Consider the following 72,089-nt stretch of genomic DNA (forward strand, 5'->3'; position numbering starts at 1 on the left):
AAGAAATCCAATAATTATTATAGTAAATATGATATTTTTTGGGTTTTAACCATCACAATCATGAAAAGTGATATGTTTGAATATTTCCAACAATGAATAAAACAACATCATTTTTGTTTTATATCAGAATTTTATTTAGATACAAAAAAAAGCATGTTATTTTGTTCTCCTTTCAAAATCTTTGATCAATGAACATATTTCAAATTGTTTTAATTGATGAACCGAAATCAAATTCATATTTAAGCGAAAGGATTATAAATTATAAAGGTAACAAATTCAAAAGGTATGCAAAGTCCATTCGGTTATAATTTTTTTTTTGAAATATAATAATTAAAGTCATTCAATTATGATAATCATATTTTTTTTATTTATTATTAAATTTATTTTAAATTTTCAAAAATTATTTTCTTTTAATATGTAAAAATTGAATATGTAATTATTTGTTCTCATAACTAAAATTATTAACATTACATTATTTAAATTTGAATATTTTGTTTTAATTGACTTAATTACCTTATATTTAATTATATGATAAAGTTATATTTTAATAAATAACTTAAATATAGTCTCACAATCAAATATTATTATTTAAATTTACAAAATAAAATATTTATATTAAATTTTAATTATATTTTTCATAAACTTAAACTTATATAATAAATATATTTTATCTTTTTAAGGAGTCTCGTGCATTGCACTGTACATATATTTTGTAACTATGAAGACATCATCCAATGATATGTGGTGACACCAATAGAATATGTGAAAGGTTCTATCAATGAGAAGGATAAAAAGGTTGAGGTTTTAAAATAGTTTTAGAAAGTGGATTATTTTAGGGAAATCTTTCATGTATCCCTTTTGATTTTCCTACCCTCGACACCTAATTAAAAAATATAATATTTCTACTTTTCTAGTTGGTTGATCCTAAATCATTTTATATTTTAATTTAAAAGTGTTATTTTATTGATTTTCGTTGGGGGTGAATAAAAGAAGAAGTATTTGTGTTATTTTACATAAACATTCATTTCAAGAATAATATTACATTATCGATTTATGTTGTGGAACTTAATCATATTTAATGAGAAAACTAAATAATTGTCAATTTTAATGATAAAAGATAATTAGTTATCATAATAATTAATTTACATATCAATTTATATATTTTTTTATATTAGCAACATAAATCTATTTTTTTAATAATAAAAAACTTGGTAGTTAAGGTTAATAATTAAATTAAAAATTAATTTAGTATGATGACTAATTTAAAAACTATTCTAGTTATCAATAATTTTTAATTTTTAGTTTATAAATTGGTATCTAAATTAATCACTATAACTGTAACATCTCATTTTAATAGTATAAAACTATTAAAATATTATGTTACATATATGATAATAGAACCACTTAGATGAAAACAAACCTATAAGAAGACAATAGATCTACTTCTGTAGAATCATCTAACAAGTCATCTGATTCACCCTCACCTCTAGCTGGAACAACTGAAAATATTTTCTTCCTAAGTTTACACCATTAATATGATCATTGCAAAAGAGAAAACAACACATAGACAAACACAAAAGCAAGGGTAAGTTAGATACAAGACAAGTCATGTCACCTATACAACATAGCATACATAAATCCTTTATATAACATACATCAACCCCAACATCTTAACATGCAATGACCTAGACTAACTATCATTGTATGGAATGTCGAGTTACATAGGTTCCTGTGTGGTAGAACAGTTGGACTACCCCAAGCTACCACATCAAGTTAGTCCTACAAACGCCCTTTTGCCAACTAGAGAAAAGTCTCTCAGACTCGGACCTCCTGCTATTCTCACAACATGACTCATCACTCTTTAATTGAGCATGGATGATCATTAGAATGTCAAGATAAACCCCAACTTAACTCCAACCATTCATATTATACATACTTGAAACCACCGCCAAGAAGTTGCTCCTTGGAACTCATTTTCACAACTTTAAAACCATTGATATCACTTCACCTTTACATTGCATACCAATACATGAAACCACTGATTATACATGAAATAACCAGAAACACCCTTACAAGTCATAAAAAATCACATCATAACATAATTTTCTTTATAGCATCTTGATACCCACATTAGGTAAAGGAAAACAGCTTAGAAACCCTCACTAATAGCTCCAAAAGAGTCCAAAACCTCTAAAATGACCTATAGAATGTCCAAAACTAATATCCAGAACCTTGAATTTGAGATTCTAAAACTTGAAAACCCAAAACTGGTGCAATGGCGTTCAAGGGGCGCCTACGGGGCACTTGGGCGTGACACCAGATTCTAAAACTCACCTATTTGACCTTGGTTACCCTATACACATACACAAGTTTAAACAGTTCCTACAACCCCTTGACACTGAGACACCTCAGAAAATACATCTCTAATTCAAATTGACTACTCCAAACTCCAATTGACCATTCTAGACTACCTAAACTATCTTTTACCATTTCCTACACTAAAACAACAAACTAAAGGTACAAACTAATCTTAAAAGACTCCATAACAGTCTTCAAATCCTCCTTTCTACTCCAAACTTCCTAATTTAAATTCTCACCATTCAAAACCCCTATCTTGAACCCCAAACTTACCTAAAACTCAACATATCCACTATTAATTCTTTTAACATTCAGATTTATTTTAATTACCCAACTATGTAAGTTACACATGCTTAAAAGATCATAACAAAGACTCAATTTCTCCCCTATACTCATTCCTTAAAAATCCCAACTGTCAAGACCTCAAAATGAACTTAGAACCTTCCTAAAACCACTACCATGACTCTCCCTTTGTTCCTTATCATATATTTTCCAATTCAAAGTACAAATGAGTCTAAAAAAATCCATAATCAGACCTGCAAAATTATATTCCATACTCCAAACACTAACTCATCAAATAGCCTATTAAAATCTCAATTTCTACTACAAAAACCCATAGATATTCCAACTCATTATTGCACCAACTTTGAAATACACAATCTAATCATCAATACAACATATTCTCATACAATTCATGATCACAATATCAACCAACATACATCACAACAAAATTTCATTGTCAAATAACCAAATCCCCCATTTAGATAAACTAATATTAATTCAAAAATAGAAATCACAGTTCAATCGATTTAACATACATACAAACACTAAACTTAGATCACAAACATCAATTAAAGATGACTTCTAGCTTCCCTTACCTTACACCGAAGCCGTTGAATTCTAAGAAAGTTGAAACCCTTACTTTCGACTCAAGAAACTCTAGGAATGCCTATAAACAGTAGAATTGATATCAGAAAAAGATCATTGAGACCGTTGATTGACAAAGAACAATGAGTAGATAAAGGTGAACACATGTGTCAACCCTCAAAACCATAAGTTTTAGAACAAAACAACGAAAGAGAAAATGAGTCGAAACTTATTTGCTCTATTGAAGAGAATGATAGGGTAGAAACGCAGACCTCGTTGCCATGGTCGTTTAGGTAACTCTTGGTCGTCAAAGAGATTACTCACGAGCTAGAACTCTTAGAGAGAAGGTAGAAAACTCTATAAAAATGGTTTTTAGATAGATGATACTTTTTAAAATAATAAAACTCGTTTATAACATAACTATTTATAAATAAATTATTTAATATTAAAATAATTGAGTCTGACTGTTTATAATAGAGTTTAAAGGAATCTGACAAATTAATTTACCTCTTAAATGGTCATTAATAATTTGACCAATTAATTTACCTCTTAAATGGTCATTAATAATTTGACCAATTAATTTATCTCTTAAATGGTCATTAATGCAAACCTTAACCGCTTGATAGTAGCTGACATTAGTTGCTCTTTAACTGTGCTCAACGGTTGTCGGGACCGAGCAGTTCCAAGACGTTTTCTTGAACATCTACTGCTCGTTTCTTTGCAACCCTTACCGATCAATCATAATAAGATCGATAGTAACAAAAATAATAGAAAAAAACAAACTAATCACAAAATCCTCACGGTTTTTAATAAAAAAAAATAAAAATAACAACCATGTTGCACAATTAAAAAAATAAATTAAACAATAAAAATGAAATTAAGAAGTATAAAGCTTTTAAGTATCAATAAATAAAAATCATTTAATAAAAACTGAAGTAAAAATATTAAAATTAAATTTATTTATGAAAAGAAATAATAAAACCTAATTAAACTTTAAATATAATACTAGAATACTATAACCTTAAATTTGTCCTTACTTAAATTACTTAAATTGAGAAATATGAAAAGTGAGCCTATGATGTTTTCTTAAGGCAATAATAATGTTGGCCACGTGCACCAACCCTTCCCATCCCAATGGGCAGAGGTGAAAATAATAAGAAAGAAATTAAAATAGGTTGTTGTTGTAACCACCAAAAACAATAACTCTGGAAGCATGTAGATAACCCTTTAATAAAGGAAAATAAAAAAAGAAGTAAAATAATATGCATGCATTTATTGTAATATAATAGAATTGGTGACTCGCGGGTGGTGCATGGGACATGTTACAGGTCAAACGCTGCCATCTTCATTCTGCACTTCCCCACACATTCTGCTTCCATCACATCTCAAAAGGAGTAAACAAATTTCTTAAAAAAATTGCCTCTATCCCATGCCCCATCCACAACAATACGCATTAATTCATTGATTTATTTATGAATAAATAGAGCTGCTTTACACCACATAATGACAATTTCTAGTATTATTGTACTCTTATCACGTTCGTCATCGTAGCCATTGCTGTGAGCCAAACATCATTCTTCAAAACAAAATGTAAGGATGGAACTATAAGACATGACATAGCTAAAAATTAATGAGAAAGTTGCATATAAGACATTAAAATCTTAATCAAATAGCAAGCACACTTCCAATCTTTCCGTCAGAATGTGGAACCAGTGGACTTTTCTTCTCTTCTTTTGCACAGAAAACCTTTATCTATAATTTTAGAAATAAAAAAATACATTCAAAATTTATATATTTAATTATTATCACTAATATAATAAAAATTAATATATATTTTAATAAAGCTATGCTACAAAAAAAAAAAAAAATATATATGTATGAAAGATTCTCTTTTGTTTCTTGATTATTGACATTTTTTAATTCATCAATAATAGATTATCTTTTTTATTCACTTAGATATTTATGTTATCTTTGTAAAATGTATTGGAAATGTTATATTTAAAATATATATTGTTTTTGTATTTAGATTTTGGTTTTATGTCAAAACCAATTCATTTTTTAAAGGAAAAATTCTAAAATTTACGTCTATTATGTATTACCAGATGAAAATTTTGGAAAATAATAAAAAAAAGGACAAAATTTTATATTTGTTGTCTTACATATACATAAATTTACGATTGTTATAGAAACATTAAACATAAATTTACATTTGTTATATAGACACCAGATGTACATCTACATCTAATACTTTATCAGAAATAAATTTATTTCTCTTATCCTTACATCTTATCTAAGTCAAACGTAAAAAATCTAAAATATTTGACTGAAAAATATTTTCTTAGTGTGTAAATAATTTCCTTTTTTTATCTTTTTCATGATATAATTGAAATGTTATTTCTAGTTTTTGAATGGTATATATTTAAAAAAATATATATAAAATAAAAATTACATTCAAATCGTTGTACAATGCAAAAGTCATTTTTAACTTATAAAAAGAATTTTGAGATTGTACAATTTGAGAAAAGTAAAAATAAAATTTAATTTATATAGAGGTGCTGGGGAAATTTTACGGAGGTGCATGGAGCCCAACATCAAACCGTACCACATAATACTAGCCCGTCAAACAATTAGGATTCAAAATTTGAGAAGTTACTGTTTGCACCCCATTATTTACTGGTACACACCCTCTTTCTTTTCTTTTTCTTCTTTCAACTTAACCGTATTTACCTATTTTTCTTTAGGATAAACATTCTCCTTCTCTACCCTTTTTCCTTTCTAACCACTAATACAGCATTTGTTTGGATTGGGATATTTTGTTTGGACTCTTTGGACATTATAAAGAATTACAAAAACATCAATGTAGGGAGAGTTTCGGAATTCTAGTAAAATAAATTATGAGCCTCTAGATAGTACATTTAATTACAAAAGAAAAAAAACTATATATGACTTCATAAAAGTTACAAGGTCTGATTTGTTCGTATAAATGTATTAATATAAGTTATTACAAAAAAAAACCACTTTTAATATAAGACTCAATATTTAATAAAACTTATATTTCTCATTTTTCCCTTTTTTTTCCTATCATATTAATCACTTACTTATTTTTAAAAATATCACTCCACTATCGTCAAACCATCTTCCTTTTATTCAATTATTCTTTCCTTTTAACAGGATTTTATGAATTAATCTTGAGTTTTCAATACCATACATACAATAAGTGAGAATTGATCATGGATATACTCAAGACTATATTGTGACACATTGCGCAATACTTAACCCATTCATTTCACTTGTTTAAGTTTAAATCATTAACTTTTTATTAAATAATTGAACATTTCAATTACATTTGTTTTTAAAAATTTTTAGATACATTTTTTGTGTTGTTTATTGTTATTAGAGTAGGTGAAAAAAACTAAAGTAATTTTCATTATATTTTTGTCAAATTTGAGAATTATATTAGTTTTTTTTTTCAAATGCATACACTGTTTATAAAATATTATTAACTTTACTTGTAATTATTGATGGAGTTTTTCGAAACAAAAATTGATTAAATCATATTTTAAATAAACTAAACTTCAAAATCAAAATGGTTGATCATAAAGATTTAATAAACAACTTTGCCGCTTAAAAAAATCTAAAATTAAATAAGACAATGTTGATATATATAAACACGGTTTCTATCTTAATTTTCACATAAAGTTGTTACATATATTCTTATTTTCTTACATCATTCATTTTGATGATTGTGTGGTGGTGACTTTTGATAGACTCAATTACCTTTGACGAGGAAACAATATGAGAAATAAGATTGTTCAAATTGTATGAGTTTGATGAGAATTAAGTGCGATATTTTATAGATCTTTAAATGTGTTATATCAAAAGAAATTATAAGTGTTAAAGATTTTCTTACTGAAATTGAAACACGTTCTGCGAAAAAAGATAATGCAAAAACAAATATGCATCTTCAGAGCTTGATTTTCATGAAGTATAAAGATAAAGAAAATGTAAGAGAGTACATCATAGAGATGTCGAACATTGTTTCAAAACTTAAGACATTGAAACTTGGGTTGTCAAAAGACTTACTTGTAACTTGATTTTGATCTCTCTTCCTTTATAGTTTGGACAATTTAACGTTTCATATAAATTTAAGAAGAAGAAATGGTTTCTTAATAAGCTCATTTCATATCGTATAAAGAAGATGAGAAACTGGAGCAAGAAAAGACCGAAAGTGTTCATGTAGCCAACATCTCTAATGACGAAGGAAAATGAAGAAAACTAAGAATCCCAAGAATGAAGTTGTTAAATGTCCACCACAAAAGAAACAAAAACAGCCTGATGAATGTTTCTTTTATAATAAAGTTGGACACATAAAGAAGGATTGTACGAAATATCATGTTTGGCATGCAAAGAAAGGGTTGTCTAAGCTAGTAACCAATGGATTTTGAAAGATGAATCTATGTTGGGGGGTGGGGGAAGGTGAGTGTGTGTGTGGGGGGGGGATGATGAAATAAGTTCATAACCTCTACAAGAACAAACTCAAGATCATAAAAACCCTGTACTTCATGAGAAGTATAAGTCCATGCAAAACAATAAGGTTTGAGAACTTGTTTCATTATCAGAAGATGTGAAACCCATTAGTAATAAGTGAATAGTTAAAATCAAGAGGGATTTTAAAGATAATGTGAAGATGTATAAGGATTGTCTTGTGGCGAAAGGTTATACTCAAAAGAAAGGGATTGTTTTTTGAAAAAACTTTCTTTCCAGTTTCATTGAAAGACTCTTTTAGAACAATCATGGCTCATGTTGAACATTGTGTTTTGAAACTTCATCAAATGGATGTTAAAACAACGTTTCTTAGTAACAACATTGATGAGATCATTTATAGGTGCAACCAAAAAACTTTGTATCAGAAAACCCAAATAATATTGTTTGGAAACTGACAAAATCCATTTATAGGCTACAACAAGCACCTCATAAATGGTACCATAAATCTGATTTAGGTTTTGAGATGAATGTTTTCTATTGTGTGTATCACAAATTCAATGGGAGCAAGATTTTTTTCTTGGTGTGATATGTTGATGACATACTTAAAAGATTCAACATGAAGGATAATAGATTAGGGGATTCTCTAGTTGCTAAGGGAGACAAGGATAGTCTGAATCAATGCCCAAAAGGAAATTCATAAAAGTAGGAAATGCAAAAGATTTCTTATTCTTTAATTGTAGCAAATTTGATGTATGCTCAAGTATGTATGCATCTAGATATAACATGTTGAGACAAGACAAGCTCGTCTACAACATCTTTGGTTTTGAAGTTTAAACAAACAACATTAAAACAAAATAGTCTTAAATAGAGTCGTTGAGTAAAAATAGTCAAAACACTAAATGATATATAGAAACACTAAGTCTAAAATAGAAGGTATCCACACAATAAAACTAACACATCAAACTCACTAATAAATAATAAAACACTAGGAATCCACAATAGATAAACAAGGATTGGAGAAAACTACTAGGAATTAAGAGTCTAGTAAGAAGCATTTATAAATGAATTCCAAAGTTAAAAATCTAACTTAATAGAAAAACACTTAGACCCAACATTAAACGAAAATAGAATCTAAAGATGTTATAACTAGAATAATAGGATAAGCAAAAACATAAGTGTTAGGGTCAAAATTCCTAATCATCTAGAAACATAGGAAAAGCCTTAGGAAAATACTTAGGCATAAACAAAACAAGAAACAACCAAAGTCGAAGCATCCAGACGTAACACCAAACGACTTCCAAGTCATAGCGTCTATAAGAGATATGCTAAACGCGTAAGCAGTAATACTATACCAAACGAAAAACAGTTAAAATCTCAAATGGATAAGGATGTTGAAGTGTCGAGACAATGTTTTTAGTAAAATCCTCAAGTGTCTAACCTAACATTCCAAAAACATGTAGAAGACAAAATTTGCTAAACGCTTTAGTTGAAGAAAGAAGAATCTCAAAAGCATTTACAAAAGATTAGACGATAATGTTTTCTTAGTATGCCACAGCTTGATAAAAATGTCAAACGACTGAAAGGCATGACTAGAAAGTCTTAAACGATGAAATGTAAAACGTCGTGCCAAACGTGTCAATTAGAAATAGCTACATAACCTAACCAAGCTAGATGAGCTCTCACTGTGAAATGATGAGTCTAGCACACACACATCAAAAGAACAAAACTTGTTCCAAAACACATAATAAAAGACATTCACACTAAACACAATCTTGAAGAAACAAGTATCTATCAAACAAATAATAACTAATAAAAAGCCTCTTACAGGCTAAACAATACCACATACCAAACATACTCTTAGTCAATAATGAAAATCTCATCTTTAGCAATTCCACTAGAAAACATAAACAATCAAATCCTGAGTAAACGATAAAAAACATAAAAAACCTTGATTGTTTTGAACAAGCATTGAATGACATTAAATGATCAACGTTTAAAACAACAAGATAAATAGGAAAAATGACATATCTATTGTATAAACATTTGCTCTACCTTGTACAGGATAACTACTACAAGCATTCATCTGCTCTATCTTATGAGAGTCAAGAATAAACGTTAGAAAGAAGGAGATATAAGTGAAATGTTTTGTTCATAATGAATAGTCAAATTTGCTTTTGATAAAGTTCTAAGAAGCAAGTCTGCTTTGACAAAAAGAAATCAACCTATGACTGATACCTACAATAATAGCCATGAAAGATCGGATCTCAAGACAAGCTTCGTCCAACGATCATATTATCATCAAATCTTAAGATAAGCATCGTCTAAACAACTATATCATTAAAGGTGTATAAATAGATGATCAAGAGAAGAAGGAAGAGGATATTGATGGGAAGAAAAATAGCATAAAGACAAATCATCATTAGAGTTGAGCAAGAAAATCTCTTTGATCTATTAAAGTAAAATCCTTCTACACAAGAGTAGAGCGAAAGAGAAGAGCTCAAGAAAGAGAAACTCTCTCAGGCTTCATTGTAATACACATTTATTTTTTATTTTTTTAGAGAAAAGAGAGTAATAGAGTGAAATAGCAACAAATACTCTTAAGCTTCATTGTAATATTAACTTACTACATGTAAGAAGAGAGAAAAAAGAGAAACACTATTATATTTAACATATATTCTCTCTATGAGAGTAATCATCTAACGACTTGTAAGCAATTAGTTGATTGCAATTATGAAGAGAATTAAAACAATTGTTGTTTAACTCAGGCGAGTTAAAGATTACTTGACAACGTATCAGGTTGATACCAGAATTGTCTAGTGGAAACAAGGAGTGGGTGAAACTCACCTAGTCTAGGATAATAAGAGTTATTCGCTGACTAGGGATACCAAAAATGGTGAAAAATACCACATAACCAGGAGTGGGTGAAACTCAATCGAGGTCACGGTCACAGGTGGTTACTAGATTGACAAGGACAACCAGGAGTGGGTTAAACTTAACTAGGCAGCGTAAAAACATACTAGGATTGTCTAGGGATACAATGAGTGGTGAAGAATATTGCATAACCATCAGTGAGTGAAACTCAGTCAATGTCATAATAACAAGTGGTTATTGGGTTGACAAGGACAACCAGGAGTGAGTTAAACTCAACTAGGCAAAGTATTACGGGATACTAGGATTGTCTAGAGATACCAGGAGTGGTGAATAATACTGCACAACCAAGAGTAGGTTAAACTCAGTCAAGGTCACAATAACAGGTGATTACTGAAGGAGACACTAAGAGTGTCTAGGGATATTAGGAGTGATGAAAAATATTGCGCAACCAAGAGTGGTGAAACTCAACTAGTCAAGGTAGTAATGGTTACTTGGTATGACTAGGGGATATCACGTGTGGTTAGAATACTCAAATGCACTTAATTGAATATTTAATGAAACCCTCTAAGTTAATTTAGAAGAGAATTGGACGCAGCTCTAACAAGTAAACCATTATAAAAATGTTTGCTTGTTATAGCTTATCTCCTAAATGATTAGTGATTGTAGAAAAAAATCTCCCGAAACACAAGTCTTTAACAAATGACATCATCACCAAAGACTCACCTCTTATCAATTTCTCGAGGAATGAGTTTAAGTTGGTTCTGAAAACGAACATAACAAAATAAAATTTATAGAAGGATCACAACCAACTTACAAATACAACTCATACCACAATCAAATTTATAGCCGTAAAAAGAGTTACAAAGATACTATTCAACCCCTTTCTAGTGTTTTCTCGCAACTTCATAGTATATATAGTTAAGGTTTTAGGCAGATATCTAAGCAACAATGGATCATTGGAAAGCAACCAAAAGAGTTATGAGGTATTTCAAGAAAACAAAGGTTTATAACCTCACATATAAAAGGTCAAATTAATAAGATATCATTGAGTATTCTAACTCAGTTTTGCAGGAGGTCAATATAGTTTAAGATCCACTTTAGGTTACATTTTCATGTTAGCTAGTGGTACGATTTCTTGGCCTAGTGCCAAGCAAATCCTTACGGCTTCATTCACTATGATTGCATAATTTGTAGCATGCTATGAGCCATCAAATCAAGGAATATGGTTGAGTTTTTTGTCACAGGGTTGCTCATTGTGGAATAAATTGAAAGACAACTTAAGTTATAATGTGATAACAAATTAAATGTATTGTATTCTAACAATAATAGGAGTTAGAGGAAGTCAAAGCATATTGACATCAAGTTCCTAATTGCTAAAGAAAAGGTATAAAGTGGACAAACTTCATGTGCCATATTCTCTTACTAAGGCTATTACACCCAAGATCTTTCATGAGCATATTGCTCATATGAGTGTTTTACATCTTGAGAAATCTTTGGTTTAGTGAAAATTAGTCACTTTTATATGTTTACGTTCTATGTTTGATTTTATGTATGCATAAATTGTCTTTTGGACATATTTAGTTTAATAAATATGATTTATTATTAAGAAATTACACTATGTATATTAAGGTTATTATAGTGATCTCATTGAGATAAAGTAATGATTATTTAAAAATAGACGTGTAAAAGTCACTTTCATGTAATTTTCATGGTACACATTTCATGATGAATCTATATTATTTGATTTTGTCAGCATTGAGATTTGGTTGCGATTGATATAATGAAAACTATTTTGATTCTACATGTGAATATAATTAATGGATAAGATTTTTGAACATGATCAAAACATATAATAATAATTTTAAGTTTATAAAGTCTAACACATTTATTTATTTATTTATATATATATAATTATTAAATGTGTTATAATCAATATTAAAATGATTTAATTAATTAAGTTATGGCTAAAAAACATATATGTCATAAAAAAATTATTTTATAAAAACTATAAACAATATTTTAATTTGTTATGAAATTAAATTAAAATATTAAAACTTAAAAAAAAATAATGGAGAAAAATTATATAAATGAGTCATAATCCATATTTACAATTATTTATATTTTTTTTCATCCCTCAAAAGATAAAATAAAACAAAAATATAAATTATTTTACAATTAAATGATCAAATACCTTTTAATGCATACTATTTCCAATAAATAACCAATACAAATATGGTCTCACCTACATTTATACTGATGGAATTATTTATCGCTTCATAATCTTCCTCTTAGCAAATCCCATCTGATTCTTTACCATTGGTTAAATATGCGCGAGATATCGCCGAAAGGAGACCCAATAGCACAAGAGAGATGCTACTACTCAAAACAAAAATAAAACAAAATTAAAATCGAAAAACGAGAAAATACAAGAGAAGATAAAAAAAGTTGGTGACAAGGGAGGAGAGAGAGGAAAAGATAAGAGCGAGGATACACGCAGCATAAACCCTAGCTCGAAAATATCGCGATAAATCGAAAAAATTATTGAAATCCGCGACCTCCGTTTATCTCTCCGCCGGGATTAACCAATCTCTCATACTCCGTAAGCTCCAAATTTCTCGCTATTCATTATTTCTTCTCATCTTCATAATTTTTATTTGTTTTAAATGAAATTGATTTTCTGTATCTATGAAATTTGATCCATTTTCGCAAAATAGATTCACATCACTGTGTGATTGGATGGAAGATTTATTCAATTACTTTGAAAGATTGGAATATCTTCACGTGTTTGCAAAATGAGTAAAATGAAAGACGATTTGAATTTGATGCTTGAGATCACTTAATGCTTTTACAAGCAACTGAAGAGTTAAATTATGTGATGGATTACTCTGTGTCTTGAAAAAATTCACTGACCCACTTTACTTTTTATTCGTGTGCATTTCTTCAATCATTGAATTATCACTTTGTGCTTGAATGATCGTGGTTTATGTCAGTGTGCTGCGTTTCTGATGAGATGCTTACCCTATTTTCTGGTTTGATCTTATCGTGTAGGTTGTCATATACTTATTCTCTAGGATCTACGTTACTGCACCATAAAGTAAGTTGAAGCTTTTGTTTTGCTATGCCTGTCTTTAAAAACAACACCGAAGCTGATTGTATCATTAATGGACCTAGCATGTAGTAACACCACACTTGAACTGTTTTTGGTAATCACAGGAAAATGCACTGCACAGTCGGTGAAATGGCTGCATAGGGAGCAACGTGCTTCATATTCATAGTCCTCATAATTAATTTTTCATTTTTCCTCTTTTGTTAGATTTATAGGGATTTTTGATGGGTTAGATATATAGTAAAATGATAAAGAGCTTGTAACGAGGGAGAGGTGGAATTCAGGAGGGAGAAGAACAAGAGATGTAAAATGTTTAATGAGTCTCGAAGAATTATTTTTGGTACAAACATAAAATGAATTCAAGCTACAATGGCCATAATAAGCATAACAGCAAACACAATCACAGTGGCTGCAATTGTGACCACAATTATAACTGCAACCATAATTTGAAACCGTGGAACCCGGTGTTGAGTAATTATTTATATCCCAATGAATTCAATAGCTTTTACTTTAAAATTCTTACCATATGAGTACCATTTTCTTAAGGGGGTTTAGATAACAATTTTTATTTTTCCTTTTGCTAAACTTTCATTTATAATCTGAATATTTTGTTAACTTACTCTTGGTTACTCTGATGTAGATGTAATAAATTAACAGAATCATAGACAGCTTATCATATAATGTGCTGATTTTCTTTTTTTATTTGAACTCGGCAGTGGTTCGAGAAAAAGATGTTTGTTGGGAATATGCAGAGAAATTAGATGGAAACAAGGTAAGATGTAAATTTTGCCAAAGAGTTTTGAATGGTGGCATAAGTAGGTTGAAACATCATTTATCTCGATTCCCAAGTAAAGGGGTAAATCCTTGTAGCAAGGTCAGAGATGATGTTACAGATAGAGTAAGGGGTATAATAGCATCAAAGGAAGAGGTCAAAGAAACCTCTTGCGTGAAGAAACAAAAACTAGCAGAAGTCAAGTCACCCAGTAATCTTTCGGCAACTAAAGCTCTTGTATCTTTGGATGCAGCATCCCCTGTTATGAAGATTTTCCCCACTGGCAATCCTATGACCCCTTCCTCTACAAACAACCAAGAGAATGCAGAGAGAAGTATTGCTCTATTCTTTTTTGAGAATAAGTTGGACTTCAGTGTTGCAAGGTCATCATCGTATCAGTTGATGATTGATGCCATTGCAAAGTGTGGTCCTGGATTTGCTGGTCCATCAGCAGAAATCCTGAAAACCACATGGTTGGAAAGGATAAAATCAGAAGTGGGCTTACAGTCAAAAGATGTTGAGAAAGAGTGGGCAACTACAGGTTGTACCATCATTGCAGACACATGGACCGATTATAAATCAAAGGCCATAATTAATTTCTTAGTCTCTTCACCATCCAGGACCTTTTTCCATAAATCTGTGGATGCCTCTCCATATTTCAAGAACACGAAGTGGCTGGCTGATCTTTTTGATTCTGTAATTCAGGAATTTGGCGTAGAAAATGTTGTTCAAATTATTATGGACAGCAGTGTTAACTATACTGGTATTGCAAATCATATTCTGCAGAGCTATGGAACTATATTTGTATCTCCTTGTGCCTCTCAATGTTTAAACCTAATCTTGGAGGAATTTTCCAAGGTTGATTGGGTTTCTAGATGTATTTTACAAGCACAAACGATATCAAAGTTAATATACAATAATGCCTCATTGCTTGATCTTATGAAGAAGTACAGTGGAGGCCAGGAACTTATCAGGACTGGGATCACAAAGTCTGTATCCACCTTTATGTCTTTACATTCTATGTTGAGGTTGAGAACAAGATTGAAGAATATGTTCCACAGCCATGAATATGCCTCAAACACTTCCTATGCAAATAAACCACAGAGTATTTCTTGTGTTGCAATTGCTGAAGATGGTGATTTCTGGAGGACAGTGGAAGAGTGTGTGGCCATCTCTGAGCCTTTTTTAAAAGTATTGAGGGAAGTATCAGAAGGTAAACCAACTGTAGGTTCCATATATGAGCTAATGACAAGGGCCAAAGAATCGATCAGGACATACTACATAATGGATGAGAACAAATGTAAGACCTTCTTAGATATAGTTGATAAAAAGTGGCGAGACCAACTCCATTCACCTCTACATGCTGCTGCTGCCTTTTTGAACCCCAGTATTCAATACAATCCTGAAATAAAATTTATTTCTTCCATAAAAGAAGACTTCTTTAATGTTCTGGAGAAATTGCTTCCTGTACCAGATATGAGGCGTGACATCACCAATCAAATCTATACTTTTACGAAGGCACATGGCATGTTTGGCTGTAGCCTAGCAAAGGAGGCAAGGCATACAGTTGCACCCTGTAAGTTTTAAATAGTTCCCCTTGATACATTTTCAGAGTCAATTTTGTGATGACGTTCATTTTGAGCTGCTTTGTTCAGTCCAACAACTTTTGTGAATATTAGTGACCAACTCCAACATTAGTTTTTAGCTGAAGAAAACATGCACATCGAGTAATTGAGCCTAATTCCAGGATTAATGATGTTCCAGTGTGCACAAAGTTGGGTTTTATTTTTTGGGTGAGGGGACTTGTGGAAGGGTAGTTGGTTAAATCGTAAATGAATGGAATGCATTTGAAAAGTTAGGTCATGCAAAATTAACTGTAGGACTTTTTTCAGTTCATTTCTGATTAATGAGATCTTTTTTTGTTTCATCTACTGTACAACTTTTAGCATCTGATTTCTCCTTCAGTTGCATTATGAGAAACTTGGACAGTCCTAGCCTCCAGGAACAACATCTCGTTTCATTTGGTTTAATTCTTATCTACATGTCCTTTTTTCTCTTGGGAGGGATGATGACCACATCAAGCTGAAATGTGTCTGCACTATGCTTTGAGCTTTTGGTATTTGTAATTGTTCATTTCAGAACAACGCAACAAAATGTTTTTGACATGTCTATTGTTAGCGAATGCCAGTGCTTTGATTGTCAAGCATCATGATAATCGTATTAATGAAGCAGTGGCAAGGATGCTGATTATTTCAATCTGCTGTTAATCTTGTGCAATGGATTTTGAACAGCATGTTTCATGAAAACGTGATTTTGTTGTTTTCTATCTACTTTTTTCGACTAATTTTATTTGCAATTATGCTGATACTGTTATTCAGTACTTTAGTTATTCTGCAAACTCATTGCTTTTACGTTGTAGGGCTTTGGTGGGAGCAGTATGGTGATTCTGCTCCAGGATTGCAACGAGTTGCCATTAGAATATTAAGTCAAGTTTGTAGCACCTTCTCATTTCACAGGCAATGGAGTACTTTCAGACATATTCACTCTGAGAAGCGGAACAAGATTGATAGAGAAACATTGAATGACCTCGTTTATATAAACTACAACCTGAAGTTCGCTAGACAGATGAATGCTAAGTCTTCAGAAGTCGATCTGCTTCAATTTGATGATATTGACATGACTTCTGAGTGGGTGGAGGAGAATGAAACTGCAAGTCCAACACAGTGGCTGGATCGTTTTGGTCCAGCCTTGGATAGCAATGATTTGAATACGAGACAGTTTGGTTCTTCTATATTTGGTGCAAATGACCCCATATTTGGATTGTAATTTTTGTATCTCATTATGTACCATAGCGAGTGTTCTTTCTAGTTCTCAGTTTTCCTTGTAGGAATGTATCTGAAAGTGATGTAAAGACAGGACTCTATTATTTGTCTCCCTCAGCCAACACTTGGGAGCATAGGATTGTTGATTAATGAATTGCTGTAATTTTTCTGTATCGAAATATAGAAATTCAACAATCACATTTGATTTTGGAGTTACAACAATTGTAGCTGAATATGTATGAACTCTTACATGAATATGTTAATTCTTAGTGGAAAGTATACAGTACTATTTCATAAGAATACAAAATTTACAATGGCATTCCAACCCAAAATCCCACATTATAGCACATCTTTAGTTAAGGTTTTCAGAAACATAATTACTTTTTTCTAAATTTCTAATTTGGTCTTCTAAGTTCATTCAAATTTTCAAAAAGATGCTTAGTTATTAGTTTTTTCCAATTGAGTCCTTTAGTTTTTCAAAAACATTAAATTTGATTTTTTTTTTCTAATTTGATTGCTCAGTCCCTGCTTGACCATGAATAGTGATCTAAGAAGAATAAACATAATATCCCGGTGGATAAAGAAGAAAAATCATAGATTGTTAGTTGAATATTAAAGGACCAGCAAGTAGGCAAAATGACCAAGTTGGATGTCTTTAAAATACTAAAAGACTAAATTTGATGCTTTTAAAAAAGGTTTAATCTCACCAGAAGTCCCTATTTTTGTTCTAAAGCTTAAATATGTCTCTTTTCTTTTTGGCGTATCAATTGGATCCCTTTTATTGTTAATTTGATTCAATTAGAGGCTTGCCGTCAAATTCACCAAACGGCCGTTTAAAAAAATATTTAAGGAGAGAGGTGATATCAGATTGAGGGAAGGGCAAAGGTGGAAAGATTAAAAATTTTAAGGGTTGTCTGGCACCTTTAGATTGAGATATGCAACTGAAACACAAAAATTGGGGCTTCTTATGATTAGGGTTTGTTTGAAGGGGGAAAATCACATTCTTTGTTCGATTCGAAGAGATGGATAATGAATTGCAGAAGTCACATTCTTGTTCATCTTCGACATGCAATGGGTGGCGGAATGAGAAGTGTAATGTCATTTTTTGTGGTGGTGGAGTATCTACGATTGACGGTGTATCACCCCTTTGCCTATGTGGAGAGAAAATGGTGGTAAGAACCGTGTGAAATCATACCATGTACTTATTACTCTAACCATTTGTTTATATCATATGGTGCAAATATTGGTCCAGGTCCAGATTCAGTCCAACACCAAAATGTGACACATTAGTCAACAATATGAGTGAGGCTTTCAATAGTGTCTACATCATGTAAGAAGAAATTAGGGTCTACATCATGTAAAGATGGGCAAAAAACAGGTGTAAGATACAATCTTTCTCAGGATCAATTTGCCCAAAGATCCAAAACAGATTTACAAAGGAATCCCAAGCAACCAAAAACTGGATCCCTAGGTAACTTTCTTCTCTTATCCCTAGATAAGCTTTTCTAATTTTTTTTTTATAATTTTTTCACAGCTGGTCAGCAAATAAACTCTTTGAAGTCATACACATCTCCCAAAGTGGAGAAAAATTTGTTGTAAACATAGACGAGTCTTCATGCTCTTGTAGGATATGGCAGATCACAGGAATTCCATGTTGCCACTCCCTAGCCGCAATGAAGTTTCTCAATATTGATGGACATCAGTTCATTCCGGCTTGCTTTCTAAAGTCCACCTATGAAGAAACATATGCATCTATCATATACCCCATCAACGGAAACAACATGTGGGCCCATGGACCATATCCGGATGTCATACCTCATAGAAAAAAAGTTATGCCTAGAAGTCCTAAAAGGAAAAGAAGGCTGGAACAGTGGGAGATGAGAAAAGATGATTCTCGAGTGAGCAAGGGTGGTTTGCGCAAGATATGCGGGCTATGTAGGGAGGTTGGACACAACAGGAGTCGTTGCCCTAAAGCAACTCAAGAACCAATCATCCCATCATCACAATTATCTGAAGTTTGTCAACAACCTGAAGCTCAAACATAGACGTGTGTATGAATGAGAATGATGTAAAGTTTATGCATCTTATTATGTAATAGTTGACTTCTAAGGAACAATGTTGATGGTTTTTTTGTTATGTACTTAATGAATGATAGTGATGCCAAGTCTGTATGTTTTTGGATGTTTGTACTTTTTTTAGTACATTGAAGATACTACTGTCATTGAAAAAAGACTAATGTGCTGATTGTTATCAGTTTGATTGTTCTCTGCTCATTCTGGAATTCTTCATTCCACAGGTTGAATCCTGTTCTTCTAGAGGTGCTACAGTAACCGTTCGGCAGACGATACCATTCGGTCCTCTTCTTCATTCTGTCACAGTACCGTTCGGTCATCTTCATCATTCTGCCACAATACCGTTCGGTCAATACCCAAATACCGTTCGACCTTTCTTTATTTCCTCTTCTATTACGTGTTTTGTTGATCGTCCTTATCACACTATCAATTTCTTAATCCAAATATAACTACAAAACAGGCTTTTAACATGCACTCTTTTCAATACATTAATTATTTGAACTCTTGTAATAGTTTACAATTATACCGCAAATTTATAAGCCACTCTAACATTGTTTTACTTCCAATTGTATCGCAAAATTATCAAGCCACAGACCAAGGAAACTGTGCCAAGTTCAAGTTGAAGACAATACACAAAATTGTCGCTCAAACAGTACACAACTTCATTCCTTCACATAGTCAAATACATAATCAGTACCATGCTAACAAAAGGAAAAACCCTGCTAATTTCATCCTAACAAACAACCAACACTTCTACATTATGGATTTAACATCCATATTGAAATAACAATAATATTAAGTATACAAATACAAAAAACCAGCCCTATCAACACCTTCATCCATTTCTCCACAACCTTAACAGATTTGTGCAGATCGCTCATCATCTTCGTTCCACCTCCCATTTCTCCTGTCTTTGACATACACTCATGCTTTTCTTTCCACTTCACATTCGTATAGCTTTTCTCACTACCATCGTCACAACACCATTTGAAGAAATTACAACCACCTTAATGTCCATTCTGTAAAAAAAAAAACAATTTAAACGACTTTCTACTCAAACAAAACACTACTCATCAACGTTCTTTTACCTTGTACTTAGGGCAGTCCCAAAATTGCTTCCCTCTATTCTTAGCAGTTCGAGCTGTTCTTACCACCATTTTCTCTCCACACAGGCAAAGGGGTGATACACCGTCAATCATAGATACTCCACCACCACGAAAAACAACATTACACTTCTCATTCCGCCACCCATTGCATGTCGAAGATGAACAAGAATGCGACTTCTGCAATTCATTATCCATCTCTTCGAATCGAACAAAATTTGCGATTTTCCCCCTTCAAATGAACCCTAATCATAAGAACTCCTAATTTTTGCGTTTCAGTTGCATATCTCAATTTAAAGGTGATAGACAACCCTTAAAATTTTTAATCTTTCCACCTTTACCCTTCCCTCAATCTGATATCACCTCTCTCCTTAAAATTTTTTTAAAACAAACTCAATTTTAATGCCACCTGTCATTACTCATTCAACTGAGCATGCCACGTTACCAAATATTAAACGGTCGTTTGGTGAATTTGACGGCAGACCTCTAATTGAATCAAATTAACAATAAAAGGGACCCAATTGATACGTCAAAAAGAAAAGGGACCTATTTAAGCTTTAGGACAAAAATAAGAACTTCTGGTGAGATTAAACCTTTAAAAAACTAAAGAACTAAATTTGATAGTTTTAAAAAACTAAAAGACTAAATTGGAAAAGCCAATAAATATAAATCTTTTTAAAAATTGAAATAAAATTAGAAGACAAAATTAATAATTAGGCCTTATTTTTTCCTTTTAATAAAAATATATTTTTATTTTCTATAATTTTAGTAAAATGTAATTAAAATCTTAATTTTTTAAAATAATTTGATATATATATGAAAATGATCAAACATTAGACTTACATTATTAAGTTTGAGAATCAATGTCTTGATAAAAAAAATATAAAGAGAATATATATATATATATATATATATATATATATGTATATATATATATATTCACTACTTTTTTAATATAGTTATTATTTTTTAAAACCAGCCAATTCATCAACCTATATTAGTTAAACTAAGTTAATTTAGATTGAGCCCTAAACTGATAAGATCAAATGATTAAAATTAATTCAAGTCACATTTTCTTAGTTTCTCTTGATCTATTTTATTGATTTTTCCGACTCAAGCATCATAGTAAACCTATTTCCCCCTCTTTATTTAAACAAATAATCATATTGTTGCATTTCAAAGAATTGAAAATTTTAATTCAACTTTTTGTTTGATTTTTTTTTTTAATTTGAGTGACTTGATATCATAACAATTAAACAAAGTAAACAAAAGATAACATAAACAAAATATTAAACCGAAAGTAAAAAGTAAGTTTAATACATCATTTGGTCCCTAGGTTAGGGTGTTGTGTTCAAAGTCGTCTTACCTTTTAAAAAAGTTCACAATTGTCCCATATTTCGTTAAAAACGGTTCAAGTTGATCCTTTTAGCTTACGGCGTTAAAAACATAATGGTGCAATGATGTGGCAATTGTGACCTGTCCTATTTTTTATGACGCGACAACTGTGACCCAATTGACGTGGCCAGAAACCCTAATTTTCTTAAGGCCAGAAACCCTTGTGCCACCACCGTGAAACCCTAGCCGCCGCCACTGCCGTAGAACGAAACGCGCCACCACCAAACCCTTTGGCCACCATGACGCTGTCACTACCATCAACACAGACCTACAATTCGAAGTAGAGAAAAACAACAGAAAACCCATAAATCAAACCCAAATCGCCTAATTCCAACCAAACCCTAGCCACCATGAAACCCTAAACCACGTTGTCAATAATCAGGGCAAAATCTCCACCATGCGTCGCGCCTCACCACCATTAAGCAAGAAGCCCGCAGAAACAATGTGCCTCCATGCATCGTGCAAGAAGCCTCTTCATGCGTCCTCCATCTTCATCTTCTTTGCAAAGAGCAAAAGCCCAGAATGAGAGCTTCTTCTTCGTTCATCGTTGATCAAATGCATTGTGTCACCATGGGCTGCCGCGAGTCAAGGTGCAGAATCATGAAGGCTTTCTTGGCACAAGTCACGGTTTCTCTGCTTCGAATTGTAGGTCTGTGTTAATGGTGGTGACAACGGCATGGTGAACTAAGGTTTTAGTGGTGGTGCGTTTCATTGTGCAGCAGCGGTGGCGGTTAGGGTTTCACAATGGTGGCACAAGGGTTTCTAACTTTAGGAAAATTTAGTTTCTGGCCACGTCAATTAGGTCATAGATGTTGCATCATAAAAAATTGGAGAGCTCACTATTGTCACATCATTGCACCATTTGTTTTTAACGCCCTAAATCAAAAGAATTAACACCATTTTTAACAAAATATGAGACAATAGTGAACTTTTTTGAAAGATAGGATGACTTTGAACACAACTTACCAAACTAGGGACATATTAAACCAAAAAACTAAAATCCTTGGACTTTATCCCGGTGTTAGCGTGCATGGACATGTATTATCTAATGACTAACTGAACAAATTTAGCTATCAACAATTTTCCATTTTAGAACTCAATTCAGCTTTGATTAGTCAATTTCTTTTGCTGATAAATAGTCAAATTTTCAAATAATTATTGAGTAAACATTTTGTTTGATCAGTCAAAGAAAACAAAACTTACAAGGTGAAGTTAGAATCCGGTTCCGAAGTGGGACGGCACACGTTTGTTCGATGGACTACGATTTCAGAAGCAGGTCGGGCCTACAAGCTCCGATGTACCGTCCGCAGCCGCCACCGCCACCGATGTACCGTCCGACACCGTATGAGCAGAATCCCACACCTTCATGTAACCCTTTCTCTCTCCCTCTGATTAAGGGTTTAAGTTTTCGTTTGTTTTGTGTTCTTTCTTGAAACTTGCGGAAATGAAAGAAAAATTGATTCAGATGCGTTTTCACTGCGGTGAAGTTGATTTTTCGCATTGAATTGAATGTGCAGCAGGATTAGGATTTGGCGTTAGGGTTGCTATAAGGCCAGAATATAGGATCACACCGCCGGTAAGATTTGCTTTGCTATTACTTTTGTGAATTGATAGAATTTCTAAATTACTCTGCGTTTTAATGCTTGTAAGAATGATTTGTAATTTAAACGGATACGATTACTTTGTGAAGTCCATTTTGGATGTTGGTGAAAGCAAGGCGAATTTTTGCGTTAAATTCATTTTGAGGCTGTTCTTCCATGAGTCTGAAAATTCTAAAGCTTTGCATAATTGACTTGGTCTGTTTCGATGGTTGAATATGATCTTTTAATTGTTTTGACAATTTTGCAGCCTCATTTATCGCCTCATGCGGGAGATAATCCAAGGAGCAACTTCCAATTTGAATTTGAATTAGAGAGAAAAATTTTAGCTGAAGCGGATAAGGATAACCCAAATTGGAGCAAATTTGGATCAGAAAATATCCCGACCAAAGTTTCTGATTCTTCAACAGCAAAGGTTTGTTCTTGATTTAGAGCAAGAAGTTACAAGTTATGCTATTGTAATGGGTTTAATGAATTCTTTTCCTGTATTTATTATGCAGAGGTGATACATTACTATTTCTTAATTTGTAATTAATTTGGAGTACTCTTTTTCTGTGTGTGTATACATCATTTACTGTTTCCAAGTTCCAATTCTCAGTGTAAAATGAAACCATTTTTGTTTAGGTTCCTGCTGTGGATTCCATTATGAGCAAATTTATAGCTATGGGGCTCAGCCAAGAAGCTGTTCCAATTGCTGTTGAAAACTATGGTGATGATCCAACCAAAGTAAGTTATGATCACTGACAGTCATTGTTAACGTGATGTTTCAGTTAATAACATTAGTAAAAAGTGTGATTATGATTCTGAAAATAATGTCATACAGCTCTCTCTTTTGTAATGACCATGTTGACTACATTTGTTTGTAACCCAAATGGTTCTTCCCTCGATACTAGACTCTCTCCAGATTATTTTTTTGAACTTATTTCCAGTCATGGAGTTGATTGCTTTACCAAGAATGATAAAGTGATCAGTTTAATAGATAGTTAGCTAAACAATGTGTAAATCTTTGGATGTCTCGCTTGATTGATTGTCTTCTTACCACGTCTCTTTGTCTTGGTAAGGAGAGTAGCATTGGTATTCTATGAGTCTACTAGTTCCTTTTATTTACAAACCTCAATGGTCATTAAGGAGAGTTGCTTTGATATCCTTACATGTTATGCTTTAGGCCTAAATGGAAGAATTTTGACTTAAGTTTCTATTCAACTCATAGTTTTCTGAACTAGACCGAACTAACTAGTTTGACCAGTCTAGCAGAGGAACTGGTCCAGTGTCGGTTCAGTTATACAAAAAAACCCAGCTAATTTCAAAACTGGTAAAGAACTGTGCGGAACTGGTGTTGGAAATCAATTTGAACCGGTATTTCAAAATTTTAAACCTTTTTTATATTTTGAATTTAATCTGAAATATTGAGGTTAATAAAAACACATATTTGCACATAGTTATGCATTATTGCCTATTGTTATTAATTTTTTTTATCTTATAGAACATACGATTTAGCTTTTTATATTAATATGCAATTTTTTATATCATGAGTTTTATGATTTTATACTTTTTCATCACTTAAAATATTAAATAAATCTAAAAATATAAACTTTATTTCTACCAGTTTGATCGAGGTTCAACATAAATTGTGAACCAATTTCTTCTCTGGTTTAACTGTAGATCTTGTTTTTATAACATCGATTTTTAGTTGACCAGTTGTCTACTTCATGTTTGCATTCTGTTAAAAGCTTTTCCAGTTCATTTTGGAGGCTGCTTCCAAATCGAATATAACTATTGGCCTTTCTTAGCATTAGAGAATTTCAAGAGCTTCCCCAGCTTGGATCTTATTTCTTAGTGTTTTGCTTTGTCATTCTTAGGATGATGGCCAGGACTAAGCCTGCCTTGAAGGGGTATTGTATATAAATTGCATCACGTGGTTTTTTTATTGTTGGTACTTACCACATTGGATGCATGTTTCTGGTTTTCGAAGTAATCATTACATTGTATTTTCTGCTTAGGGTTTAGCATCTGATGACTTCATGTTTTTCTTATTTAGACTATTGCTAAAATCCTTTATTTGTGTTGCCAGCTGTCACAGTAGTACCCATAAGATCCGTAAGAGTCTAACTGATTAATTCGTTTTTCTGACTTAATGTATTTCTCATTTGAAGGTTCAAGAATTTGTGAAAGGCTACACACTTCTACGTGAAATGGGATTTTCATCAAATAGTGTTGCGGAAGCTCTGGTTATGAATGACAACCGTACCGACAGGGCACTAGCGCATTTCCTTAACGGTTCATCGTAGAGACTATTAATGACTGAGGAATATGTTAGTTTCTTTGGACGATGATAAATAATGGTCAGATATAGGTTGAAACATGGGCCATCTGTTGGTGTCCTTAGTTTTATATACACATATGTTGGTGATTTGTGGAATTGGTTTTGGTTTGAAAGGATTGGTAATTCTTAGAGATAACAAATAGATCTAATTTCCTCCCCGTATTATGTCTTGCTTTGTTTGGATGTCAAACGATTAATTACGTTATTCTATTGCGAATCTTCAGATTCTAATGATAAATAGTTAACTTATATGAAAAAACCATAATCATGAATCAAAATTCACTGTCCTATCTCATGTACAAAGTTCCCTTAACTGCGAATGAGATTATGAGCCACCATGTCATTCCTATAAATTCTTTCATCAAGTACATTTTTGGAAGTTCTTTAACTAATAGGACCCTCTTTCCAATGCCTACGAAAAGAAGGAACCCAATAATGATAGAAATCAATTTATAGGCAGCAAGCTCTTGTAGAAAAAAAAAAAAAACAAGGCGGGAAGCTGAAGTTTTATTTGCTGTAGATGTTGCATGCCTCAGTTATAACTGCAAGTAAACCTTCAACCACTCAACTTGCCAACTGTGCTCATAAGATGAAACTGTTTCTCGATGGACATCAAACAACTTTTCCAAAGACATCTCTACGAATAACTCCTCTTCCAATAGAAATTAAAAAAAAAAATCTTAGGAAGCAAACCTTGTAACATGACTCCCATGTATTAACGTTTGTGGTCTTCTCACAAGAATGAACTGGAATGAATTCAAACACCAGCACAGATTGCTCCTGAAAAACATAATCATGTATACTTCAAAATTTGACGACGTCAACCATTATTATGGTAAGTAGATTTTCTATATAAATTTCTTGTATACTTTAAACTAGAACATGAAATTTTAAACTAGCACACATGCACATGTAATACATGGATAGAGAGGGAGACCTGTCGACCAAGATGAACAACAAAACTTTGCCTCATCAACATGCTTCACGTCAAGTCCAATAAACCAGGATCCAGCGCTCACATCATCGTGGGCATATGTACGAAGAATAGATCTGTCAAGTCAATAGATTCAAGATTAATGCATAAATGGCAACTAACAGCATATGTGCAGATAGGAGTATATCTGACCTGTTTATTGATATAAATTTGGCCAAAGCTCGTGATATAACATACATCTCTCCTGATGCATGGCGAAAGTATCTGTTGAGATATTTGATCATTATTTCAAGAGGAGATAGATGACACGAAGAAAAATATTTATGATGGTTAGTGCACCTCAAGGCATTCGGTGTTTTGCACCATAACACTAAATAAATACATGAAATATTCAAATCACATGATAGGGATACAGAAATTTTACATTGACTTGACATTTTGGCATTTAATAATGTATAATCATGTCTGTAGAGTATTTTTTTTATTAGGAATTGTATGTGCAGAAAACATAATTTTATTCATATAAAAGTCAACATATTTATAGAACATGAGTAAAACAGAAAAACTATCAACTAATAAACTGCCTAAAAAATATTGTCCAGAAAAAAGATAACAAATGTATCCTAACAGTCAATATGGCTTTTAAAATAAATCATAAAAATCTAAAATACTGTGTTGCTAATTAGTTCCAACAGTTACATATTCAACAACATCGCATACTGGACTTCTCCCAAAACTATTGTTCTGAAAAAATGTATTGCAGTTTTACATACTGGATCAACAAACTCAGTTGCAGAATATCGTGAAAAAAAAAATGTTTCACCAAAGATACACTTTCAGCTATGAAAAACTGGTAAATACTGCATAATTCATGACTAATTTATACAAGTTTGACAAGCAGTAAAATTAATACAGTTGTTCAGTCATATGAAATAACAGGTTGCTTGGCTTACGATTTTTTGTCACCAAATTTCCACCATTCTGGTTCATACCATTTATGGTTCCTGTCATATTACAAGATACCAGCATGAGAATCATAACATATATTCTCTCTAGAGCACATAAAATAAAACATTTTAAGCAACTTAAGGGGCTCACAGCTCAGAGAAAACTTCGCCTGATTTCATGCATCCCAAGTAAACACGTGGTTTGTCCAAGTGAGCAGCCAGTGTAGCTCCCAAGGCATCTGTGCAAGGAAAAATAAAGTGGTAAGACACATGTACATATAAAAATGGGTAACAAGTTCTCTGGAATTTCATTAAATAGGGTGGAGGGACGAGCACACAATAAAATGTTAGCATACAATCATCAAAGGAACAATTAAATTTTTTTCTTCTTTGTTTTCTTTAACATATTTCCTCTATTCTTGCTGGTGCTTGAAATTGGTAATGGGTTGTAGCCTAATAATACAATCTTGGATAATAGATGTCTAATAAGATGAAACTTGAAGATTACTCCACAAGAACCTCAGTTGCTATCAAGAGAAATGCTTTATTCTTCCTATATTTCTCTAATAGGTTGAAGTTTCCATCGGAAGCATGCAACCATTTACGACGAGAATGTTTGAATTAGCTATTATATATTATTTAACATGAACTTTTAATATTTTAAAATTCATCAAGTACGAAGTTCTTGGTATCACAAGGCCTGAAATTCTTGACATATATAAAAGGAATATACATTTGTATTTGCAGGTTAAGAAAAATAGAAAGGATAGATCACTGTTACACTGGACAAGCAATAACCTTCTGCCGAAAGATTGATAATTTTTCGAAAACAGTTTTAAGATGAACGTATAAAGATGACAGAAAAGTACACTATAGTCTAATAGCCGTAGCTATCATATGATATAGCCATCATATCAAATTTTCTGAACATCCAGCTGCAAGAGGGCCTATGTAATTAAATCTGCAATTTAAAATAAGCATGAAAATCTCAAGTCTAAAGCAGTGATTCTATGATGTAACTTTTACCCAGAAGCTATTATTTTTCACTTCCAAGCAAAAAAAGTAATAAAGCTTTCAAAATGAAAAAAAATAAAACTCATTTCTTATAAGTTTTTAAACACATTTGTTTAATTAAAAATGTTGGAGATCTCATATGGATAAAAAACAAAGTTAATTTACAGTGTTTAAGTTAGGAGCAATCTTCACCTTACAAACTGATTTTGTAAAGATAAGTTAGACTTAAACTCACTTCCTAATAAAAACTTTTTCTTTTCTCTTAAAAAAAGTTAAACAATTGAGTCCTTAGTATAGACCAAGTCTATGGCTGATTATTAGCTACTGTCACTACTTAGATTAAACATGACCCTTAGTATGTTTATAGACCAAGCGTAAGCCTGATTGTTAGCTCGTGTCACTACTTAGAGTGAACATGACAACTCCTTACGAGGTTAGTGGCCACTCCAAGTCCATCTCTTGAACAGTCAACAAAAAATTCAATACTTAAATTATTTGCTGAAAGAAAAAGAGGTTTCTCAAAAACAAAGGTATAACTTTTCCATTTTTCCAACATTGCTTTTTGCAACAAATAGGAACGAGAAATTGGAAAACAGATCAAACCTACGTGACTAGAAAAATAAAATAGGGCATACCAAGATTGAACAACAATAGTCCACGAAGCCACAAGTCCAATTAAAGATGCAGACAAATCAAGCCATGAGGAATGTTGAGAGAAGAGACACAGACATGCCATGGAATGGTCACAGAGAGGAGGGAGATGGAGATGAGGATAATGGTTGTTTTGTAATTACAAAAAACGTCAGAGATAATTTTAAGCTATAAATGGAGCTTTAAGATATTTTAGTGGCTTTTTCCTTTTTCCGAAAACCCCATCGAAACACTTCTTGAGTTCATGAAAAAGCACCGTTTTAATGATAAAATTGCACTTTCACTTACAGGAAATACCCATCTATATGATGACTCCCACAAACTTGAGGTCATAAGATCATACTCCTATCCATAACAACGGAGCTCTCTAATGCACAGGAGGATTTAATAGAGGAATTCAATTAAGAGATAAAAGGGACATATATACTTTATTGTTGGACTACAGATATAACCAAACTATTATATATAAGTGCAAAACTCACCTCGCAATGGAAGGTTGAACTATGTCCAAATTTACTTTCTAAGAGAAATATTAAGTAAATTACATGATTAACAATAATCACCTCATTCAGTCAAAGGAAAACTAACCAATATTTACATAAACATCATCATTGACTTTAGCATAAAACTCAGCATCCCATTTGTCTGCAGCATAAGCAAAGAACAATTTAGCCTTCTTTGGCAATGCATCATTTGTTTCCACGTGATTATCCTGTCAGCATAAGTTTTGAAGGTGAGCTAACTACCTTATTCTCTTGAACCTTATTCACCACATGAAAAAAGTCACAACACGCTTTATAAGCACCAAGTTAAGCAACTGCAGATGTATTACTTTTTAATCCCACATCTGCTTACTTATCTAAAACTACAGTCTGAAAAAAAATTATTGTAGCATGCATATAATGATGTCAACGCAAGATTGATGCCAACTCAAATATAGTTTCATTTAGAAGAAGAAGAAAAAGAGATTTTAACCATTGGAAACAGAAGAATCAAATAACAAAATGTACAGTGAAATAACTAGGCTAAAAAGACAAGTTACTAAACAGGTTTTTCCTGACTGGCACCAGTTGTGTCGGTTGACCGGCACAACTGAGGACCAATTCTTTGCATCAGAATTCTGTGGTGAAATTTACACGGTTCTAACTTTTAGCAACCAGGTAGATTCAACTTTTGCATGTGGAGGATGTTATATGTAATCTAAAAATTATATTCAGGAGTCTGGAGGATCTATTTCCAAATTTAGAATAAGACAACTAACAATAAATGATAAACCTAGCCTGTTAATTTGCAGTTCTAAAAAAATATAAAGTTTCAAAGCACATGAAGAGATGAAATCCTGAAATTAATTGAACATACAAGAATTATGAAGTCATTAGTCAGCCTATTCTCACGATCAATGTCTATATCAAGATTGTCTCCACGATTTTCACTGCAAAAGTATATGTAAGATATAAGCCATGTTCCAATTTCTCCCACACACCCTAACCCAAACAAGTCTAAAAGAAGGAATGTGAACCTTCTACCAATAACAAATCGCACAATGATGCCCTTTCCATCTTCAATTTTCTTCAAAGATGAACCTACACAGATAGTGCTTTAAGATAATCACATCTAAATGATAATCTTAGTACAGGAAGCTGTAAATAAACTATCCAAGAAAGATACATTAGAAAACAACTTTTCATGATTTCTGAAAATAACTCCATTTAGAACCAATGACATATATCAATATATAAGATATACTAAAAATGTGAGTTTCCAATATAGAGTTTTCTTATGATTCATGATCAATAACAGATATTAAAAGAATTAAAATACATCAATAAGAGGGTACTGAGTCTTCTTTTGAGTGTGGAAATGAAGAGAGGAGTAAAGGGAAACGATTTCTTAGCAAACAGATACTATGTTGAAAGTCATTATCAACATGCAGCAACAGTGAACTAAAGCCACAATTTTATGTTTGACATAGTTTCAGAATCTTAAGATTCACTATTTGAATCTTATGACTCAATGCATTTTGACGTCTACCCATTCATATTCCAAGATGAATCTTAAATGAATTTATATCTCAAGACATATGATTGAATCTATGAAACTTGTACAACTTATTCAATTGAACAATTCATTTGATTTTAACTTTTCACCAATTCTCGTGAAAAAGAAAATTGAAGAGACATGTGAGCTCAAATATTAAAATGAAAAGGAATTTGGAAGAACACTAGTGAGCATATCCTATTTGATTATTTCACCTTTGTTTGTTACTCACCCATTCAATGAATATACACTATCTAGTTGTTTAATTGTTTCATTTCCATTCTCCTAAAATAAAGTCTTCACAAACTTGTATATAACTGATAATTTTGTTTTATATGGCTTCTTATGTTATTTTTATCTATTTCTAATTTTAATAGTTTATGTTGAAAACTATAAATCATCCATATGATATATTCTAAGTATTGTTTTCTTTATAATTGAATCTTAGGATTCAATACAAAATTACAATTCAGGATTCAAGATAGATAGCTCAGCAATACATGACTTGAATCAAAATTACGATAACCATAGAGTTCAGGCTTCACATAAATTCTTTACATAACATTTCATATTAACTGCTCTTCTATTCATTTTGAATCGAAAACAGGCAAATATATACTCAAGACATGTGGCTCTGAGGAAGCGAAGGCAAAGAATATAAATACCACTTCCCATCCACGCCTTGCGGATTGCATCTCTATTCTTTTGGCGGCCAAACTTTGTCAGTATACCTATCACAACCAACGGCCTTCTCCTAGAGTAAGTTCCATTAGTCTCTATCAAGGGTTTCGAAACAAAACCCTCTTGTCTAGCCGCAGAAAGTTCCGTCTCAAGGGCATCAAGCTTTTTATGTTGTTCCCTACAACCATATAATTCAATGGTACCAGTCACAAAAGAAATGAGCAAACATTCAAAGTCCAAAGGACATCATGAATAAAATCCAATAGCAATCTACAAAAAATGATGGTAATTTTTTAAGCAACACGTTCAAGTAAAATTTAACTCGCCTGCAGGCTATGATCTTCAATGTATCATCCACAGATATAGCAGATTGTCCCTAGAATAAAAACCTCGCGGTTAATTTAGCCAGAACAAGTAGAAGCAGTGTCCATCTCCTAATGCATCTAATATTATAATACAGTATCACACAGTTGATCTACGACACATACTGAATCCTATTTCCTTAATAATAACTACTAATACACACGCCATCAACCAGTTCTCGAATTCAGAGAATCGACAGTGTCAGATCAAATTGAAACGCATTAATTGAATCAGCAATCGCGAAAATTAAAATCCGGTGCAATAAGTCGCGATTCGTCCATGCGGAAATCGCGATAACGACGTAATTGAAATTGCAGCGAAAGAATTTAGAGGATTACAGATCAGTGAAAATAAAGTATGTGAGGTGTGAGTAGCAGTAACTAACCGACCTGACCAGTGATCCTGTCGAGCTCTTTGATGAGGTAAACGCGATTCTCTGCATCCTGCCAAAGCCTGAAGAGGAAAATTGAGCAAAATGAAATTAAGCGCAACGGCAACGGAAGGAAGAGGAAGAGAAAGAGAAGAACCTTCCAGCGACGTAGATAGAAGCGAAAGTGGCGAACATGGAGATGAGGAGTGCTGGAATGCGGGATCGATTGTTACCCATACTTGAGAGTCTGTGACTCGATCCCCTGCTCTGCATTTTTAATTCAATTCAGTGCAAACCTATGCACGACAATGATGTTATATATGTAGACACAGAGAGAATTTGATTATAATTCAGAACTCCATAGATGCAAAGAAAAGGAGGAGAAGTCACTTTGGTAGTGTGATATGTGTTGTGGGTTCTTGTTGCTGGTCAATTAAGTCACCACCCATTCACTCCTTTCTTTCCTTTGTTATTCTTGCCGCGGATTTATTTGAGTGAATAAAATGTTAATCAAATAAATATTTTATTCAACCACTATAACTAATTATAAATAATTTACCATAAATGTTTTTTTAAATAATATTTTCTCATTAAAGCTAATAGTTTTATTTATAACCTTTTTGATGACGTTGTTATTAAAATAGGTTACATTAAATAAAGTAGTTGATAGAATAATTTATTGAACTATTTACTATAAAGTGTACTTTTAATGAAATCTAAAATAAAAATAATGTTATTAATTAAGTTTTAGAATCTCATTTTTTCTATTATCTATAATAATATTTAAAATGGATATATTGTTTTTGTACTTGTTTTTGGTGAGGATTTTATCTTTTATAAAAGAAATATTTATTAATGCATAAATATGTAATGAAAATATTACATTAATATTAAAAAAATGGTTAGAAATCGAAATACAAGTAGGAGTATAAGATAAAAACTATTTTATCTTGATGGATATTGTCTTCTTTTATTTGGATTGAGTTTGTTTTGTATGGTTTTGGATTGAGCTAGTTGCTTTGTTTAATACATTATTCTTTTGCGTGAATTTTACTTGAAATCCACTTAAAAAGAAATGAAAACTTATAAACCTGAAATTAAATTCGTATGACATTTAACTGATATTGGAAATGTTATGAAAGACATTAAAATATTTACAAGTTTGTTGCCTCTCTAAAAAAAACTTTCAAAACAAATACAACTTTTCTTATTGCTTGATTAATTTAAAGAAAAAAAATCGAAATATATAGTAATTTAAAAACATTAAAAAAATTGAATTTCTTTTTTATAAACGAAATAATATTTTTCTTACACCAAACAAGGGGCGGTTAAGATTTTCTTCTGGTTTGTGTAAATGAAGAAAAGTACGTAAGTTCGAAATAAATGCTTTGACAAGAAAGAAAAAACATCAGCCTATTTGGTACCCTTCATCCATGTTGCAGGAGTACAATACCAAACATGCCCATTTCTTCTTGCATAAGTAATAATTGGGCTTCTTGATCCATAAAGTTATGATAATACTCTCTTTGCAGTAACTTTCCATCTTGCCCTGCATCACAATTACAAATTACTAACTCCAGCAGGCCTTATATATTTAGATAGTTAGTAGTTTGCAAACTCAGCTATGAAATTGGGCTCAAATAATTTATTCTAAATAGCATCATATACTAAACTGTATATCATAACTTTCATTTTTACCTGATTTTAGTGAATAAAATCAATTCTTTTTAACTTTTTATCTTGTATAATTATCAAGTTTAATGTGTTTTATTTATTTAATGTTTGTTTTACTTTTAATTTCTATTTTAAGTAGGTTAAATAAGTGAATAAGAAAACATGTTTTGGACAATAAAAAAATTATTTTTAATAAATTTTTATATTAAGCTCCACTGGAATTGAGTCCAACGCTACAAAATCAGTAGACATCTAGTGTTGTAGGGGAGCCTAGTGTCGAGCGATGGATACACGTGTCAGGCACCACATGCAAGAGAAATTGTTGTCGTCAAGTGTTGGTTTTGTAGAAACTACTGTTTTGTGTTTTATTTGGTTGTGTTGGGTGATACTGATATTGTGTCAGGTGGTAGTAGTGTTGACATGTAAAAAATAAGTACTTATTCATGCTTTTTATGAGAGTTTTGGGTATTTTTCATTTTGCACGATAGAATAATACTTTTAATGTTTAGGAGAGCCTTTTAGAGGTTACTAGAGGTGTTGGGAACATCTCCCACTCCTCCTTGGATCTTTTAATCCATCCATGAAGATTTTTCTCCTCTTTGGGGTTGGAGTGGAAGATGAGCAATGAATAGGAGATGTGGATGTAAATGGGGAGCTTGGAGTAGTTACTAAGTGCCTTGTAAAAAAGGAAGTCCTCTTCTTTTTTATTCCAATTTCTTTCTTACCTCTTCTATTTGTAAACCTTAGGCTCTCTAATATGGAGAGTTAAACCCATTTGTTGAGATTAAATGTAAACATAATTTGTGTTCTTAATGTGTGTGTGTATATATATATATATATATATATATATATATATATATATATATGTTTTTCCAATTCAAGTTAGTATTTGATTTGTGTGATTAATACTTGTTGTGACTTGATCACCCATGACTTGTTTAAGGTTCTTAAGGTGTTAGAAAATGTCTTTTGAATTTACAACTAAAATTTAATACGTAATGAAGCTTGTATCTAAGGATAAAACATGTTTCTCTAGTAATCTTAAGACTCTTGAACTTAATGCATCATTGCTTATTGATAATTCAAGAAATTGAAACTTGATAATTTATCATAAGCTTAAAGTCACTAGGAATAGGATTTGAGTAATCTTGCGAGTTGATTTTGACATGAATTTAGAATTGAGATGAATGTGTATGCATAAATATGAAGTTGACACTAGTAAAAACCTGTTTTTTAACTCGCGTTATATGCTTCGGTTTAGGTGAAACCGAAGGCTATCAAAACGCGGTGGCAGTTTTGTAGTTTAAGCGAACTTATACGCCTCGATTCAAGGGGAACCGAAGCATATAGGGCATATTACCTCGGTTGATAATACAACTGATGCCTAAAAGCCCACCTATCCACCTGACAGGTCTGAAATTTGAAGTTTGCGTAGAGCCTATGGCTTCGGTTCATTCAGAACCGGTGCGAAACAATGTTTATACCTCGGTTGGTACTACAACCGATGCCTAAAAGCCCACTTGTCCCCCTGACAGGTCTCTGAAATTTGAAGTCTGCGTAGAGCCTATGGCTTTGGTTCGTTTAAAACCGGTGTGAAACCATGTTTATGCCTCAGTTTAGGCGAGAACCGAGGCGTATAACTATTTCATATTTTCTTTTTTTTTTTATGAGGACTACATGCCTCGGTCGAGAGTAGAACTGAGGCATATATGTGTGTATTTCTTCGGCTGAGCGTAGAACCGAGGTAGTATTGCTTACCTCTTAACCTCGCTGTGTAAAAAAAACTTAACATACAGTGTTTCATTTCCTTCTTCCTCGAGAAACAACTGTTCTTCCTCTCTTGTGCAAAAGACATTTTCACCATTGTTCTCGCTCTCGCTCCCTCGCTTTTGGTTTAGTTGGTGCCTCAATTGCTCACGCTTTGTCCGTCATCGTCGTTCTTCCATTGCTCGCGTTTAGTTGGTGCCTCCCTCGCATCGGTGCTGCCATTCTCGCACCTAGTGGGAAGCCTCGGCCTCCATTTCGTCGCTACACCAGCCCATGGTGCCCGCTGCACCGCCCCTGGTGAACCGCCCCCTGGCTGCTCCGCCTCTGTTGCACGACGCCCTGCTGAACTGCCTCGCTGCTCCGCCCCCTTCCTCCACGACATTCATTTTTTTCGTGGCGTCTTCTTCTTCCTAGTAAGTTTTTTTAATTATAATTTTTTATATAATTTGTGTTATATAATTTGTATTAATTGGTTTATATAATTTTTAGGTTTATATAATTTTGAATTGTTAGGATTGAATTGGATGATGATGAAAATTGTTATATAATTTTGAATTAGAGTATAGAAATTAAGGAATATAATTTTGAATTGTTTGGATTAAATTGGTTGATTTGGTGATGAAATAAATTTTAAGGATAGAAATCATGAAACTAACTAATGTGTTGTTTGTTTTTGTCTAGATATTGTATTGTTGTAATGAGGTTTTATACACGGACATTCTCGATAGTTGACCGGCTTTCACGCTCCCAGGTTCCTATTCTTAAAATTTTCCTTTTAATATGAACTTGTTTGCTTCAATATATTGTTTGTTTGAATATATTGCATGTTGCATATGTAATTATTTGTTTGCTTGAATATATATTATTGTTGTGAATTAGCCTTAGTTTCCCGTTTGAGATTCAATACAAAAATTATTTACTATCTCTAGATTTTTTTGAACAAATGTACTTTTTACAAATGAAAAGAGAGGAGATGGTAATAATAATTTACAAGTATTGAATTTTGAATTGTCCGGTTGGACAGTTTAAGAAGAATAATAACTTTTTCATAGTTTATTAATACATATAAATTTTAATATACATGTCTTAAATTTCATGAAGTTTTGTAGTTGTATTTTGTATTGATCTTCGGGTGCATATTTGATTGTGATTTATAATCACTTTCATTTCGTGTAACCTAAAGACCAATGCGAAATGCTGACAAAATTTCGTGAAATTTTAGATATGTTGTTTAAAATTGATATGTTTAATAAACTAAAAAAAGTGAATCTTCTTGAATGGGATATGGTCACACCTTGAATACAAACACTATCAAAGTGATCATTGAAGATTATTGAAAATGTGTAAACAATTTCAGTAAACATGCGTACGGATCGATGGTGGATTAATTTACCACGCATCAACACTGAGTACGAGAGGAGGGTAGAAGAATTTATAGAGTTTGCGCAATGTAATGCGAGTACAAGTGGTGGTGATGAAGTCAAGTTTAGATGTCCCTGTGTGAACTGTTTGAATGGGAGGAAATTGAACGCAACCGATATTAGGGAACATCTTATCTGTGATGGTTTCATACGAAGTTATACAACATGGATATGACACGGCGAGACAACAGACTTTCCAACTGTCTGTCCAACTGAAAATGTATATGATTCCACCATAGATATGGAAGATCAACCAAAAGAAGACAACTTAGAGGACATGATCCGCGATGTTGGCGCAAAAGCTTTTGCCCAAGCACATGTGTATGAAACAATGTTCACGTATGTGGAGACTCCTTTGTATGTCGGTTCAACTAAGTTCATATGGTTGTCATCGGTGTTAAGACTCATGAATTTAAAGGTGAGCAATGGATGGACTGATAAGAGTTTTCCATAATTGTTGTCGTTGTTGAATGAAATGTTGCCAGATGGAAATACATTACCCACTCGTAATTATGATGCAAAAAAATTCTTTGTCTAATGGGTGTGGAGTATAAACGGATACATGCATGTCCGAAGGATTGCATATTGTATAGGAATGAGTATGATGTTTTGACAAAGTGTCCAAAATGTGGGATATCACGATACAAGGCAAAAAACAACGGTGAAGATAGTGGTCACACAGAAAAGAATGGTTATGCTTTGAAAGTAGTTTGGTACCTTCCACTCGTGGCCAGACTTAAGTGTTTGTTCGCGAATCCCAAAGATGCTAAAAACCTAAGATGGCATGCAGATGAGAGAACAATCAATGGGTTGCTTCGTCATCCAGGTGATTCAAAGTAATGAAAAAATATTGATCAAGAATTCCCCCAATTTGGTCAAGAATGTAGAAATGTTAGGTTTGACTTAGCTACTGATGGAATGAACCCTTTTGGTAATATAAGTACCAATCACAGTTGTTGACCCGTTATACTGATAATTTACAAGTTATCTCCTGGATTGTGCATGAAAAGAAAGTACATGATGTTGTCAATGTTGGTATCTGGTCCAAAGCAGCTTGGAAATTACATAAATGTTTATCTTAGGCCACTAGTTGAAGACTTGAAGTTGTTGTGGGTTGATGGGGTTGAAATATTTGATGTCTTTGCTCTAGAAACTTTCATGATGCATGCCATATTATTTTTCACCATTAATGACTTCCCAACTTACGGTAATTTGTCGGGGTACAGTGTGAAGGGTCATAAAGCATGTCATATATGTGAAGAAAACATTGCAACTCATCAATTAAAACACGGAAGGAAGACAGTGTATATGCGTCATCAACAATTTTTACAATCTAATCATCCATATCGAAGGTTAAAGAAAGCATTCAATGGAGAACAAGAGAAAGACAATGCACCCACTCCACTTACTGGACTTGAAGTTCTTGAAAAAGTTAATAGAGTACATCATGTATTTGGGAAAACGTCCAAGAAGTCTTTTGTAACGACCCCTTGGAAGAAGAAATCAATATTATTTGATCATCCATATTGGTCAAAGTTAGATGTTCGACATTGCATAGATGTCATGCATGTAGAGAAGAATGTTTGTGATAGCTTGATTGGTACACTACTAAACATCCAGAGAAAAACAAAAGATGAAGTGAATGTGCGTTTGGATTTGATTGACATGAAGATCTGAGAAGAGTTGGCACCAAGAAAGATTGGTAAACGTACTTATTTTCCCCCTGCATGTTACACAATGTCCAGACAAGTGAAGATAAGCTTTTGTCTTTTGACCATGTATCTGAGGCTGATCGGAATCTTATCTGGCAAGATCTATTGGTAAGTTAAACAATATTGCTCCAAATTCTAGATTCTACATATTGATAAATTAGTATTGATATAAGGTTATTACTTTCTTTGTTGCAGATGACATTTGATATGTCAAATGTCGAGAGCCTAAGGATTAGGTGTTTATCTGCAATTGTAGAAAGATTTTGGGGATTTAAGACAAAGATTTCGGGGATTTAAGACAAAACTGACGTCCAGATATATATTTGGAGTAAAAAGTAATGAAACTTCATGTTCAAAATATTCTGCAATTGACGAAGAAATATGGCGTCAATTTGTAGAGCTTCGTTCATCCGAGATGTGGCAGGTAAGTGTAGGTAAAATTATTCAATTCATCATTCATAATTTTATATCATAACAATTGTTTCATTTTGTCACAGGAAACAAGGTCAAAAGCACAGGGTATAAGTGCTCAAAATAAAAATCCACACCTACTGTCTCGTGGTGGATACATGAAGCTTGAGGAGAAAATAATGAAGCAGAAGTTAGATAGTAGACTTTCACTTTCTGAGGGTGGTGACCCTTCTCCTCCTCCTTCACCACCATCTCGGCACGAGAAGTGGAAGTTAGCCCGTTTAAGATCATCGGGCTCCTACACTTCCGACACTACCAGAGAGATATATGAAAGAATTGTACGATGTCATTTTTCATTTTTAAACAACATTTTTGTTATATATATTACATAGATCTTTCAAATAATTATGAAGTTTTGTTATGTTACAGGACTCCTTGGTTGAGCATAGCTCCCAAGGTCAATTCACACAATAATTTCGTGAGGATATTCTTGCCACAGCTATTGGACGACCTGAGCACCCAGGACGGGTTCGTGCTGTTGGGACTGGCATAGGCATACGACAGTTCTTTGGGTCTTCCTCACGTCCATCTTCATCCGGATTAAGTAAAGAGTATGAACAAAAGCTGAAGGAGGAAATAAGAAAAGAGATGACGCAGGAAATCACAAAGTTGCTGAAATGGTTGCGCGTCAGTTCCAACAGCGTTATGAGGATTATGGCAATCGTCCTCCGCCATCTCCTATAGCGGAACATGTTGTGCCCCCTACAGGTAAACTTAATAATCATTTTTGTTTCTTAATTTTCTTTTTGTATAACCTAACATTTAATTTGACAAGTAGAAGCGACAAAGGAAGTTGTTCAGCTGTCGGTGCCCTAGGGGACAACATGGATGACACTCGTCCATGTTAGTTATATCGGGACCATGCTAGTGGCTCGTGGCACAATCTATGAGACAACCACTGTAGTGCATGGTGTACAACTAGCTGAAGATGAGGTCAAGGTCATGGTGGATGAAGTTGTTGTACCAGATGTCGTTCTTCCTGTGCCTATAGATGAGTTTTTCACTGTGCAAGAGGCATTTAAGTCCTTCGTCGCATGGCCTAAACATTTGGTTGGCGATGTATCTAATCCCCCGGTAAACACTCCTACTATATACTTCTCAATTTTAATTTTACTTCTTATTGACGTCATAACATAACTATTTTTTCATGTAACAACAGACAGATCAAGAGGGAAGTCCTACACCGAAGAAGACTCATTTATCTGAGGATGACCCTCTTGGTGCGTTAGACGAGCTTGTTAACATCATTTCAGATGCGTCGATGAGTGTACACTGAGATTCTACTACATTCGGAAGATAAGCTCAGAGCCCATTGTACTTGCATCAGCAAGATGTCAGGGAGCTTGCGTCGGGGAGAGAAAAAATTAATATTACACTCATTCAGATGTGGATGATGTAAGTTTATGAGAACTTTTTTATATAATTCTTTTTTATCTAGTTACTTATATCAAATTATTTCTTCACTTTAGGTATATGTTTGATGTCAGTAACAAGAAGGGGTTCAATGATGTATATGGGTTCATTGACCCCTCTATGACTCATTAAAGAAATAAATTTGATGATATCCAAACATACATCACCACCTGCTTTGCAACGGGGAAGGAGATATATTTTTTCCCTTATATACTTGGGTAAGTGACGTTTGTTAACTTTAAAGTTTCATTTATTAATTTTGGTATATGACAATTAAGTAATTACCAATTTCAGGCATCATTGGCAGCTACTTGTGATCTTTATACCGGAGAACACTGCTGTCTGGTTTTGTTCATTGCACAAGTCTCCTCCCAGCCCTCTTAGACATGTAGTAGATTGGTAAGAACCTCAATGTTTCAACTTTCTTTGTTATATAAATGTATGCTAAAGAATTTTTTTAATAGTTCCCTTGCAACACATATGATGTTATCTGGGAGATCTATTACTACAACTAAAAAGCTTGCATGGGTTTCCCTTAAGGTTTGGTATTTTAGTCCATACTTTGTTACATTTTGTACCATTCCAATTATGTTACTTAACATTTTATAATTATGATGATATATTGTAGTGTAATATAGACAAACACGATCATATGAATGTGGTTACTACGTTATGTTTTGGATGATGACCATTATTCGTGCACATTACACTAGTGGATTGCAAACGGTAATATTTACACTACAAAAAAGAAGGGCATTACCGAAGGCCATAAGCCCTCGGAAACAGCCTAAAATCATCGGTAAAAGATAATTACCGAAGGCTTATCGACGGCCAAAGAGCCCTCGGTAAATCTCTTGTCGCTAACATTTACCGAGGGCTTTCGCCCTTCGGTAATTACCGAGGGCCAAAAGCCTTCGGTAATTTCCGAAGGGCGAAAAAAAAAAACAAGGCATATCATTCTTAAATCTCTTTAATATAATACGTATATAAAACCTACCTAATATAATATAACGTACTTGATATAATATCATTCATAAATAATAAAATATCATATAAAAAAACTAATCATTCACGTATATTTATCAGTAGCATCCAAATAACCCAACTGATAACCAATTACTATTACACTTTAAACCTGTTATATGCATTAGCTTTCAAAGATTTATATAAAAACAAGATCACGTTAAAGCCTCTAAAAACAACTTTTACTGCAAGAGTATATAGCATCCTTAGAAAAGACCTAGGATGAATCACGTAAAACATGTCAAACAATGCAGAGAAAATGTGTGCACTGGTATATAAAAAAAAAACACAGGTAACAGTACAACCCAAAAGAAATGACTAAAATTTCTAATGTTCTTCCATTTTATCCTTTTCCACGCCCTAACTTTCTTCCATTTTATTAACTGGGGGAGTAATAGATTGAGACACATACTCATTATTTTCCTGGTTGAGTGGATGTCCCGGTGCATCATCCTCCTTATCAAGGTCAAAAACTATAGTTTCTTTCTGTATCTGTGAATTAAGGAATATAAAATACAAACTCAATGATAATATAAAAATATATAAGAGCAAGCAACTTATCAATTCCAGGTGGCCAGGTGATCAAAAGGAAAAGTAAAGTTGAACACAACCATCCAACCAACCAATTATTAAAGCATCTGGGCTAGTTTGGTATAGCCTTAGAAATGATATGCAAAATACAGGGACGAGGTTTATATAATTGCTTGAAAAAACACATAAGATTTTTCACCCACAATTTTAAGGGTATACTGATAATGCTAAATTTTACCATATTTTAAGCATAATTTTAGTAGCAAAATCAACTCCATTCTAACTTATAACTTGCTTAATCCTCTTGTTTTGTCTTGTTTTCTAAATAATTGTGTTTTTGGCTACTTTGATGAACTTTCATCAATAATCCCTTATTTTGTAGCTAAAAATGAGCTTGGAAGAGTCTCCAACAAATTATAGAGATGAACCAACCACAAGGCACGCAGAAACGCTCGTCACACATGCAGAAAATGCTCGGCGCCAGAGTGACGCCAAGTGAACATTCGTCCCGCTATCTGAAGAGGACGCTCGTCCTGGAGCAGAAGAGGACGCTCGTCCTGGACGTTTTGAAGAGGACGCTCGTCCAGATGACGTGAGAAGAAGACGTTCGTCCAGGACGCTTAGAGAGGACGATCGTCCCGGCAGAAGTGAACGCTCGGCCTAGAAGAGGACGCTCGTCCAGCCAGGCAGAAGAGGAAGCTCGTCCAGCCAGGCAGTAGAGGACGCTCGTCCAGAGAGTTAAGAGGACACTCGTCCAATGGGATAAGAGGGTTCTCGTCCAAGATTTAGGACGCTCGTCCAGGCCAGAGAAGAGGACGCTCGTCCAGATTTCAGTGGACGCTCGTCCACTTTCAATTTTTCCAGAGAGTCTCGCGCCCGGGCGCGACTTTTCCAGAGAGTCTCGCGCCCGGGCGCGAGACAGAAGGGGCGCCGGGCGCGACTTTTGCTGATGTGTCTATTTAACCCAGAAACGCGAAGGAGTTACGGTCTTTGGTTCTTTGGAGGTGCGATTTCACGTCTGGAGCTCATGGAGGGCGCGAGGAGCTTGTGGGAACATCTCCTCCTCTTCCTTTGGGTCTCCTTCTTCTTCCACCTTCCATGTTTGTAAGCTTTAGGGTTCTCCATGGAAATGGAGAACTAGATTCATCTTTGTTGGGATTAGTTGTAGCCTTCGAATCTTGTGTAATTGTTGAATGATTTGATTATATATATGCCTTTTCTATCAATTGCTAGTATTCTTGTTTCCAATCTTAAAGCTTGCATGTAATGAGGACGTTCATGACCTGATTTTGGGGTTTTATGGATTATGGGGACGTAAGATGAAACCCAGAACTGAAATAGGAGTCCTTGTGGTTCATTGATTCTAGGGACGGAAGATGATTCACATGTTGTCTTAGATCCTAGTTCTTAATGCGGGTTTACTTGTTAGATTGTCCAAGGGATTGGAGTTTGATAAGGAAAACCTAGGCTCTTTCACCTAAGGGATTAGGGCTAGAGTGTTTTAATGGATTGATTTTAGTAAATTGATAGAGAGGAGATGAAATTGGTTATACACAAGAGTGCATTGGTGAAAACTAACCTTAATAATGTCTTTTCATACCATTTCTAGTCTTTTCCATTTCCAAGTGCCTTCAATACCAAAGTCCAACCTTGTAATTATGTATGAATTTACATTTCTACACTTGTTTGTAAATTGATGTTATGTTCTTGAGTCTATATGAGTTGTTAATCGCACAATTCTCTAGTATTACGAGTCTCTTGGGAAAACGATACCCGGTCTTACCGGTTTATTACTTGAACGATTCGACACACTTGCCGAAATCGAGCCCAACAAGTTTTTGGACAAACAAGTTTTTGGCGCCGTTGCTGGGGATTTGGGGATTGAACCCGAGTCCTAGCAACGGCTAACAAGTTTGGGTTAACATATACCTGACTCAATAAGGATATTTGAGCTATTATGATCATTTACAACAGTATCAACTTCTTCCACTTTCTCTTCGTGATCAGAAATGTCAAGGCTGTTTTCACCAGAATCATCATTGGACGAAATCTCAGCAAATCTGGTCCAACAAAAGAACTAAATGAATAGGATATTCAGTCAAGATTTGCTACAAGTTTTACTCATGTCAGATATTAGAATGGTCAAACAAAAACAAATAAGCATAATGTTTATCATAATGTAATTTGAATAGAATATTCTTGTTGATGATCAAAATCCCAAAACCATAGGCCTTTCCTGATGTAATTTGAATAAGAACAGATAAGCATAATGTTTATCAAAAATTTTATCATAGATAACATAAAAATAATAAATGGATGTAAGGAATACTACTGATGGGAGATGTCGGTTGTCGGCTCTTAAATAAATCTTAGTACCTCAAAGAATTAGTTGTTGACTCTTCGCTAAATGATACCCTACATTCAACCAAAAATAATAATAATAATAATAACAAAACAACAATAATAATAATAAAAGATTGTTTGCATCCGCCCAATGCTTCTCTTTGCACCGCAGAATCCTCTTTTCTCTGTCATGTAAACACAAACCAATCTTCTCAACATACTTCCTAACTTGCAATTCATAATCAAGGAAAGACCAACATCAACTTGCGAATAGCAAATTGAACTTGTATTAGCACATGGAAAACCACACAAAACTAATTTCTTGTGAGCTCAAAAACAGTAAAATCAGCATAAAGTTTATATAAAAGTTGAATAGTCTTGTGTCTGAGTAACAGTTACACTAAAATATAAGTTAGAACTTGACATGTTTGAAAATTCTGAATACACATTCTCAAAGTATAAAAGGCATGACAACACTTTGTTGGAAAATGAAAACTTTGAAGGCAAATCCAAATGCAGTACATATTAAACCAGAAAATTGGTGAAGTTCTATGTTCTGACCTTCTTCTGGTTATGCAGAGTTTGACAAATTTATAGGGAAAAAGTAAAGAAAGTAGCAAAAGGATAGTTAATTTTGAGAATGAATGAGAGAAAAGTTTATGAAACTTTGAGGGAGAAAAGTTTATGAAACTTTGAACATAAGTGCTCCACAATAAACCAGGCATCTCAATATTGCGGACAACCTCTCCCAGCTTCTTCATGTCGGTCTCATCATCCCAAGGCTTGACATCGAGTAGGACAGAAGACTTGCCACCTATACAATGTCATTCAGTTACAGTTTCCAACAATTTCAGCAATGAAGTAAAATCTAGAGATAAGAAAAAGCCCCTGTATGTGACAAGTTCTCATAAATTTCAACCATTGTTCTACTATATAGCAACATGCCAAGTTTCTAAGTTTCCCAAATAGCAAGACAATTTTACTTGAATTAAAAAAATTCCAGAACAGCTTCCATCAATATTTTAGTTATGGGAAATGTTTCATGGACCAGAAATTACTGTCACCATGCTCTTAAGAAAGCTTACTCTCTTTTATCTTGGCAGGCTTTTTAAACCAGTGGTGGTGAGCGCAACTTTGGATTGTACGAGAAGATAAACCCTAAATCAGAACAACTTTGGCATCGCCTCCGTTTTCTTCTATGGCGCTTTTCGTGTCTTGGAGAAGCACCGTCCACAATGGAAGTCGTCACGTCAATGCCTCCGTCCTTCAACCCCACACACTTTTGGAGAATGGAGAGGAGCTCGAGAACATCCAATGGCGATGGCGGAACCGTAATACACAAGTGGGGTTCAATGGTGCTTTCAAACTCTGAACGAGAGAAGGAGACAGAGATTACATGGGGGAGAGGGGAGTGAACTCAAATGGAGGGCAGGTTGCTTTCGCGAATACGGATTTTGGGAAAATGGAAGAGGGAAATCCCAATTCCTGATTTCAATATGTCCATGCCTATACCGATGGCCAAACACCTTCGGTAAATTAGTTGCCCATTATCGACGGGCATAGGCCGTCCATAATAACTATTTTCATTGATCTTCGGTAAAGCCTTCGGTAATTCATCTTTACCGGCGGCTCAAGTGACCTTCGGTATTAGTCCTTCGGTAAATAAGACATTTCTTGTAGTGTTAGGTTTGAATTTTATTATCTCTATAGTTTAGATTTTATATACACTAATTGAAATCATTGTTTTTTATGGAGAGATTCAATATGACAGCTTCAATTCCAGATAAGTCACTTAAACTCATGAGGAAAGCACAAACTAAATATATAATTCACTTATATAATAGTATGTAGTACATATTACGCAATAGTAAGTTCTAAGTTTATCCTATAAGTTGTTTTATGCTTTTGTACATTATTATTAGTTTAACTTTGTAAGTTGGATTGATTTATGCTTCAAAGTTGATTTATGATCACATTGGATTGATTTATGCTTTAAGAAGTTGATTTATGATTATATTGAATGTATTTATGTTTTAATATAATTTTTATTCAAAACATATGCTTCTAGATTGTTCTGGACTGTTGTAGTTGTAAAATTATATGCAGGTTTGTTTCTACAGTTGGGACTGTTGCAAAAACATACCCATTCTTAAAAAAAGCAGGAGAATATGTTTCGGTTGTGACCATAACCGAGGCAGAAAACCCATATAAGGCATCGGTTCAGGCCCTAACCGAGCCATAAAGGCTTGCGAAAGAAGAAGAAAAAAAATAAAAAAAGACCCTATTGCCTCGGTTCAGGTCTGAACCGACGCAGTAGAGTTGGACATACTGCCTCGGTTCAAAGGGAACCGAGGCATAAAGTCCTGCAAAAAAAAAATTAAAAACACAAAAAACATACTACATCGGTTGCCTTTGAACCGAGGCAAAATCTTACACTTTTATGCCTCGGTTCCGAACCGACCTTTTTTGCCTCGGCTGGATATGCCTCAGTTCGTGAACCGCTGCCTATAGGCGAAAAGAATCGTTGTCGTTTCCCCTGACTGCACTAGTGTGATGAAATATAGTCTTGGCATTTGTAAATATTCTATGTTAATTTTCTGGTGCACACCAACTTTTTGATAAAAATACAAAAAAAGTTTCTTTACATTTTTGTGAATCTTGTTGTCTAATTAAGTTGTGAATTGCTAGAATTGTCATGTGTTACACAAGTTTTTATGGAGAGAATGATATTTATTTTTTGTTACAGGTGATATATGTACTTGTCGTTCTCCATTAACAATATATTACTCACGAACATAATTAGTCAGTATAATAATAAAAATTCGCCAGTAAATTGTATTTACTGACAAATTACTCACATAAAGAAAATCATCGATAGAGTGATCGTCGAATAATTATTATCAGTGAATGCACAAATCTATTGGTAAGTACCAACGATCACAAATTCACTGATAAATGATCGTTAATAAATGTGTGACTGGATTTTCTTCTTCATCCTCATTTTCATCTTTTTTTTATTTCTTCATCTTTTTCCTCCTTACCACAGTTAGATCATCTTGCCACTATTTCTACCTCCAAGTCATTTTCATTCTTTGGGGTCTCATTTTTCTCCTATTTTCCTTTAGGTCTTTCTTCTTCCTCTTTCTCTTTCTCCGCCTCTCCTTCTCTAACTCTAACAATCACTATCACTATCATCGACATCTTTCACGTATGTGTCACCGACGCGATTGACTCACCTCCTCTTCCTTTTTTTTTCTATTTTCTTCTTATTTATCTCCTTTTAAGATATATAAAAAAAAAACTCTATCAAATTAGATAGGAAATTTATGGTCCAAAGTACCATAAAATGAAATTGTCAATAACTATAATAATAAGATAATAACTATAATAATAAGATACTGATGAAAATTAAAAAAATTAATTGCTATCACTATCAAAATATATATTCATTAGTAGATTAAAATTTAAAATTTGTGAATAATTATTGTAGTAACAGTGACTAGTACTACCAATGATTTTTAGAAAGACTCCACAACTTCATTAAAGTGCATATAGCCCTTATCCTTATCCAATATACATGTAACCATATATCATATTTATCCATGTTTTTAGACATATGATTGGATTAAGACAAAGCTATTTTTAACACTTTATCTGGGCTCAAACCTTAAGTTGGACTAAGAAGATTTCCTTAATATTCGTACTTTCATATAATTATTTTTTTCTCTCCAAAATTTTCCATGCAATATCCATCCACATGCAACACACTATTTCTTTTCTATTCAACATTAAGAGTCTAAATTGATTAAGATACCATAAATAAATAAATCTGAGAGCAACATATAATAACTCAACGAATCATATATCGTTAATTATATCCATTTTTAAATATCATTATCTTTTCAACAACTTTGTAGTAACTAACTTTTTGTTTAAATGATCTATACAAGATTGAACATGTTAAATTATCACGTAAGTAAATACAAAAATAGAGTTTAATTTATGTATCCACGTAGTATCAACTAATAATTAATTTAAAAAAATCTCATAATAACATAATTTCAATAATTATTATAAAGATCAATAGTTTACTATATAATAATTTATACTTGAACAAAAGTGTATTACACTCTAACTATGTTTAAATTAAATTATAAAAAAAAGTATGTATGTATGTATATGTATATATATATATATATATATATATATATATATATATATATAGAGAGAGAGAGAGAGAGAGAGAGAGAGAGAGAGAACAAGTCACACTGATCCAGCCAGTTTCTTACTGATACCAACCAAAATCCCACGTCTGTATTCCATTATTTTCTCTTTGAAGCACTAGTTATTATTATAATACATATTTCATCTTCGAGGACTAGGGTTTATTTACGTACTGATAATATAACATGTTTTTTTTATCTCTAACTGCTCCCATATCTTGTTGTCAAATAATTATAAAATACACATTGAGTTTTGTGTTAAACTTTTGACTTTGCGGTTCCAAATGTTGATAGTGCATGAATATGCTTCTCGTATGGAAGAAGGAATGTATGTTTTTGTTTTCTTTTTCTGCTTGAAAGTGTTCCTCTATTTGTATTTCTAGAAGTCGAGTACTAAAGATAACTCCATTTTTTCCGTTTTAAACTCTGATTGTAGAAACCAGTCCAATGTGTGTGTGAAAGTGAAACTAAAGTACTCTTTGGAAATTAGCTACTCTAGAAGAAAGGTTGTCGTTGTTAAGGACATTTCAACACCACATGTCTAGAGAGTTATAACCAGAATTAGAACAGTTCAACTTCAATGCCTGAAGACTCTTATATGCGTATGCATGTTAAATGATTAATAATTAAAATTTCTATTTTAATGTCTATATATAAGTCTATATGATTGATTAAAGGATCGTGTGTGCTTATAAAGTAAAGTGTGCGAATGCTCAGGGATGTGTAACAGTTTAAGGGGCTCCTGCACTGCATGAAATGCATGAGGATTAATAGCAACGTCCTTGTTTTCTTATCAAAGATCGATATTTATTTTTTCTTTTTCATTTTCATCTTCAGTACTTTTTTATTTGTTCATTGATCATTTCTTTGTTGTTTAAATGAGACGAATGAGAATGAAAGTTAAGTAGGAGAATTACTATTTTATTTTTTTCAAGAGAAGGAGGAAGTTTCCTGATAAGTTCGCAAGTAGAACTACGAAAAATATGTATTACCTAATATATATTTTTAAAATCAATGTAAAGTGAGATGAAAAGTATGATGTTAGGGCTAGTGAACTAGAATTATATAAATTATTTTCTTCTAGAAAAGTAAAAAATAATATATCAAATGAATATAAAAATATGTTAAAAATATCTTTTTCCATACAAAATACTGGAACTTCTTATTTTTCCCTTTTCGTGTCTTTAAAATTTAGAGCCAATAATAAAGTAAATAAATTTTTGAACTTCTTTTTCTAAAACCAAACATGTTAGAGTATATTTGCGAGTTAACTTTTGGAAATAAGAAAGGGAGAACACGTTTTTTTTTTTAAATTAAAAGAGTTATTTAATGTTTATAAAAATAAGTAAGAGATTTAAGATGGTAAATTTATGCTGGTCTAGTACCATTTATATATGGAAAATCATTAAATTAGAGATAATAATTAGAGATAATAATTAGAAATAGAATTTGATTTTATTCTCTTTTAAACCTTACTTCAGAAAGTCTTTAACCCTTCCGACCATATGGCCAATTAAATCATTTTTCTATTATATGAAATAAAAGAAATTCATTACCATTTATTGATGACTTGATTCTTATGAATACTTTTCAAGTCGGGTGTTCTTAAATTTGATAAATCGATTATTTGGAACTGTTAATGACTTTTAGTAGACTTGTATGTAAGATGTAACCTCTGGCATTCGGATTACTTTGTCACTGCCTTTATATATATATATATATATATATATATATATATATATATATATATATATATATATATATATATATATATATATATATATATATATATATATATATATATAAAATAAGATCTCTTTAATTTAAAATATAGACAAAGTATGGTTTTATTTTCAATGGTACGTATTAATTCCACATTGATAAAACTTATCAATTATTTTCCTGTTTGATATTTGAGATTGATGATTCAAAGGAACTACAGAAAATTTCTTTATAATCACACATATCACTAAAGAATATTTCATATAGTAATTATTAACTGTTTAATTATAAAAGGTTTGCTCCCACTAATACAACCTTTATTTTATATGCAGGTCAAATGTTAATATAAACCTTGTTTTTTTTTTTCTAACAAACAAACACATAAGGAATCCTCCTATAAAATCTTGATGCCCCCATTAATGGACATTTCATCATAGACCTGCACTATTATATAATACATAGACCTATGAGATAAATATACTATTAGTTCCATTTATTTAACAAAGTTTTGACCTAGAAGGACAAATTTAATAATGATTACTTTCATATTTATCGAACAAGATAATATACTCTTGTTTTTAAAAAAAATATATTTTTTCTCTTTTCGAGATTTTAATTTTGGTTTACTTTGTGTTGAGTATTTCGAATTATTTAAGCATACTGTCTTGGATAATGAGATTTATGGGTATACTTTTTTTTTTTAAAAAAAAGACATTGTTCTAGAATTTGATTATACACTAAGAGGTTAATTTCTTACCTATATCAAACGGAGCCAGTAGCAAAATTAAAAAAGTAACAGATATGTATTTTTGTTGTTGTTAGAGTTTAGTTTTAGCTTTTAGGAGTTAACACAGTAACACCTCTCCACACACTACTTTTTCAACCCAATTAATATTGCAGAACACGTATTAATGACGCACCTAATTACGCCGGCCATTAATATTAACGACTGCATCAGAATACTGAAATTAAATATAAGTTTTCTTTTAGAAAAAAAAGGTATGGTAGATTGTCATTACCTCCATTGAAATACAGTACAGTATAGATGCTTTCAAAGTTTCAATGATCAAAGGTTGCCAGATTAGCATCCATGTGATTCTGATCATACAAAGAATAATGGGATTGAATATATTTAGTGCCGACAAACATCAGCAAACTAAACTAAACGCAATGTACAATACATGCCAAAGAATGATGTCAACGGCGTAGGTCATAAGAAATTCGAGCACAAACTGCTCAAAAGAAAAAGGAAAAAGAAATCCAACAAAGAAGTTTCCAAATTGCTGCAGCTATGCAGTGACCGAGAGAGCAACAAAATTCAACTTTGCCCCCTCTTTTCGAACTAGACAATAACTCCACAAACCAATCCCTATCGATCTCGGTTTGGATTCGATCCAGTCTTCTGTATGAACGAAATTGAACACTAAATTCAACAATAAGAAGAAGATCCTAACTAATCTAAGAAATAGTTGAACAGGTCTATGGAAGGAGTATGAGGTGAAACAAAGCTGAAGTTTGAAGAAGGGCTTGGCAAGACGAAGGCACCAGTACCCTCCGTAAAATTTCTTCCACTTTGAAACGCGGGACTCAAATCGTGAAGGAAGCTAACCATGGATGGATCCGAAGACGGAGGAGAGAAAAAATTTGAAGGAATGGGAGAGAGTGAAGCAGGCCCCGGAGACAAAATCCCTTGAAACATGTTTTGTTGCGATCTCTCCACTACCCCATCACCAATGATCTCTATCCCTTCCACATCGTTTATGATATTCATATCCCCGTGACCCATCACCGGTTTCTTCCCCATAGGGGACAAGGCCTTCTCCACGGTGGCGTAACGCGCCGCCGGTGACACCATTCCGCCGCCGGTGTTAAAAGGGTCGTTGTTAATGATGTTGGGAAGAGGGTCGGAGTTGTTGTTGTTGTTGGAGGAGGAGGAAGTGGAGCCAGTGAGGCGTTGAACGAGGTTCATGAAGTCACTTGGTGTGGTGTGGATAACCTTGGGGGAAACGGTGTAGATTATTATGGGTTGACGCGGTGGTGGTTGGGGGTGGGAAGGTTGTGGTGGCAAGGGTGGTTTCTTGATTTTATGAGAGTCTTTGTTTATTCTGAGCGGTGTGGGGCGTGGACCTTGGAGTTGTAGTTCTCTCCTGGGCGATCTTTCAGTGGGAATGTGTGAGAATTGATCCATGTTGGTGCGGTGAGAGGGAAAAGGTGTGAGTGGTGAGAATGTTATTGAGGAGTGGTGAAGCATAGTTGTGTTATGATTTTAATCTGGGGATGGAATATAAGGGCACATATAAAGAGATCTGGTCAATGGTGAAGAGGGATTATTTTAATGAGAGATTACAAGTTTTTGGTAAAGTTTGGCTTGTTGTGAGGTAATTTTTAAGGGTTTCTCAGAGCTACGGCCGGTTTCGTGATGTTGTGGTTGTCTGAACGCGTCTGGGGAGAGTTGGAAAAGGTCTCTTCTTCTTTTGGCATGTCATTGTAGGATGTGATGACGTGGGTGGAGAGGTGTGTGTGAGAGAGTTCGAATGCAAGTGGATCAGTGTTGACAACTTTGACAGTGGCCCATGTAACGCTCTGTGTGGTTTCTATTTCGTATCATTCAATGAGAATTTAAGACTTTTGAGTGCAACATGGCTATGCAGTGAATCTAACGGAGAACCCGTCCTTCACCTATTTTTCTTTCTTCTTTGGGTTACCGTTTACTCATCTACCTTTATTTATCGTTAATTTAGGTTACCAATGTTTCCTTTCCACATCTGTATCATTAGTTAATATTTAGCAATCAACATAAAACTAATGACTGACTTCTTAGTTAAATTCCTCAAAAGAAAAGTATGTAATTTTCGGATTTAAACTCCTCAAGAATCCGGTAATAAACAATAAAAGACCTAAATTATCATTGTGGTAAAAAAATATATATGTTATAAGAATACACTCTTACTTGTTATCTATATTTTTATTTGTTAATATTTATAATAAATTATTATATTTGATGATATTTGAAAGTGAATTTAAGTTTAACTTTTAAACATATACTCTTTCGTCGTTACAGTAGATTCAACAAATATTATTTAAATAGATTCTTATATATTTTAGTTTAAATCATTCTCATAAAACTAAATAAAACTAAATAATAAAGTAAAAATTAATTTTATTAAAAAAAGATAAATATCATATGAATACACTCTTCGTTGTTATTTTTCTTTTTAATATTTGTAAGAAATTATTATATTTGACGATATTTCTAATTGTCACTGTGTTTTTTTTTTATGAATTAGTAGGTGGTGTAGGAGAAGGTTACAAGGTTTTATTTTGTGGATGACCTTGGTGTGATGGCTAGTTGAATGATATGTAGGTAGAAGAAGGGCGTGAATCTCCTGGTGGGATCCACTTTTACTTGTTCAGTGGAACGATCTCATATTGCAACTTCTATTTGCAGTATTGTTAATAATAATAGAAGTTACCAATGAAAGAAATAACAGTTTATTAAGTTCCGGTATATATAACGTTTATTATTTTGCTAAAAAATAAATAACATGTTCCACTTTAACACAAAAGGCACCTTGTGTCACCTCTAATATTTTTCAATTTTATTATAATATCAGCAAATGTCAAGATTTTAAAAAACAATTAAAATGAACACTTACGTGCATGCATAGTAAATTTTTGAGATGGACGTTGTTTGAATCCTTTGGCCATAGGCAATTGTCACCGTTTTGTTTAGACAAAATAGGTCTGGATACAGTCTATTCAGATTTTAGATGGTATTTCGATGAGCACGGCATTTTATTTTAGTCAAGACATGTGATTGTGATTTCTCTCGGATAATTGTTAAAAACTTAAGGATAAATATGGTTTTGGTTTCTGTTAAATAAATATGTAAATGGTTTATAGTTGAAACTTTGATACTCTTTAGTTTATGTACTTTTAAAAGAATTAGTTTTGGTTTATATTTTTTTAAAGATGTTAAAGCTTATCATACATGTTAAATATTAGAGAAGTTGACACGTCTCACGAGTGTTTGACACATGTTTCTCTTTTAATTAAAATATAATTTTTAAAATTAAATTTTTAATTTATTTTAAAAATTTATTAAAAAAACTGTTATTTATTCTGTGCAAATTAATTTATAAGGTTTTTCAAACTCTAAGAGTTGTTAGTCGTAGCTATTAATTTGTACAAATTTCTAACTATCTCTTATCTCTAATATCAAATTTATATTTTTTTTTTTAGAGTTTTAACTTCTTCTATTAATGACTATTATTTTTTACAAAAATTTGAAATATTTTTTATTTTCAACTATTTTAGTTTAAATATTATTTTCGTTTTCTCATTTTTTTTAGTTAATATTCTATTCAATTTGATAATTATAGTTTAGTGTTTTAAGTCGGCTCAATTGTATTATTTAGTTTGAGTTTACTATTTTATTTTGCTTGCATTACATGACAATGTCACTGTTGAAATGTTTAAATTTTTGTCAATATCTATTTGTAACAATATTCAAATACTCTAATGAAGACAAAAAAACATGACAAACTTCTTTTACCAAAGTGTTCAAATATATATCATTAAAACATTTCATTCTTAAAAACACCATAGTACATAAAAGTAAGTTAAATTAAAACGTAATTAAAAATAAATTTATATTTACTCAAAATCCATAGAGTAATATAATTTCATCCTAAAAAACATCATAAACTCCTTAAATGTTGCTAGCACGAGATGATTTTATTGTACTCAAAGGAGACTCGAGCTCATTTGCACAAATATTAAAGTTAAATAATCAATGGCATGAGTGTAATTTGCAAGTTTAGGGATGCACCCATACACTTGTTATGACACTTACAATAGAAAGGACGGTCTATAATTAAAGTATATCAAGCATAATGCTTCAACTATATCAGTAACTTACTTGAGGTTGACGATCAAAGAATGTGACCAATTCATAGGAATTTTTCCTTCCTTTATTATCATGTATGCTTTTAGTGCACCCAAGGTTGTTTGAACCTGGATTCTAAATTGTTGTACTTCTATTGTCACTGATTAGAAGATGTTGATGATGAGACAGTGTTAGATAAAGCAAGGCTTAAATATGAAAGTCAAAGTCTTGCATTTCTAAATGAGCTAGAAGGAGTTGCTCCCAAACCTATGCATCTCACTCTCCCAGAATGCTCAGGACTAGATCTATCAAAATGGGTTACAACCCGGTCCATCAAGGGTTCGGGCTGGGTTGGGTTTTAAAAAAATGTATTTCTTTATGCGGGTCAATTTTCAATCCGGCTCATTCGGATTGAATCCATGGTGAATCAGGTTGGCTCACCAACCCGCCTAATTTTATTTTATTAATTTATTATCTTTAAACCCTAAAAACTACTTTTCTCACTCACTGTGACTCTATACCAAAAAAGAAACATCATGTTGCTCTCGCGAATATCCTCTACTCTCGTGAATCTGCTATACTCTCGTGAATCTGCTCTCACGATTCTCTCACTTCACTGTTGATCATCCCCAACCTCCAACCTAGGTTAGTTGTTCCATTCCCTCCTGTACAAGTGCTGTTGTTTCGTTCCAATATGTTATTTCCCTTTTGATTTTCTGATTTCTGATATAGTTTATCCATATGGTATTGTATTATGATGGAAAACCCTTACCCATTTATCCTTCCATTTTCTTGTTCTCATTTATTTCCATCACACCTTTCTTTGTATTTGGTGGCATTTGCAATTTCATTCATTCAATTTTTTCTACATGGTTTGTTGAATACTTCACTGATCATTCTCACCCTTAAAAATTATAAATGGCTCCTAATTAGGAAAACCCCCTTTATCATCCTCAAATTTATGTGTAAATGCAGACATAAGATCCAATTTTGATCTTACAAATCGTTGCAAGTGTGATGATTTACTTAAATGATAGATCAGAGATGAACATTTGATTTTATGATGCATACTTAAATATATTTCCTTTCTTTTTCAGGGAGCAATTAGGTGTTTGGTGTTTGTCACTAATTCTTCTGTAGTCAAAGAGTTTCTTCTGTCTTTGCTTAAGAGGTCTCAACTTGTAGATTGTGAAGGTAAAGCTAAAGTATTGTCAAGTCCTAAAGAGGTAGACAATGATCAAAGTGACTTGAAGGGATGCTCTCAGAGGTAAAGTGATTAATTTATACAAGTGTAATTTTCAATGTTGGTGTCTATTAGCATTTCCCAAATTATATTGGTCTTGCATTTCTTTTTTTGTTTCTTAACTGAGATAATACATATTTTTTTCTGTTGTTTTTCATTCGATCTATGGAGCCCACATCTTGTTGATTATCTGCTCACACAGGTTTATTATTTCCTTTGATGGCTACACTATAGTACTTGAATTTTGATAGAAGATTATGCATAGTTCCACTAAGTAATTGTGGTAGTAGTTTTATAATTTATTAAGACAATTTCGTTTGAAAAGGACAGTAAATGTGAGTACATCTTCCAGTGATCTATATTAGTAGATTTGTAAGTTATAGAATGACTTTTCTCTGAAAGCAAAAGTCATGAAAGAGAAAGATTATATATCTAAGCAATAAAATTACTTTCCTCTCCTCTGGTTATTCTTTCCAAACAATAAACTTAGAAATACTACTAGTGCAAATGAGTTCCTCCGCTATAAAGAGTTAATATGATTATAGGCTTAATACCTCTTTTGGTCCCTCGAAAGAGGAGGATTGTTCAAAGTGGTCCTACCTTTTTTAAAAAGTTCGAAGTGGTCCCAATTTATGAAAAATTGGGTCAAGTTAATCCTTTTTGGTTATGGCATCAAAATTTTAACGGTGCAAGTACCCTCTTGGACAAAACATAATGAGGTGTCCATTTTTTGTGATTGCATGTCACTGAAGTTAAATGATGTGTTCAACGAGAGGGAGAGGGAGATGTGCGAGAGGACGGAGACTGAGAGGCTAACGAGCTCTTCGGCGAAGTGAAGAACGCGTTCGGCAGTTGTTGCGGAGAGACGATGGAGCTCGTCCTGAGTGGTGATGCGCCGTGTGTAATTTCTAAAGATGGCAGTGGAATGGATAATGGCCCAAATGTTGCAATTTGGGATTATGGTTTTTGAATTTGGGTTTTTGTTTGATCTGTGTTTGGGTTCCTTTGAGAGCTGGAATCCTGGCCGTAGAGTTGTGATCTTCTGGTGGTGCAGGACATGTCGTCTTCTTCGAACGAGTTTATTTGGACCGGGCCTCAAGGAACACCAGGCTATCTGGACCTAGATTACCACCGCTCATTCCGGTTGACCGAGAAGAGCGACGTCTACAGTTTCGGAGTTGTGTTGTTGGAGCTTATCTCGAGAAAGAAAGCGATGGACCAGAACAGAGACAAGCGCGAAATGGTGCTTGTGGATTTGGTTGTTTCCAGGATCCAGATGGGGTAGCTCCACCAAGTTCTGGATCTGATCTTTAAACTCGGCGACAGCGATGGAGTGGTCGTCGCCGTAGAACTTGCATTCTGTTGCGTGGCGGCGGATAAGGACGACCGGCCGGATTCAAGGGAGGTGGTAGAGGAGCTGCGGCGGGTGCGGAGTCGGACGGCGGCAACAAAGGAGTGAAATAAAGAGTGGAAGAACGAGAAGGTGGTTTCCACGCGCAAACCGAATTTGGGTTTCCTGATATCATAAAGCTTTGATCTATGGCCGAGAGCCCCAACGGCCTTGATCCTTGTCTAGTTCTCATGTCACCGTATTCTTTTTCATTAGCGGTTGGAATGGAACTAGGCAAGGACCCAGATTCGGTTTTCGGTTGAAATGTCATAAGAGATCCAAAAGACGCAAGTTTTTCTTATGAGAAAACTAGCAAAGGAAGAAGGTGCTACTACGCTACCCAAAGACACGAGCTGTTGTAGACGTCGGTTAATGCCATGTCCGACGTCTATAGTGCCCTTAGACGTCGATTAAAGGTATTAACCGACGTCTATAGTGCCCTTAGACATCGGTTAATGCCATGTCCGGCGTCTATAGTGCCCTTAGACATCGGTTTTGGTGTAATCCGACGTCTTTTATAGACATTAATGTCACTCGTAAAGACGTCGGATCGGGATCTGACGTTAAAAATCCAAAATAACAGACGTCTAAAACCCTTTCTGCACTAGTGGTGGTTTAGAGTATGTTGCTGATGGAACAAAAATAGGAACCTCAACAATGTTGCGTCATTTGTCAAAGTGTTTGGTCCTAAAGAAATTAAAAGACAATGATGTAAGGAAAATGATAATTGGTCATGCTGGAAAATTAAGATCGAGGGAAATTGACCAAAAAGTTGTAGATGACCTTATTTTAATGGCTATTATTCAACATGGACTTCCATATAATTTTGTTGAATATAAGTGGATTAAAGAATTACTTGTATATCTAAAGGTTTAAACCCTCGGATGGTCCTCATATTTGTATGAGAATCTCAAGTGGGTCCTCATATTTGCAATTGTCTCAATTGGGTCATAATATTTGTAAAATTGAGCCAATTTTGCCCTGTCCGTTAAGTTCTCACAGACGGCGTTAAACTGTGATGACATGTTGCTGATGTGCATTATTTAATTAGGTGGAATTTTTATTTAAATTAAAAAATTATGACATGGCAAATTAGGGTTTTTCATTCTACAGAGGGGAGGAAAAGGTTGTGCTATAACACGTAGTAGAGGCGCGAAGGAGATTGATTTTAAGGTGAAATTGATCTCACAATGGCACTGCTTGCACGAATGTTGGCGGTGAAACTGAACTCGCGTCGGGGTGGCTATCTATTCACGGTAGTCTCTTGCGATGATGGGGAAGTGAGAATGAACGTTGTGATTTGGTTGGTTCTTGGGGGTTTCTCTATTTTGATTTTCTGTAGGTTTGTGTGTCAGGTGATGATGGCGGAAGGGTTTCCCTACTCTACGAGTTTGAGATTCTTGTTATTGCCATGAAGGAGACTTGTAGATATTTGTGAACTGTAACGGCCATGTTTGTTGCGATTTTTACTTGGTTTTCTGCGCTTTTAGGTTCCTGGTGAAGAAGATGAATGTTGGAGCGAACATTACGGAGTCACTATTAGGGTTTTTGTTGTGTGGTTGCTGCAGGTGATTCGCGCGAAGGAGATTGTGGTGGAAAGGTTCCCCTCCTCTGCGATTTTTGGATTTTGGAGAATGCCATAGAAGAGGCTTACGATTTGGCTTACAGAGATTATGGATGCGTTCGTGGAGATTTGCGAATCGCAACGGCCATGGATGAGTTGTTGACGTTCTGGTGATGGTCTGATGTGGTGGAGAAAATTGGGTGGTGGAGTGAGGTCTTGCGCTGTTGATGGCGGCGGTTGCCTGAGGCAATGACGGCATGGTAGGCACTGTTTGTTCTGCGAAGAAGATGATACGTTGAAGCTTAACGGTGGCGCGGATGAGGGTTTCTGATGAAGGTTGATGAAGGAGGACGAATTAGGGTTAGGCGGCGGCCTTGCTGCAGCGCGACATGGATGATGATGGTGGTGGCGGCGCAGTTGCGGCACGATGACAAGGATTAGAGAATTAGGGTTTTTGTGGAGAGGATGATGATGTGGCAGCAAGGGTTATCAAATTCCATGTCATAATTTAAAATTTATTTCCACGTAATAAGATCACACAAATCAGTATCACCACATCAACAGACTTCGACAACGTTTGGAACAACTTAACGGATATGACAAAATTAGCTCAATTTTACAAATATTATGACCCAATTGAGACAGTTGCAAATATGAGGATCCACTTGAGATTCTCATACAAATATGAGGACCATTTGAGGGTTTAAACCTATATCTAAATCTATATGTAAAAGTTTGAAGTAAGAATATAGTTGTGTCTAATATTTCAAAGAAATTTCATGAACACAAAGAAAAGGTGAAACTTGCAATGCATAAATCTCATAGTATAATTGTTTAACATTTGATTGTTGGACTTCTATAAATCAAGAAGGGTTTATCTATTTCACTGCTCATTTTGTTGATGATGGTTGGAAGTTGAATAGTAAGATTATTTCCTTTTGTAAAATGGAACCTCCACATACTAGTCATGATTTGGCACAAAATATTTTTGCTTTGATGCTTGACTGGGAAATAGATAGGAAGATTTGTTCTATCACATTAGACAATGCTAGTGCCAATGAGGTGTTACATACAATTTTGAGTGAGCAATTGAAATTCCAAAATAGTTTGATATGTAATGGTGATTACTTTCATGTAAGATGTAGTGCACATGTCTTGAATATTATTGTGCAAGAGGGATTAAAGGTGGCTTCTAATGCTTTGCAAAAGATTATAAAGAGTATAAAATATGTGAGAGGATAAGAGGTAAGAAAAATTGCATTTAAAGAATGTGTTATTCAAGTAAGGGGTATTGATTCGAAACTAGGTTTGAAAATGGATGTTCCTACTATATGGAATTCTACCTATCTTATGCTTGAGAGTGCAATTAGATATTGACGTGCCTTTGGAAGTTTGGCTATCCGTGATAGAAGTTATGTTTATTGTCTCTCAAATGATGATTGGAAAAGGGTTGAAAAAATGTGTGAGTTCTTGAAGCCATTTTATGTAATGACGAATTTGATTTCAGGTTCTTCTTATCCAACTTCTAATCATTACTTCATGCAAGTTTGGAATATGGAATGTTTGTTGCAAGAAAATGTTAATAGTCATGATCCGACGATTAAAGATATGCCATTGAATATGAACAAGTTTACTAAGTATTGGGATGAATATTGTGACATTCTTGATATTGTGGTTATTCTTGATCCACGAATGAAGTTTGAAGCAATTCGATTTTGTTACAGAAAGATTAATCCTTCTACTTGTGAAGGAAAGATTAATTTTTTAAAGGATAACATGTATAAGTTGTTTGAAAAATATGTCAAATTAAATTCAAGTGAGTCAAACACTTCAAGTTCTCAAGTTTCCCTTCCAACACAAAAACCCTTTTTTACTAATGATGAGTCGGTGATGGATGCATTTGATGTAAGGTTTTAATTCTCAACTTATTTTATTTTATTTCTTACTTATGATGAATGACATATTAAATATGTTTCATGATGTTTTAGGAATATGTGGATTATTTGAGCAAACATGTTAATGACATTAGAAGGTCTGAATTGGACCTACTTTGAAATTATGAAAAAGTGTGTAATGTTTTTAAATTAGCGAAAAATTGTGTAATGTTTCTAAATCATTGAAAAATTGTGTAATGTTTATTTCCCCTTGTTTAATGGAATGTACCTCCTATACACAAAAGTAGTCACCTTTAGATAATCTTTTCCTCAAATCATCTGAAAGATCTTTAGTAGTTTGAGGGGATAAGGTTATGATGATCCATGAGAGTATCATGACATTGCATCTTTCTCACAATTCATATAGGCACAAGAGTCTTGATGCTCCCATCAATAAACTTCAACTTGTTTTTGGACAAAAGGGAATGCTTCATGCTTTTGCTCTAAGAATTGTAGTTAGTTCCATTTAAGGAGAGAGAAACTAGAATTAAAGATGGATTTTCTCCTATATGTAAGTAGGAAGGACTCATGGGGATGAGAGATTGAGTCATGTTGTGTGTCTGAATCGTGTTGCTTGAATTTGTTGGATTGGTGTCGATGTTGACTCTCATATTTCAGAAAGCAATATTCAAGAATAGATAAATAAAGGACTAAGATGGTCGCAGAAGCATAGTAGGCTATTGACTTGTCTTGATTCATATCAAATACGTGAAGGTTGACACTCACGACTTGAAAGAGACTTACAATGATGAGATAAAGAGAAATGAAAAGAGAAAAATAGAGAAACGAAAAGAAGAAAATAGAGAAACAATATGTAAAAAATATTTTTTTATTCTTATTATTTCTTAATACTAATTACAAAAACGAAACTTGTCTTAGACAGATTTTGGAAACAAAACAATCCTTAACTAATAAGGAAAAATTAAAAAATCTTAACGAATTCAATAATAATTAAGATTGAACATAATTTATTATTTTTATCCCATAATCAAATACGGTAAGCAAACTTCAACATAATAACTCTCATCTATAATTAAAAATGACAACATAAAATGTTATATATTTGCATTTATTTTGTTGTCTACCATAGACGTCTTCATTGGCCCCATATACTTCAACAATCACTTCAAAAACCATGTGAACACATAAATCAACCATTAGACTCTTATTTGAAATTAGAGTGACACGATGGTATTAACAAGAAAGTTTCTTCACGCCCAAACAAAGGATTGGAGCCCTTTACCACACTTGTAGCGCTTCAAAGGGTGGATGAAATACATTGGAGCCTTATTCAACCTATGATCACCACAAGTTGCTGGATTGAAGCCACGATTCTTATTTTTCCTAACCATTAGAGACCATTCACGGTCATACAAGCTTCTTTGTCTCTGTCTTTGTTCACAGACTTGAATACTTCTTGTCTCTTTTTACGTGCAAACACGATATTGTGGTTTAGCTTTAAATATTATTATTTAAAATTAATAATAAAAAGAAGGGTTTTGTAGTTACATTCAATATTAAAACATTCATGATCCACTTTCTTCTCATCTTACACATCATTTTCTCCCTCCAATCTTTTTCCACAAATCCATTCAAATTTTTCCTCATAAATAGTAAATTAACTATACCAAACACCAGGTACGAGAAAGGTGAAAGATAGAATGATTTTTTTAATGATTTACAATACCTGGAGTATTAAAAACAAGAAAAAACACTTGCATTTTTCAAGGAAAACTTTGATAGGTTATATATACCCTTTATAACTGTTTGAGATTCTCTCTATGGGATAAATTCAAGATCTCTTGCAGTTGAATTGTTAGTTAAGTTAGATAAGGACGAAGAAGCTCAAAAATATACTTCATCTGTTTATTTGATAAGAATACAAGTATTAGAAAAAAAAATTCTTTTAAAGGTGAACCACTTCATTATTATATCCTTATTTAATTAGAGTTTATAAGTAGATAATTTATAACCTTTTATATTATTTGGATTCCATTTCATTTGTGATTGTGTACAGGAATTGGTACATTGTACATCGAATTAATCATAATTTAGTATTTTGTTGATAAAAAAATTACTTTTTTATTTTATTTTTATTAGATTTTAATAGTTACATTAAAAATATTAATACATGTTAAAATAAGTTTAAACATATTTTGAACAGTTGTATTTTTACTTGAAGATTGAGATTCATGAAATTGAACTCACATTACTTAAGTGGATCAAATTTAAGGTATAAAATTATATCAAACTGATTTAATCAACGAATGCCAATTTAACTGATTTAACGAAAAACTGATTTGTTAATAGGTTTATCAACTCAAAAAATTAGAACATTTCAGAATTAGTTCAAATTTGGTATTCGGTATAATAACTCTACAAAAATTGAAACACTTGAGAAATAGTTAACATTAGTGATTTTTTTTTTGTGAGTAAAAAGTATTTATGACCATTTCTTTTTAATTTAATTTAAATTACTTTTAAGATAAATTAAAAGTATGTATTTCACATCACAATTATTTTCTCAATATAATTAACTTTCGTCTTGTAAAATATACGATTTAATCATTTATATTAATTTATAGATTTTAATCATAATCTTTATAATTTTATATTATTTTTACTAACAATATTATACAACATTAAAAATATTAATTTATTTACTTTCTTTATTTGCGATTAGATTATTAAACATGGAATCAATGCCTTGAATTGCTAACTCTAAAACATTACATTTAGTATTTAAAAATGTATTTAATATAAGCTTAAATTCAATTGGATGGTTATTAGTTTGATTATACAATTGAACAACAGCAATTCAAATGAACTAAATATCCATTAAAACATATAATTTGTTTGATCTGAAAATCCATCTAAATAATTGAACTTTAAAATGAAAATAGAAGTAAATGTAGAAATAATATGCACTATAAAAGGAAATGTAATGATTAAGTTTCCGATTAAACATGATATATTGTGATACTACGTATTGTGTTGTCCCTTTTGGCTTCAAGAAATCCAAATCTAATCATTTGAACAAGTAACGTGTATTTGGTAGCCCTTTAGGAACCCTTATGACTCTCAGAAAAGTCTTCTTTTGACGGCTTTACTTTAAAGTTGAAATAGCATTCGTGCTTGACTTTGCATTTATTACACATATATATACATCTAATAATACTACTCACTAGTCTACACGTTTTGCCTATGACTTTCTTCAAATTTCTTAATTAAATACCTTCACCAATATCTTTAATAATTATAAAACCCTAAATTAATTTTTTGCTTTAGGTAAACAACGTCCTCATCGCAGTCTTCTTCTGGGGACTTGATTTTTCTTTTGCCTGCATTCACCAATATATAGCTATTAATTATTTAACAAAACTTATGGAAAATATATTTTAGAAAAAAACTTTTTAAAAGAATTTTCGTATACTTGGCGTAATAGGCAAAGATGCATGTTTTTTAATTGATTGTGATAACTTGGTGAAGGAGGAGATCTAATCAAAGTGTATGAAAGCGTTTTTATAACCATCTTTTGTTGAAAGCAACAACTCAATCAACTAATGAAGTTATTTCGTTGTAAAAGGAAGATAAACTCTTATATATGCATGAAAGCTGACGTTGAAATCTTGTTTAATTTTCATAAATGTTCAATATCGGTCCATTTGATTAATGTCTATCAAAAAGGGATCAAAAGTTTTAACATGTGAAATTCTCATAAAATAAATATAAAACCATCAAACCCATAAACAATGTAGTATTACTTAAATATGCACTGTAATTTATTTATACCCGTATAAGACTAATTTAATCTCAACTTAAAACTTTAAATAATAAGTTTTAATATACTTTTAACTTATATGATGTTGAATTTATTTGTTTATATTCCACGTAAGACTTTTAACTTTTATATATATATATATATATATATATATATATATATATATATATATATATATATATATATATAATTTATAATTTATATAATAACAAAACTCCATTCAACTATAATTTTTAAGATAAAATTATGTAATAAAAACTTCTCGATCGTGTAACTGGAATTTCGATTTACATTATAGTTTAAGATCCACCTAATTAGGTAGGACTTAGTGATTTAGGCTTCTAGATGATCCATTTAATAAGAAAAGAACAGTAATTAGAAATTAGTAACTACTCTGCATCAGAAAATAGTGATAAAAAAAATTTAAAGGTCTTATACTCCTTCAGTCAAAGTAGTACCCTCCATCAGATAGATTATGAGGGATGATTTGTGGGGTCATATACAGGAACACTTTAGAAACGACATGGTCATGTGCACTTTGCTGAAACGGTCCTAATTTCTTTCATGCCAGATTTGATAAAAAAACAAACAAAAAGGAATTTCTCATTGATTATTTTGGAATATTTCGATTATTTAAATAAAATATATTAAGGTAAGCTAAAAGAATGGGATTTAAGGCACCAAAGTCTATTCTTTTCTTTTTCAAATATTTCTCACCTAGAACTATCGCAAAATCACTGCATTCCTTGTCTACAAACAAAGATACTATCATCATTTCCATTCCATATTAAACAAAAAAACATTAAAAATATATTTGCATTAAAAAGAAAGAATTATGAAATAGAAAAAAAAAACACAAGATGAGATAATAGTTTTGTAATGATAAGGAAATGGAAACTCACAATAGTGACTATGCAAATGAAAAAAACTTGTGTATGTAAATATTTTTAAATTGTAACCTTAGAAGAAAAATAAGTCTCAATTATTTTAAAAAATGAATAAATTATGTAAATATTTTTAAAAATGTCATTACTAACATTTTTAAATTATTTGTAAAATTATATAAATTTTGTCTCTTTAAAATATTGGAGGTATGTTTTAATTATTTAAATAATTGAAGCATTTACTAATATAAGCTTTATTATTTTAGAATCAAAGTCTAGTGTAAAAAAAATTAAAAATATCATAGGTTTTGAAAGACTTTGTTTTTTTTTTTTCAAATCAAAACATTTTATACTATTTCAAAAACTTTTTTTGTCCTAGAGAAAAACAAAAGAAAAAAGAGAGTAAAATTTGAATTGGTAATGTTACAGGAAGTTGTGTACAATTAATCCTACCCTATGAATATTGTAATTAAATTTGGTGGTGATATAGATATGTTTGGCATCCTGATTTCTAACCAAACCTCGTATGTATATTTTACCTTTTTAAAGTTTTCAATGAATAGAACTAATCAACTTGTAATCACATGTGAAATGAAAGAAGCAGTGCTAGCTAGCTTCCAAGAAACTTTAATTTGACTTTAACTTGGGTCCAAAGGATGAATGTCAATGAAATTGTTTTAAAATCATTAGGATATTGTGGCAGAATTCAACCTTGTTTTTAATAACAAAGAAAGCACATTAGAGAACGTAAATGAATATGATAGAGGAAACGATAATCTTAATTAAACCACATAGGGATGTTAACAATTATGTTTGGATACTTCAAAAGGCTGCGTGTGGTTCCAAACAGGTGGCTTTCATTGAATCGTGGTCTGAAACCTTTAAAACAATAAAACTTTTCCATATATTTTAAAAAAATTGTAGTTCATGAGACATACTAAATCATATGATTTTTTTTTTCTCTACTTGAATCGAAGATGAAAATTGCAATATGTTTATTTTCGTGTTTGAATAAAAGTCAGAAAACGTACTGAAAACGAACAAAATCACATGATTTTTGGGTAATTATGAATGTATTCCTTTGTATGTCTTATAAAGAAAAATCTATCGGTTTCCTTTTTATTTTGGAAAAAAATATTATTTCAGAATGCAAAAGAATGATAAAAAAAATTATGAATACATAAAGTTTATCCTAATTATTATTATTATCATTAATCCTTAAGAAACGTTCCTATGGTTTATTTTATTTTAAGGCTTTAGCAAAATGTCTAAAAAAAGCAGACCTTCAGAAGGTGTTTATTAAAAAATACTAATATCTATAATATCAATTTTAAAGCAGTGTGTACGAATTTTGAGTGAAATCCGATAATGGCCCAATATGTGTACCAAGCCTGAAACATTTCATTTATAGTAGCTATTTCTATCTATACGCCCACAATTTACTTCTAACACCCCTTCCATTTTTAAGTTGTGTTTTTTTTATTTAAACTAGTTTTAAACTCTTGTTTACACACCGATTGATTGTTTATATGCTTATTAAAAGAATTTTAGAGATTGAAAACAATAATAATAAATATTTTTAAGTTTATAATTATGTTTTGAATAAAATAATGTGAAAAAATGATTTATAAATTTAAAAGGTCAATATATTTATAAAAAAATATAAATAGTAGACTTTATATAAATAAAAAAAATAAATTACCTGCAAAAATATAAACTATTTAATATCATTTTTATACGCAATTATATATGGTTAGTGTAATTATTTATTAGATAATATCAGTTAAAATTTTACGTATTAAAATGTAAAGAATATTAATAATAAAAATATTTATATTTTGTTCATAGTAGATATGTTTTATTGTCGATAATTTTTTAAGATAAAATTATTATTATTATTATTTTTAATTAATAGTAACTTACAAAATAAAATTAAACATATATTTTAAATTTATTTTATTAAAGGATTACGTAAGGAAATATACAGAAAAAAGAATTAATCTATTTAAATAATATTATTTTATGGAATAAAAGTAAAATATATTATATTAAATGATCAAGTGATTAGAAAAAAATTAATTAATACTTTAAGAAAAACATAATTAATACTTTAAATATAAATCATGTGTAAAAAAATATAAATTACATATTTAGAAACATATATAAGAAAAAAAAATTAAAATATCAAATAACTAAAAAATTAATAATTGAGACACTTATAGAAAATATATAAGGTAATTTCTATAATATTTGTTTTTTTATATTTATAATAGATTATAGTAGATACCCATATTCTCGAGCACATCCGCCCCTCCACCATTTCAATTTTACATACAGTGAGAAGTTATAAACACTATTTTCTTACAAAATCCCTTTTAAGCGTAAAATTATATTTAAAAAAAAAAATTATACTGTCCCAAAATTGATTCATAAATATAATTGAACATGCCAATATTGTATTTTATTGTAATTGGCTGATATCGATTACTTATATTAAAAAAATATTAAATATTAACTAATTATAATTAATAAGGTGAGAAAAAAATTAATATCCGATCGAACTCGAATAAATTCAAAGTAAATTTGCGGACATGTTGAATTAGATAAATGAATAATGTTGAATAAATAAAATTAAGTAAAATAAATAATTGTGGTTGAATTTGAATAATGGGTTAAAATTTTATAGATACCCAACTCACTCTGAATTTATATTTAATATTTATAAATTCGTAAATACATTTAATTTTTTTTAAAGTTTATCTTTGTTAACATTTAATAATAAGTTCTATAAAATCATGGTCATAATAATTATTATTAAAATTATATATGTTAAGTTTTAGTTAAAGATTCACCATATTTATGTTATTTATTTAAAAAATTAATTAAAAAATTTAATTTAATATAAATCCATAATCTGAAAAACTTGATCAAATTAATTTTCTGAATTCGATTAACTCTATAAATTAAACGATTTTAAAATATTAAATTCAGGTTATAATATATTGGTTAGATTGAATATAAATCCAATTTAACCCCGATCCATGCTCAATCCTAATAATTATTCTCTAATATAGAGGTTATTAAGTAGATATAATTTTGGTAACTAACTAATTTAAAATCTAATTCACATACTAATTATAACTTTTTATTAAAATTATTTTAGATACCAATAATTTTTAACTAAAAACAAATTTATAATTAATAGTAATAAATAACTAAATCCTTGATAAAAGATCAATTTAGACTTTAATTCACAAATCAATTATAATTTTTTATTCATAATAAAAAATATTTTAAATACAATAAATTTCATTTATATAATAATATATAACTTAATCAATATAATAATTAGTTACTTCTTCTTTTTAAATTGATTGCTATTTAATATTTTTTTTCTTTTGTAATATTAATAACAAAAAAAATTAATTTACATTTTTGTGTCGCAAGTATATGAGTGATGTGATTTTAATGCTTTAGTTTTTCACTTGTATAACTTATCTTCATTGATTAAGTTTATCTAAATCAATAAACACTCATAAATACCACTCTAATAAACTAAATATTATAAAGAGAGTTGTCAATGTCAATTCTTTTTACCATGACATAGTTCAACATTGAATAAGAACCCAAAATTTATTAAGATTAAGATCCTCTATATTAGTGATAAAATCTAACATTCTTACGCTAATCTTCAAGTTTCTACTAATAAGTTCATAATTATTATGCACATTTAATTTTTAATTCAATTAATAATCTATTTATGTTGAATTTTTTTTTGTCACTTCTATTTGATATATTTACCTTTATATTCTTCATTTATTATTAAGCCAAATCCATTTTGTTATAACTTTTAATTTAGTAAGTTGTAGAAAATTCAACCTCATTGACCCAACAATTTTTTTATCAATAAAACTAATCCTAGTTTCAAAGAATAGTAAGCAAGTGCATAATTGAGAAGAAAAAAAAAATATTTTGGACTCAATACAAATGATAATCGCTTGGGATCACACAAGAATCATTTTAGGGTTGTGCGATGATTCAGATTTGAACCTTAGAGCTGTATTTTGTATGGTTATTCAAAATTCTTTTAATGTAATTATTGTCAATATCTGCTAAATATTATTTTAGTGTTATCGTTTTCCTTTTATGCTTAATGTTTTATTTATTCTTTGATCACCCATTTGCATAATTGTTAACCTATCAATGTCATTTGAATTTTTTGCACTAAAGAATTGGAAGAAGCTTCTAATAAACTCAGTCGAGAGATGAAACGACGTTGGGTACCATTGTTTGATTAAAATAGTTTTATTTATTTTACTGTATGATTTTGAGAGGAATAAGTAATTTAGGCTCTTTCACATTGTGAATCAATTAGAGTATTTTAGTAGAGTAAAATGATGTGTATTATAACAATAAATAAATAAATAGATAAATAAAAATCATTTATAGACAAAAACTCTTTTAGTAAAGTCAAGCGTCCAACCTAACTTTTATGTTTTAATAACATCTCATATTTACTATCAATTATTCGTCAAAAATTTCCTTTTAACTTTTTCCTACTTCTAAATTTTTGTATATTATAGGTTTAGATTTCGAAATATTTTACTTTAAATTATCATCTCCATTTATTAATCATTAATTGTACAAAGATGATTATGAGAATGATTTTGATTATTTATCGAAAATATTACATAGGTTCGTTTTACGATATTATAACACAACTTCACGTGTTATTAAAAATAAAATACGTAGGCAGTTTAGAGAAGTCACGTACTTTTAAAAGTAAATAGATCCAATTTCGTATTGGACGATGATACTTATGCTTTTACCATACATTCTTCTTACACGGGTAACATGGTATTTTTTATTTATTTAAAAATATAAGGTTTAATACGTATTTTGGTCCCTCTTTTCGTAGGGTCTGTTCAAATTGGTCCTACTTTTTTTCAAAAGTTCACTAAGATCCCACTTTTCGCAAAAACGATGCACGTTAGTCCTTTTTTAGGTTTAATACGTATTTTGGTCCCTCTTTTCGTAGGGTCTGTTCAAATTGGTCCTACTTTTTTTCAAAAGTTCCCTATTTTGATCCCTATTTTGATCCCTCTTAGTGAACTTTTCGTATTTTGGTGAGCTGTACATTTTGATCCCTCAAAAGTTCACCTCAACGAAAAATGTACAGCTCACCAAAATACGAAAAGTTCACTAAGAGGGATCAAAATAGGGATCAAAATAGGGAACTTTTGAAAAAAAGTTGGACCAATTTGAACAGACCCTACGAAAAGAGAGACCAAAATACGTATTAAACCTAAAAAAGGAGTAACGTGCATCGTTTTTGC

At 32.2% G+C, this 72,089-nt stretch overlaps 4 protein-coding genes across 6 annotated transcripts; 2 read left to right on the forward strand and 2 right to left on the reverse strand.

The window, feature by feature from the left end:
* Nucleotides 1-13,083: 13,083 nt before the first annotated feature.
* Nucleotides 13,084-17,476, forward strand: LOC108332104 (uncharacterized; the record flags this gene model as incomplete). The annotated part of the gene is made up of 3 exons (XM_052876362.1): nt 13,084-13,180; nt 14,404-16,035; nt 16,879-17,476. Coding segments are annotated over 3 exons (2,136 nt in total), but the record flags the coding sequence as incomplete, so codon positions are not given.
* Nucleotides 17,477-22,865: 5,389 nt separating this feature from the next.
* Nucleotides 22,866-25,930, forward strand: LOC108331736 (uncharacterized). Its single transcript, XM_017566636.2, has 5 exons — nt 22,866-23,219; nt 23,369-23,427; nt 23,700-23,864; nt 24,074-24,175; nt 25,603-25,930. The coding sequence occupies exons 1-5, from the start codon at nt 23,105-23,107 to the stop codon at nt 25,735-25,737; spliced, it is 576 nt and encodes a 191-aa protein (XP_017422125.1). The 5' UTR covers nt 22,866-23,104; the 3' UTR covers nt 25,738-25,930.
* Nucleotides 25,931-26,018: 88 nt separating this feature from the next.
* Nucleotides 26,019-33,246, reverse strand: LOC108331735 (hydroxyproline O-galactosyltransferase HPGT1). Of its 3 annotated transcripts, none has more exons than XR_001832432.2 (13): nt 32,927-33,229; nt 32,789-32,852; nt 32,363-32,412; nt 32,021-32,214; nt 30,838-30,901; nt 30,678-30,750; nt 29,907-30,030; nt 27,805-27,892; nt 27,660-27,710; nt 26,899-26,970; nt 26,710-26,822; nt 26,466-26,552; nt 26,019-26,184 (listed from the first exon to the last, which is right to left on the reverse strand). XR_001832432.2 is itself a non-coding variant. In XM_017566635.2 (12 exons), the coding sequence occupies exons 1-12, from the start codon at nt 33,040-33,042 to the stop codon at nt 26,530-26,532; spliced, it is 1,032 nt and encodes a 343-aa protein (XP_017422124.1). In that variant the 5' UTR covers nt 33,043-33,246; the 3' UTR covers nt 26,019-26,529. The 3 variants fall into 3 exon arrangements, 1 of the variants encoding a protein (XP_017422124.1); XR_001832431.2 differs by having other exon boundaries at nt 26,019-26,314; XM_017566635.2 differs by having other exon boundaries at nt 26,019-26,552; nt 32,927-33,246.
* Nucleotides 33,247-52,165: 18,919 nt separating this feature from the next.
* Nucleotides 52,166-53,498, reverse strand: LOC108331182 (protein MKS1). The gene has a single exon (XM_017565825.2). The coding sequence runs from the start codon at nt 53,318-53,320 to the stop codon at nt 52,523-52,525; it is 798 nt and encodes a 265-aa protein (XP_017421314.1). The 5' UTR covers nt 53,321-53,498; the 3' UTR covers nt 52,166-52,522.
* Nucleotides 53,499-72,089: the final 18,591 nt, after the last annotated feature.

The sequence above is a fragment of the Vigna angularis genome, chromosome 4 (assembly GCF_016808095.1).
Source record: "Vigna angularis cultivar LongXiaoDou No.4 chromosome 4, ASM1680809v1, whole genome shotgun sequence".
NCBI lineage: Eukaryota > Viridiplantae > Streptophyta > Magnoliopsida > Fabales > Fabaceae > Vigna > Vigna angularis.

What these genes read in the sequence shown, in the direction of transcription:
- LOC108331736 (XM_017566636.2), top strand. Translation starts at nt 23,105, where the DNA reads ATGGACTACGATTTCAGAAGCAGGTCGGGCCTACAAGCTCCGATGTAC. An exon ending in GCAGAATCCCACACCTTCAT is followed by an intron (nt 23,220 to 23,368) that starts GTAACCCTTTCT and finishes TTGAATGTGCAG; the next exon opens with CAGGATTAGGATTTGGCGTT. An exon ending in ATGGTGATGATCCAACCAAA is followed by an intron (nt 24,176 to 25,602) that starts GTAAGTTATGAT and finishes TCTCATTTGAAG; the next exon opens with GTTCAAGAATTTGTGAAAGG.
- LOC108331735 (XM_017566635.2), bottom strand. Translation starts at nt 33,042, where the DNA reads ATGCAGAGCAGGGGATCGAGTCACAGACTCTCAAGTATGGGTAACAAT. An exon ending in TCGACAGGATCACTGGTCAG is followed by an intron (nt 32,413 to 32,788) that starts GTCGGTTAGTTA and finishes TTTTTATTCTAG; the next exon opens with GGACAATCTGCTATATCTGT. An exon ending in CTAATGACTTCATAATTCTT is followed by an intron (nt 30,031 to 30,677) that starts GTATGTTCAATT and finishes TTATGCTGACAG; the next exon opens with GATAATCACGTGGAAACAAA.
- LOC108331182 (XM_017565825.2), bottom strand. Translation starts at nt 53,320, where the DNA reads ATGCTTCACCACTCCTCAATAACATTCTCACCACTCACACCTTTTCCC.